Consider the following 72,089-nt stretch of genomic DNA (forward strand, 5'->3'; position numbering starts at 1 on the left):
CTGTACCTCAATTAAAGAAATTTAAATCAAACAAATGATAGACTTTTACAAAACAGTGATCAAACTACAGTTAGGGTGGTAAATGTCACACAAAACGTACATTAAATCAACAGAGAAGCTATTGTGGGAAGTATATTCATTGGGGTGATGTGATGGCTGAGAAACTATAGTTAACAGGACAGTTTTGTTGTATTATTGCCACTTAATGGAGAACAGGAGATTTAATTCAGATTTTTTTTAAGAGTTTTGATCGATAAAGATGACTTCCTCAGGGTGGGGAGTCAGGCACAAGACTATCATTTGAAGTAGGAGTGTGAGGAGAGAGACTACAAAACATATCTTTAGGCAGCCAGTTGTTTGAGTATGAAATGCTGAGCTGCTGGGATTGGTTCCAGCACTACCTCATTTGTTAAGTGATTTTTTTTTCTGTTAGGGATGTGGGCAACTGTGGTTCAGAAGAGTTGACCTCCTTCAGAAGAGGCAGATAGAACAGCCACCATCTTACTGAATGGCGGGGAAGTCTCAAAAGGGCCGAGTCTAACTCCTCACTCGTGTGATAGTACGCCAGCTTAATCCTTACATTTCTGGACTAATGCTATATTGAGATTTAGAGTCATAGATTTGCACAGCACGGAAACAGACCCTTTGGTTCAACTTGTCTGTGCTGACTGGATACTCTAAATAAATCTAGTCCTATTTGCCAGCATTTGACCCATATCCCTGTAAACCCTTCCTATTCATGTACCCATCCGGATGCCTTTTAAATGTTGTAATTGTACCAGCCTCCACCACTTCCTCTGGCAGCTCATTCCATACACACACCACCCACTGCCGAAAAAAGTTACCCGTTGGATCCCTTTTAAATCTTTCCCATCTCACCTTAAACCTATGCCCTCTAGTTTTGGACTCTCCCACCCGAGGGAAAAGACCTTGGCTATTCACCCTATCCATGTCCCCTCATGATTTTATAAACCTCTATAGCATCACCCTTCAGCCTCCAACGCTCCAGGGAAAATTGTCCCAGTCTATTCAGCCTCTCCCTATAGCTCAAACCCTCCAACCCTAGCAACGTCCTTGTAAATCTTTTCTGAACCCTTTCAAGTTTCATAACATCCTTCCTACAGCTGGGAGCCCAGAATTGCATGCAATATTCCAACAGTGGCCCAACCAACGTCCTGTACAGCTGCAATATGACCTCCCAATTCCTATACTCAATGCACTTTAAATTCACTTAATTGAATAATAGTGATAAAAAGCTGGTTTCTGTAGTTGTGAGCGTGAGACTGCTGGATTATTATTAAAAACCCACCTGGTGTGGCTGTAGATAAGGAAATCTGCCACCGTTCCTTCGTCTGGCTTTATTTGTTTATTTGAATGTGGTTAACACATTCCGCAATATTGCAGCAGGTGGATGAGTAATAATCATCCTTACAGGTAACACCCCCACCCTGCAAGTGAATTAGGAAATGCTTCATTGCCCATTTGTAGGTGTGTTGAGAAAATGCTGCTGGGGTCCTCTGTGAATCATTGCAATCCTTGTAAGAGGTCACTCTTGCCATGGAGTCAGGTAAGGAATTCCAGGATCCTGGCCCAGCAACAATGGGAGAATGGTCCAAGATGGTGGGTGAAAGTGCTTACAAACATTGCTGCTCTCGGTATCTTTTCATTGTTCTTTCATTAGGCTGTGGGCATTACCGCAAACTCAGCATCACAAATTGAACAGAGCAGCTTGCTCAGAAGTTAAGAGTCAACCACATTTCGAAACTGACATGGAGCCCAGACCTGGATGAGGAGGGCAGATTTCCCTCCCTGAAGGGCATTAGTCACCCAGATGAGTTTTGTTGATGGTTTAGTATTCTATGTTGCAGAGACAAGCTTTTGATTCCAAATTTATTAATTGAATTTGAATTTCATCCGCTGGCCTGTAGAATTTGAATATTTGTTCCCAGAGCATTAGTCTGTTCATTATGACTCCAGCGACATTCCCACTACCCTACCATCTTCCCTCATTCTTGTCGATAGGACAGTGTATCCATCAGATTGGACGTACTGTAGCCGACATGCAATAGCCAGGAAGGAAGAGCTGGTTTTAGGATCCAATGGAAAGACAACAATCAAGCTCTGTACTGGGTGGTGCTTTATTTCTTAGGGATTGTTACAGCTTTAACACTTGGAGCAAAGCAAGGTTCAAGGGTTGCTCTGGCATGTACCAGCATAAACACAATGGGCCAAATGGCCTCATAAAAGGTAGAGACACAGAACATGTCCCACACCCAGACTGCTGTCTTTCCTCCCATCATGTTCACACAGTCTGAGATAACTCCCAAGGGATGACACATCAGTTTGTACAGCATTTCTCCCTTTGAAACTTCCTTGTCCCCTCATCAGGTGTGACATTCAGGATTCTCTCTCCACCAGACACTGACTTTACATTTGCAGTCAACTTTTGACTTCTTCTTTAAGAAATGTTGATTTAAAAGTTGAATATATTTGTAAGTACTTTGGGGTTCCTTTGTCATGATGTTGTTGCCACAACAATCTGATAACTAACGTCAAGGGCCCTACCCAGAAAAACGATGCGCAAAGGAATTCTGAAAGGCCTTGTTAATTGTTGTACAAAAACATTGTTAACTGTCATTTTTACCTGATGGTAAGTCACAGAGACATAGAGTCCTACAGCATGGAGAGAGGCCCTTCGGCCCAAACTGGTCCGTGCTGACCAAAATGTCCATCCACGCCAAGCCCATTTCCCTGCACTTGGCCCATTTCCATCTAAACCTTTCCTATTCATGTATTTGTCCAAATGCCTTTTAAATGTTGTTAAAGTACCCACCTCAATCACTTCTGCTGGCAGCTCATTCCATGTGCGTACCACCCTCTGTGTAAAAAAGTTGCCCCTCAGGTTCCCATTTATTCTTTCCCCCTTACCTTAAACTGAAGCCCTCTCATCCTCAATTCCCCAACCCTTGGAAAAAGACTGAGTGTATTCACTTATCCATGCCTCTCATGATCTTATACACTCCTATAAGATACCCCCTCAGTCTACTACGCTCTAAAGAAAAAAGCCCTAGCTTGTCCAACCTCTCCCTATAACTCAGTCCCTTGAGTCCGGGCAACATCCTTGTAAATTTCTTCTGCACTCTTTCCAGTTTAATAACACCCTTCCTGGAGCAAGGTGAACACAGTACTCCAAATCCAGCCTCACCAATGTCACGTACAACTGCAACATAACTTCCCAACTTCTATACTCAATGCCCTGACTGATAAAAGCCAGTGTGTCAAAAGCCTTCTTCACTGCCACGTTTACCTGTGACTCCACTTTCAGAGAACCGTGCACCTGAACTCCAAGGCCCCTCTGTTCCACTACACACCTTAAGGCCCTACCATTCACCATGAAACTCCTATCTGGATTTGACTTTCCAAAATGCATCACCTCACACTTTTCTATATTAAACTCCATTTGCCATTTCTCGGCCCACTTCCCCAGCTGATTAAGATCCTGCTGCAATTTCTATCACTATCCGCGATACCACCTATTTTAGTGTCATCTGCAAACATACTAATCATGCCTTTTACATTCTCATCAAAATCATCGATGTAGATAACAAACAGTATTGGGCCCAGCACCACTCCCTGAGGCACGCCACTAGTCACAGGCCTCCAGTCAGACAAGCATCCTTCCAATATTACCCACTGCTTCCTACCATCAAGCCAATTGTGTATCCAATTTGCCAGCTCTCCCTGGATTCAATGTATCTAACCTTTCAGAACAGCCTACCATGTGGAAACTTATCAAAGGCCTCACTGACTCCATCTACTGCCCTGCCCTCAGCAATCTTCCTGGTCACTTTGTCAAAGAACTCTAACAAAGTTGTGAGGCATGATCTCTCACGCATTAAGCCATGCTGATTACTCCTAATCAACCCTGTCTTTCCAAATGCATATACATCTTATCCCTCAGAATCTTCTCAAGTAACTTACCTACCACAGATGTTAGGCTTCCTGATCTATAATTCCCAGGCTTTTCTTTGCGCCCCTTCTTGAATAAGAGCACAACATTCGCTACCCTCCAGTCTTCCTGGACCTCACCTGTGGCTAACGATGATGCAAATATATCAGCCAGGGCCCCGCAATTTCTTCTCTAGCCTCTTGCAGGGTTCTTGATATATCTGGTCAGAACCCGGAAATTTATCCACCTTCATGCATTCAAGTACTTCCAACACCTCCTGTACTCTGATATGGGCTGTCCCCAAGATATTGCCACTAACTTCCCCAAGTTCCCAAGTCTTCATGTCTTTCTCCAAGGTAAGCACAAAGGAGAAATATTCATTGAGGACCTCACCTATCTCCTGTGGTTCCACACATAACATGTCCAATTTGGTCCTTGAGGGGTCCTATTCTCTCTCTAGTTATTCTTTTCCGTTAATATACTTAAAGAATCTCTTTGGATTTACACTAATCTTCTCAGCCAAAGCTATCTCATTCCCCCTTTTCACCCTCCTGATTTCCTTGTTCAGTAAACTCCTGTATCCTCTATTTACCTCCAGGGATTCCCTTGATTCCAGCTGTCTGTTCCTGAGCCATGCCTCCTTCTTTTTTCTGGTCAAAGCCTCCATATCTCTTGTCATCCAGGGTTCCCTACTCTTGCCAATCTTGCCCTTCACCCTCGGAGGAACATAAAGATCTTGAACTCTAGCTATCGCACTTTTAAAGGCCTTCCACTTGTCAGAGGTCCCTTTGCCTCCAAACAAATTACTCCAACCAACTCCTGCAAGCTCCTGTCTAATTCCATCAAAATTCACCTTGCCCGAATTTAGAACTTGAACCTGTGGACCAATTTTGTCTTTTTCCAAAACTATTTTAAAATTAATAGAACTATGGTCACTGGTCCCAAAGTGCTCCCCCACTGTCACCTCAGTCACCTGTCCTGCCCTATTTCCCAAGAGTAGGGAGAGTTTTGCCCCTTCCCAAGTAGGACCCTCTATATACTGCTTGAGGAAACTTTTCTGAACACATTTAACAAATTCCACCCCATCTAAGCCCTTATCTCTATGGCAGTCCCAGTCTGTGTTAGGAAAATTAAAATCCCCCACTACGACAACCCTATTGTTGCTGCAAGTCTCCCCAGTCTCCCTGCATATTTGTTCCTCTAATTCCCATTCACTATTTGGGGGCCTATAATACAGCCCCAATAACATCACAATCCCTTCCTATTTCTTAGTTCCACCCACAAAACTGGATGATCCCCCTCAGTTGTTTCATCACTGACTACTGCTGTGATACTCCCCTTAATCAAAAATGCAACACCCCCTCCCCTCTTTCCTCTACCTCTGTCCCACCTACCCTGGCATATTAAGCTGCCAGTCCTGTCCCTTCCTTAGCCATGTTTCTGTAATGGCTATAATATCCCAGCCCCATGTATTTATCCATGCCCTGAGTTCATCGGCCTTATCTGTCAGCCGTCTTGCATTGAAATAGATGCAATTTAATCCAACAGGCATTCCTTGCTCCCTGTCATGTTCCAGCCTGACCTGTCTCTTCAACTTACTATTTCTGTATCTCCTTCAGCCTCGCACTTGCCTCCCTGCTGTTGAGGATCCCACCCCCTGCCAATCTAGTTAAATCCTCCCTTGTAGCTCTGTCAAATCTGCCCGCCAGGATATTGGTCCCGCTCCAGTTCAGGTGCAACCTGTCCCTCTCGAATAGGTCACCCCTGCCCCAGAAAAGATCCCAATGAGGAGGGGAGGCAATGGCCTCGTGGTATTATCGCTGAACTGTTAATCCAGAGACCCAGATGGCTTTCTGGGGACCCAGGTTCAAATCCCGCCATGGCAGATGGTGAAATTTGAATTCAATAAAATATCTGGAATTAAGAATCTAATGATGACCATGAAACCATTGTTGATTGTCAGGAAAAACCCATCTGGTTTACTAATGCCCTTTAGGGAAGGAAACTTCCTTCCTTACCTGGTCTGGCCTACATGTGACTCTAGACCCACAGCAATGTGGTTGACTCTAAACTGTCCTCTGGGCGATTAGGGATGGGCAATAAATACTGCCTAGCCAGCGATACCCTCGTCCTGTGAATGAATAAAAGAAAGAATCTCAATCCCTGCTCCCTGCACAATTTGTTAGCCACACATTCATCTGCCACATCCTCCTGTTCTTACCCTCATTAGCACATGGCACTGGAAGTAATCCAGAGATCACCATTGTCAAAGTCCTGGTTTTTAATTTTTTCTCCTAGCTCTCTATAATCACTCCGCAGGACCTCATCCCTATTTGTACCATGTCATTTGTGCCAACGTGCACAATGACTTCAGGCTGCTCACCTTTCCCCTTGAGAACGTTCTGCAGCTGCTCTGAGACATCCCAGACCCTGGCATCTGGGAAGCAACACACCATCCTGGATTCCCATTGGCGGCCACGGAATCTCCTGTCTGTCCCCCTAACTATCAAGTTTCCTATCACTAAGGTCCTGTTTACCTTTACCCTTTCGCACTGTACCCCAGAGCCAGTTGTAGTGCCACTGACCTGGCTACTGCTGCTTTCCCCTGATTGGTCATTCTCCCAACAGTATCCAAAACGGTATACCTGTTTTCGAGGGGAACAGCCAACAGGGGATTCCTGCACTCTCTGCCTATCCCTTTGTATTTCCTGGTGGTCACCCAGCTACTCTCTGCCTGCACCTTAGGTGCGGCCACCTCACTAAAACTCTAATCTACGATGTGCTTACCATCTCGGATGATCCTGAGTGCATCCAGCTCCAGCTCCAGTTCCCTAACACGGTCTCCCAGGAGCTGCAGCTGGGTGCACTTCCCATGGGTATAGTCATCAGGGACGATGGAAGTCTCCCTGATATCCCACATTCTGTAGTAGGATCATGCCACCCTCCTGACCACCAATTCAACCGCTCTAAGATTAAGAGGAAAGTTAAAAGGACTTTACCTAACCTTACACATACATTTTGCTGAGCCGCTGCTTGCTGAAGTCTATCATGTCAATGGCTTACTTCTCACTCCAACAAATTAGCATGTTTCTATCATCCCTTTTTTAGGTTAGAGGAGGAGAGAAATACTACATTGATGTAATGTTTGGGGCTTAGGTAGTCTTTGAAATCAGGCCCACAATGATCTGCTCTTTAGTGGAGGTGACTGCTTCCAGGCTCTAATGTATGCACCAAAGTGATTCCTCTCCCTTGCTGTTGCCCTCTGCTGGACATCATCTGGTGATTGTAGTTAGGGTATGTTCATTTTGATAAAGATTGTTTCCCTGATGTGGGCCAACAGGCCCAACATTTACTGAGAACTTAGCAGCTTTGTTCAGTTAGCATTTTTCTGCTTTACTGCTTTGTGGTTTTTTTTGACAACCTGCTAAAGGAAGGAAATTATTAAACTGGGGAGGGTTCAGGAAAGGTTTACCAGGATGTTAACTGAAGTGGAGCGTTTGAGTTATAAGGAGAGCCTGGGACTTTTTTCACTGGAGTGTAGCAGATTGAGGAGTGACCTTATAGAGATTTATAAAATCATGAGGGGTGTTATACAGCAAATAACAAATAGCTACCTAGGATGGGGGGAGTTCACAACTAGAAGGTATATTTTTAAGGTGAGAGGAGAAAGATTTAAAAGGGACCTGAGGGGCAACCTTTTCACACAGACGGTGGTTTGTGTGTGGAATGAACTGGCAGAGGAAGTCATAGATGCAGGTACAGTTCCAACGTTTAAAAGACATTTGGATAAGTAAATGAATAGGAAAGGTTTAGAGGATATGGGCCAAATGCAGGCAAGTTGGACTAGTTTAGTTTGGGAAACTTGGTCAGCATGAACGAGTTGAACTGAAGGGTCTGTTTTCGTGTTGTATAACTCCATGAGTCTTTAACTCAAAAGTCAGGACAACAATATCTTATATTTGTTATGACACAAACAGATGCTTCAGAATCAGCTGAAGGTGTTCTAATTAGTCTTCAAATGGCACTGACCCTGGCTACATGGGAAGTATCTAAAGAATTTGCAAAAATCAAGCCAGAAGCTGCAGCATTGGTGGGTGGGCTTCATATCAGGGCTGCACCACTATCCTAACCAGATGGAAATTGTAGCTCCTCCTTTAACTATAATCTTTTGAAAAATGCTAGTGGTAAATCTTTCGAGGCTGAGCTGGTAAGAGCTCTTGATGTAAACTATTTCTGCCTCTGTCAAAGCAAGATATCTGCTTTGAGTCCATGTGATGAAATCTGCAGGTTTGTGAGTTTGTAGCCACTGCCGGTGTGGGCTAGATTCCATGTTGGTCATCGTAGAGGTGCCACCTCTGGCTGCCACTGGGCAATAACCATCTGCTGCAGAGCCACCCCCAACTCCTCTTACAATGCGCAGAGGGTCTTTCCACTGCAAAAACATGCTGTAATTGTCTGAAACAAAAACAGAAACTCAGCATCTGCCAAGGGAGAAGCAGGGTTAATGTTTCCAGTCTAATATGACTCTTCTTCGGAACTGAAGTGATGTGAAAAGGTGATAGGATCAATGTTGTTGGAAAGGGCTGGGGTGGGGTGGGGAAGGTGGGCAAGTCAGAAAAAAGGGTAAGGGAAATTGTTCTGTGACACCTTTCGTGTCCACGTGGCAAAGAGAGTGAAATGGTTGTAGAGAAGACAAGCCATTGATTCAGAAACTAATAACAGAATAAAGAGGAGCTGTGGCTGGAAACAAAACTCTGAAAAGCAAGATTCAGGCACTGGTGGGTGGACGGAATGAGAGATGAATTAACCAGAAATTATTAAAGTGGAAGACAGCATTCATGGCCTGAATTAGTTGAACTCATTGAAGGCAGTGAATTGCTTCAGCAGAAATGGAAGTGCTGCTCCTCCAGCTTGTGTCCTCTGGCCTGGTCTCTTCTGGGAGTTGTTGTCCACGTGTTTAGAAGTGGTCTGGCCATGACTTTGGGTGTCTTGTCTGATGTGTCCAGTGATGTGAAGCTTGGAGCAGAGCAGCACCCTTTCCACCACAGCCTGTGTATAGACAGGGGTCGTGTGAGCAGTCTGGTACAATGTCAACAGTATGGGATAGGCAGAGTCAAATAAAGTCACCATCATCACATCCTGCCACATCCAGTCATGAATGGTAGTGGACAATTCAACAAAAAAATAGGAGGACCAGCTTCCAGATATGTCCTATTCCTTAATGGTGTGAAAGATAAGGCTGAAACATTTGTGACCAATGTCAGCTAGAAATGCTGAGTAGAATCATAGAATTCCTTCAGTGCAGAAACAGGCCATTTGGGCCATTGAGTCTGCACCAGCCCTCTGCCAAGCATTCCACCCAGACCCCATCCCATCCCCATAAGCCCACATGGGGTTTTTAACAATGGCTAACCCACCTGACTGCAAATCTCTGAACACTATGGGGCATTTTTCTTTTAGAATGGCCAATCCAACTACCTGCACATCTTTGGAATGTGGGAGGAAACCCACGCAGATGGGGGGAGAATGTGTAAACTCCATACAGACAGTCACTGGAGGCTGGAATTGAACCTGGTTCCCTAGTGCTGTGAGGCAGCAGTGCTAATCACTATGCCAACGTGCCCACCCATTGTGCTCATTTCTACAATGGCCCAATTCAGCCTCCTTCTGAGTTCCCCAGCATCATGGATTGACCCAGTCTTCAGCCAATTCAATTCACTCCACATAATATCAAGAAGCAGCTGAAAATACTGGATACTGCAAAGGCCACGGGCCCTGTCAACATGCCAGCAATTGTACAGAAGATTTGTGCTCCAGAACTAGCCATGCCCCTATTCAAGTTATTCCAGGACAGCTGCAACACTGTCTTTATCTGACAATCTGGAAAATTTCACAGGTATGTTCTGTGCACAAAATGCAGGACTATTCCTACCCAACCAATTACTTCCCCATCAGTCTACTCTTGACCATCAACAAAGTAATGGAAGGGAACATTGTAGTGCTTTTGAGTGGTACTCACACAATAATTAGCTGCTCACTATCACTCAGGTTAGCTTCTGCCAGGGACACAGCTTCTGACCTCTTTACATCTTTAGTCCCAAATAGACAGAAGAGCCAAACTCAGGAGATGAGTTGGGAGTAACATCAAGGCAGCATTGTGGCATTGAGAAGCCGGGCAAAACTGGAGTCGGGTATGATGGGAAAACTCTCTGCTGGTTGGAGTCATTCCCAATGTAAAGGAGGATGGAACATCACTCAGTTGTGGAACATCGCTGCAGGAGTTCCTCAGGGTAGTGTCTTAGGCCCGACCATCTTTAGCTACTTCATCAATTTCCTTCCCTCTATCATAGGGGACAACGTGGGGATATTCACAGATGATTGTACCAAGATCAGTGCAATTCAGTACTCCCAAGATACTGAAGCAGTTTGTGTCCAAATACAATAAGACCTGGAAGAAGATTTTTTTGGGTTTGGGCTGATATAAGTGGCAAGTAATATTCGTAGGAAATGATCATCCTCAAGAAGAGACAATCTAACCATCTGCCCTTGATATTTAATGCATTTCCATCACTGTATCCTCTATTCTCATTGGGAGTTACCATTGATCAGAAACTGAACTGGACCAGACATAGAAATTCAGAAATCATAAGAGCAAGTAGGAGACTGGGAATTCTGAGATGAGTAATTCATCTTCTGGCTCCTAAAGACTGTCCACTACCCACAATGCACAAGTCCAGAGTGTAAAGGGATACTATCCATATGTCTGGATGAATACAGCTCCAAACAACACACAAGAAATTTGGTATAATCCAGGTCATAACAATCCACTTGATTGGCACTCCATCCACCATGATGTGCTAAGTGGACTGCAGTAAATCCGTAAGATCTATCTTTCTTTATTTCGAGATAATATGTCATTCATTGTTTATATTGACCACAGATTGTCTGTTAATTCCCATTTAATTTTTGTTGATTTGTGTTTGATTATCAAAGCAAAAGTCATAAAAGGTGAAATGATCTCCTAATTTTTTTCTTTGGAGTTGTTCAGTGAATTCGTTCTTTTGGTTTGTTTGTTTCCATGGGGATCATAATTATCGGGACGCAGTATTTATGGGTTCCAGCAAGCTTTTGGCATTCCCAAGGTACTTATGTCTTAACCATGCTTCCATTGGCGCCACTGAGAGAACGCATCGGAATGGCCATGGAATTTTCAGGTCAATAAGTAGTGAAAAAGATCAACAATCTTCCAAAGTCAGGTCATAAGGTCCAGGGACGAATGCATTATCTCTTTCTTCAGAGATAGTAACCATGGGAACAGCCAGACTCATTGTACATTGTCTAAAATGGTACTTGACATAATGATAGATAAGAGTAAAAATAGAAGATCAAATTTTCAATCAGTGTTTACAAGCACTCAGAGAAATTTTCTTCATAAATCTAAAATGTTGACGCAAATTAAAATGCAAATTGATGTTCTTACCAGTTTCATGACAAAATCTTGCAGAAAAATATGGTGAAATCTGTTTTTCACACATTTGAGCTATTGTTGTTGATGGCCACTGTAATAATAAACCATCACTTCTGATAGGCCTCTATTTTTACATAATTTAGAATATGCTGAAATAATCACCTTATAGCAACAGCAATCTACCATACCACGGGTAGAGAGTTGGACAGATACAGAAAGCATTGAGTGGTGGTAATGGGACGATTGTTATGTGGTAGGGTGGGTGTGGTTTGCTGTAGGAATACGTGCTGGGTCCTTTCTCATTTTCGTAAATGGTTTGGACATACAGAGAGAATGATCTCAAGGTTGGACTGATGGTCCCAAATTTGACGATACCCATACATACCAACCAAAAGGAAAGACTTGCATTTATATAGCGCATTTCATAACCACCAGATGAATCAAAACACTTTACATCCAAAAACGTTTGAAATGTAGTTACTGTTATGATACAGGAAACATGTCGGCAAATGTGCATTCAGAAAACTCCCACAAACTTTAATGAGCTAATGATCAGATCATTTGTTTTTCTGATATTGACTAAGGGGTGAGTATTAGTCAGGGTGTTGGGGATAACTTTCCTGCTCTTCTACAAATACTGTCATTGCATCTTTCATGTCTGCTCGACATCGGGTTTAGTGTCTCAACCCAAAGACATCATCTCCAACAGTACGGCGTTCCCTGGAACATCAGCCTAGGTTTTGGTGCTAAGGACCCTGAGTGGAGCTTGAAGTCATAACCTTGTGAGTCAGAGGCAAGAGGTCCGGCTGACACAGTGATTCAACCACATTTCACATAGACACATTTTCCATCCCCTGTTTGTGTTGTTGGGCTTCACCAGTTGGTCTCAGGGTCCTGCGAGTCTCTGTATGAGCTACCATATTATTTTCTCAAACATGTATATGCACAGCAAAGCGAGACCCATTGGCTGGTGGAGTGACCTCACTTCCAGGAGCCTGAAATCATCTGCTGTCAGAGCTTCAAGAGCCAAATGGATAAGAGGATATATTTTATTAAAACTCATTCAGGGGATCTGGATCTGCCCATTGCTGGATGGGACAGCCTTTATTACACTCTCCTAGTTGCCCTTGAGAAGGTGGTAGTGTGCTGCCATCTTCCACCTTTGCATTCCTCTGCTAACGTAAGGAATGAATGATCTATCCAGATTGTTTGATGTTTTTGAGGATTTAGCAGCAGCTCTGAATTTGTTACCGTGGACTATGAAAACATATGGTAAAAGACAGAAACAGAATGTATGCAGGTAGGGGCCAAAAGGCATTGCAATAGGGAATAAATAGATGGGGAGGACAGAGATAGAGGAAATAATGATATGGAAAAAAGGAAGGGAAATGAAGAGATGGAGGCAAGGGGATATCCGTGGCAATGGAAGGGAAGGTAAATAGATGGCAAAAGAAGTAAGGTGCACATTGATTTGATGGAGTGGTAGGAAAGAACTTACATTCATCTGTCACCTTTCACATCCTCAGTATGTCCAAAAACATGAAAAAATACCATTGATGTGTAGTCATTGTTATATAGCGGGAAGATACCACACATAGCAAAATTCCACACACCAAGTGAGATATTTGTTAAAGATAATGTCTGCATCTGGATTTCTGATATCACCATCTGGGATTCTGTTGTTCTAATATGGTTGTGTCTGGGATTGACTGATACAGAATGCAGGAGGCTACATTTTCAGTTTATATGCCCCTTTATTAAACATGATAACTGCTAACTGCTCTCAGGACAAGGCTCTGCATGAGGCTGTTTGACAGACCCAGCTCTCAATCAATGTAGTAGCCATGTGACCTTACATCACTTCCCTTGATAATGTAGGCTACCTTAATGAAATATTAACATTGACCCTTTACACTACATTCCCCTGTCTCTATTCATTACATCTCTCACATTGCCTTATCCTACAGGTCAACTTCAGAAGAATTAAAATTTTAATTAAAGTAATGTCTAATCTTTATTTTTAGATTCACCTGGTTGCCAGTGTTGGTGACTCTTAAACTGTGACTCTGCACCCATTACGTGTTATTTGAGAAGCAAAAATACGAGACAAGGTTATCTGTTGTGTTCCTCAGGCAACATTTTGACATCACCCCCTCACACAGTAGCTAAGTTCCGCAATTGAGCTGTGGCAAGACACAATTCTTGCACTGATACAAAGGCACTGTGACCCTGCCTCCCTTTTGCTTCACATCCAGGCCTCTGAAAGGGCTGTTAGGAAGACACGCACATTCTATTATCCTTAGACACAGAGCGGCTACATGTGAATGGAGTCCTGCCATGCAGTTTACAGGTGAGGTATTGTCTGGCCATTGATCTATGGGAATATGGAATAAACGTTACTGAGCAGGGTGGTCTCTGTAATTTGTTAACCCTGCTCTGTTATCAAGGCCTCCACACCATACCAGGAGCTGCAGTTATCCTCCTGGACGTCTGGGATAGGTGTCACCACTGCACATAATCTTGGAGGTGCTGCACACTCCATAGTGAACTGGGCTGTTGCAAAGCCATTCTTTATGCTGATACAGGTTCAGGTCGTAGAATCTAGGTTCCAATTGTGGACAGTTTGGTGCTGCGCTTAATGTAGATTAGGAACTGGGTTGCCGCTGTTCAAACTCATTTGTTAAAGGGTTGATGGCAGAATATGAAAAAGAGAATGGGGACAGATTTCAAGAACTCATTTATCCCTTTGGCAAATAATGACAGAATTGATACAGCCCCTCATCAGTTAAATGACTAACTATGCTTTATTTTAAGTTCTGAAATTAATAAAGTGATTGCAAAGTTGTTGATACTTAAATAAATTGTTAGTCATGTAACAGAATTGTGTATAAATTTTATTCCATTACCCGTGCTTCATTATTTTAGGGAGTGGTTGGCTGCAAAGTATGATGTAATATAAGTATTGCTGTGAGCTACTCGTAGCATCATGATTTGTAGAACAGCAATTATATTTGTTTATGGTTCCTAGATGCTGCAGTGTAAGAATCAATGTAAAATTTAAAAACCATATCGTGCTGTATTGCAAAACATTATTGAGGTGACATTATTGGGAATTACTCCTAATGTTGCATTAAGAACATGAGGACGATTTATTTACTAATTGCAGGTTCGGAAAATGCCACGGTTCAGTCCACTACTTGTTCTTAAGCACAGAATGCACGGTACTTCTTAAAGATTTTTCACCTTGTATGTGTGACTGCAGCTGGTACCTGGTGGATGCTGCTTCAGATTATCCTGACTGTCTGATACCCAGGTGCTGATCAGGGTGGTGCTTGCTGAGTGGCTGGGGATACAGCACAAGGGGATTGGTTCGTGGCGGGAAGGACTGCATCCTCAGGCTGCTTGTTAATCTCGACTAACTGGCTTAGTGTCAAAGGCTGTTAGAATCAGCTGCCGTTTGTGGATACTGCTCAGGCAAGGCTGGAACTCCTCACCAGTCCTCAGCACTAAAAAGTGATTCATATGAATTGCAGAACAGGGCACCGTTAACGTGGGAATAGCAGGGTGACCGACAGGGACACTATTTGTGTGGATCGGAGCCTGTAGTATCCCAGTATCTCATCGGACTCTGAACACTGAAGCCGACAACTGCAGCAAAAAAAAATCAATTAACTGTGGAAGACAAATCAAAAAAGAAATATCTGCAGCAGTAAAGAAATGGCAGAGCAAGAAATTGAGGACTTTGACGCTGACAGTGTGTCAGACACAGCCTGCATGCTCAATCATGTTCATCCTCCACCGTACAGCATTGATGACCAGCCATGGCCTTTGGAAGCACGCAGCATGTGTGGGTTCTGGGGATGGGCTTTCCTGGTCACTGCTTTTAACTTTCTGTTGTTCCTCCTAAACTTTGTTCTCATGGGCACTGTGTTTTGCATTGTGCTGCTGCCCACTATCGTGGTGGTGTACTTTGGGTTTCAGTGTCACTCCAGGGTAAGTAACCTATGGCTAGAAATACTAATTCTCAAATTGTTTTGTAATGGTTGTGAAATGAATGTGAGTAGCCTCCTGCCCCAACTGAAGATGCAACCCTTTTACTTTCGTCGTTTATGAAGACTGCATGACTCTTTCGATAATTAATTGCGTTTTCTATGATTGTGGGTGAGGTGGTCTTGTTGAACGCTAGAAAATAGAACTGCACCAATTGTAATGAATAGAGAGAGGATTGTGCCCTTTTATGTGGATCTAAGTTTACCTCTTCATCTGAGTGATAGAGGATTGCTATCGATGATAACCTGCTGGTGAGCAAGTAACATTTCTTAAAGCTTGTATGATGTTAATAAAAAAAACTTTTGAATGCAAACAGATGGTGCAGCAACAAAAAAACTGCTCCAGTTCTGTCAGCAGTGCCAGTGAGTGAGTCTTAGCTACTGCTTTGCAGCTGCATGTGGTGCCTCGGGTGTGAATCATACTATAACAATAGAGTCAGAAACTTTAGGCAATGACGCATTGTAGACTATTTTCTGTAGTCATCTTATGATAAAACAGATTTCCACTAAAGGTGTGTTTTCAAGGTAAACGAACTCCAGCTTTAAACTTCCAAACACGGAAGAGATTGCAAAGGTCTACTTTTAAGCAGGATCTCAGAATTACCTGAAAAATACTTCCTTTGAGAAATACTCATGTTTAAATGCAAAAACAAAGAATACATAAGGGCATCTTGATCCATCTTTATAAGTCACAAACCAGGCTATTATTTGATTTAAAAGTAGGCACAGGCAATGTAGAAGTGCAGATTTGGTTCAGATCTGCATCTTTAAGTAAGTCAGTGCAAAAATTCCCAAATTCCCACTTTCAGGGGATCTAGTGACTGCTGGCCACAAACATTTAATTATCAAGGGCTGGAAAATGTGGACAACCCACCTGCTGAGCCATGTTTTCTTTGTTCTTTCATGGGATGTGGGCCTCGCTGGCTAGGCCAGCATTTATTACCCAGTCCTAACTGCCGTAGAGAAGGTGGTGATGGAGCTATCTTGAACTGTTGCAGTCCAAACGATGTAGATACATCCACAGTGCTATTGAAGTTCCAGAATTTTGATCTGTGCTCTCATGTATATCTCAGGATGGGATGTAGGTGGAGATCTGGGAAAAAGTTGCTTCCCTGTCTGCATTTCCAGATGTTGATGTATGAGAACTTAAACCAGAGAAATAAACTGAAATTACCAGCAACTTTCAAACTGCTTCATCGTCAAGGAACTTAAAAATCTGTCAAGTCACACAATGAGTCAGTATTTTCCATGAACAGGTCTGTTGGAAAATATTCTTTTTTTATTAAAATAATCCCCTCTCTGTCTCTGAGAATTCAATAAAGCTTATAGTTTTAAGGTAATTTCCCAGTTCATTTGAAGATGAGAGAAAATAAGCTTCATATGAAAACCTGCAGTGAAATTGAATGAAGTAGTTGTATGTTGCTAAACCTGAACTAATCTCAACACAAATTCATGAGGGAATGAATGGTACATGGTGTGAAACTAAGATTAGACTGTACCTTAGCAACGCAGTGAGCCATTCAGACGGCTAGGCTTTTGTTTTGCTTCTCTGATTGTTACAGCTTACACCTGATGTCGTGAAATTGACATGACTATGGCATTTGGTGGAGATGGACACAGTATCTATTGGTCTGAAGAAGGGTCTCTGGACCTGAAACATTAACTCTATTTTCTCTCCACAGAGGCTGCCAAACCTGCTGAGTTTTCCCAGCAATTTCTGCTTTTGTTACAGTATTTATTGTGTTGCCATGTTGTGGGAGGCAGAGACAGGTCCAGCTAAAGTCTTGCTGTTCAAACTTTTAGTTACATCCCAGGGTTCTCTCTGTAAATGTCTTATGGTACCCACTTATGACACTTGTAGGTCAAGTCTTAAATCAAGGCAGGAGGTTGATGGGGAATAGAAGGAAGAAAAGCCCCACACTTCTGGGCAAAACCTGCTACAGAAGCCAACAAAGAATGGAGATTTGGTAGAAATGGGTTCTTCAGCAAATTGCTTTCCCTTGCCCAGATAATGCAAAGGTCTTTATTCAGATTATTCTAGAGTGCAGCAGAATACATATTAAATATTAGTCTATGTAAACTTAAGAAAAAGGCAATTGAGGACCTTAATATAACAACTTTCATGACCTCATGAGGTTCTAATGTGCTTGTCAACCAAATGAGTAGGTGTAGAAGTGTAATCACTGTTGCAATGTAGAGAAATGGGGCAGTCAGTTTAGGCACAGCAAGATCCCACAAACCACAATCAACCAGGTGATTTGCATCTGAGGAACTTATTCATGAGATAAATCATGGGTAAGACCTTGGTAGGACTTGCCTGCTCTTGGTTGAATGGTACTATAGTATCTTGCACTTCTACATTGGTTTAGGGTCTTTTCTGAAAGTGTAGCACTCCTTCAATACTGCACTGCAGTGCCAGCTTAAACTGTTTACATTTCTTTCAATACGTACTGTCCTCAATCCAAACAATTCAATATTTAAGTACATCAACCATTTCCATTAGACTGTAAAGATTGACCTGAGGTCCCATTTTAAGGAGCTGGAATACTGAGTGGAAACAGTTGGCAGCTCCTCTCCATGTTTTCAGTTCTTGTCACAAGTCTGTCTCCAGTATTATGCACATAGACCTGTACTTTCAGCTCCCAGGGTCTCTTTCACTTTGGACTGCTGTCAATGTATTGTGAATCACCCTCTGTGACTATAACACTCCTGTAAATGCCAAGGGGGTTTTTAAAGCTGCAATGACTGATCGGAGATTAGCATTAATCTGTAAAGTGTTGGGATGCAGTTAGATTTTGCAAACACTAATATTTCTAACATGCTTTAATCAAAGCGCAAGTTGAGAATCCTCCTATTTTCTTTAACAGCAATATATGTTCTTTGATGGTTCAGACGTTTAAACTAAGTTAAGTAACAACAAACAGTATGTTGTTGGCTGCAATTCTGTTCCACCACCATAACACGGGAGTCCTCCACTGGGAATGCAATTCCTGTCTGAATTTTACACAGTCTAACAAGTTAATTAACCTGTGCTGGAAATATGGAAACCCTATGGTGCAACTAGTTTGGCAGAGGCCTTGAGCATAAAAAAGAAAGGACCCTTTTCCAGGAAATCGTTGCTATCATGAAAGCAACTTTTCAGAAGTTGGTGGGTCCTTGCTTCCACCTTTGTGAGGATACTGAGAAGCTGCTTTGTGAAGGCACGTCAGGAGGCACAAGAGGTGGGATAGCCAGGGCATCCCATAGGCGACAACATCTTCCACATTCTTTTCAATTGTCAGAACCTGCTGCCTTCTGAGAAACCTCAGCCCTGCAAAAATCTGTGCAGAAACCCAGACTAACCATTGCAATGCTTATTGCTGCAAGCTCCATCACCCCAAAGACATTCCAGTGTGCCCTGGTCACTGGGTAAACCCTGGGCCAATATATTTAAGGTAAGCTACTTCCCATATGTTATTTGCAAAATATGTAGAATTACTTTTTCTTGGTCCTTAATGTTGATCAAGAGAAATCTTATTTAACTGAGCTATTTAATTCTTGGGAAAGTCATGACCACCATGGATCCAGTGTCATGACTTGATTAGAAAGCTGAGGTAAAAGGGTTTGAAACATAGAGTCTCTTATATTCAGACATTAACCTTACTCTGTCATGTAAGAAAGCGGATCACGAAATCTACACCACCTATTAAAAGTCTGTACTACTACCTCCTGATCATCCAAGATCAGACAAAACTCTGGAATATACATCGATCTTTGTAATTTACACCATTCAGTCATGGCTGTCTGGCCTGTACACATATTCAATTTTTTTGCATGATTCTGCTCCACATATACAGAATTTATGTCTTTATATGACATGGAGAATTTATTGATGACATCTGTTAATTCTTAATATGGCATCCAATGTAATCCTATTGGAGTCATAAGACCTTAAATAATCTTTCTCCTTGGCTCCACCACACTGTCTTGCACCATTTACCTACCTGCTATCGTCTCATCCCAAACTGCCATTTCTGTGATTCTTGTTCATTATTTTTCACTTCTTTGTGCTTTATTTGCTTCTGGTTCTGCCACTGAGCTTATTTTCTCACTAAATTTCTCTTGGCACCCTTTCTGCAGCCTTCTAACTTTACAAACTGCAAATGTAATATTTTGAAATCTTTAAGTGACCATTCTTACAGCTGTTCTCTGCACTGCTGGATTACAGCCCAGCCCTTACAGTCTGTACCATAATATAAATGAGGCAGTTATTTCCTTCCAGAGGCAAGAAATACCACCTCATTAAAAAGTAATAAATACAAATAGCTTCGGCTGAAGCTGCTTGCCCTAGGGTTTGCTATTTTCTGCTGCTTGTATATAAGGTGAGAACTAGAGATTGATCAAAAAGGCTAATGGAATTCTGAGCTTTATGTCTAGAGGAGTGGAACACATGGGGGTAAAAGTCATGTCTCAAATGCTGCTTCCACAACACAAGGCATTTGTAGTTCATGGCACCCTGAACATCTTGAGAAGGAAATATTGGCATTGGAGATTTACCAGAATGAAAACTAGGCTGTGAGGGATGAATTGCAAGAAATGTTACATAGAGTCATAGAGGAGTACAGCACAGAAACAGACCCTTCAGTCCAACTCATCCATGCTAATCAGATATCCTAAACTAATTTAGTCCCATTGCCAGCATTTGCCCCTTATCCCTCTAAACCCTTCCTACTCATGTACTCATCCGGGTGCCTTTTAAATGTTGTAATTGTACCAGCCTCCACCACTTCCTCTGGCTATTCATTCCATACACACAAATCCTCTGCATGAAAAAGTTGCCCCTTAGGTCCTTTTTAAATCTTTTCCCTCTCACTTTAAATCTAATGCCCTCTCTAAACTTCTATAAGGTCACCCCACAGCCTCCGATGCTCCAGGGAAAATAGCCCCAGCCTATTCAGCCTGTCCCTATAACTTAATTCTTCCAACACTGGCAACATCCTTGTAAATCTTTTCTGGACCCTTTCAAATTTCATAACATCTTTCCTATAGCAGGGAGACCAGAATTGTGCTGGGGTGAATGCCTTGGAATTAAGGGTGAATTGATTCGGGTTGATCAAGATATTACTAACTCAAAGTATGTGCACAGGTTCCCCCCCCACCACTCCAACCAACACCACCACCACAGCCGCCTCCACCCCCCATTCTCAATTACTTGGAGTTTCACACTGGCCCCTGTAAACTCCTCCCTATCATTAGAGGACATCCTAATTGATAGGAGAGAGTATGGTATCCATATAGACCAAACCAACAGTTTCAAGAACCCCAAATTCATCCGTAGCATCTATCTTGGGTGGAAAGCATTGACATCGGTGGTTATTGAGGCAACAGTTTTAAAATTACTTGGAAGATGTATTATTTATTGTTAGGAAAAGGAAAATATAAAATAATGTAGTCAAAGTGATAGTGATTAAACTAGGCTGTTCCAAGTTAAGATTTAACCTTGACCAGTCTGATAGATCGTATACCTTTCTGTGCTATGCATGCTGTCAGGAGATTTGAATTAAACGCACCCTGCAAATTCATTAGATTTGAAATTTTGTCATTGAATTTTATTTTTGAAATAATGGCTTTCATAATTTCACTTGTGTCAGGGGTGAGTTGTTAAATAGTGTCCCTTTTCTGAATCCCACAAAAGAACAGCAAAACATCCTCCATGACTCAAGAAGAACGTGAAGAACATGAAAATACAGTTAAAAAAAGAAGAGGCCATTCGTCCCATCCAAGCCCATCTGATGTCTCACTTTCCAATGAAAGTTCATTGTTGTCTGTCTGATCCTTCCCAGAATAACTCGGCTATTTTGGGAGGAGTTGGTGGTTGAAGAGTGTCTGGTTGTAGCGACAGAGAAAGAGAACAAAACGAAAGCCACTTCCCCTTGTAAAATTGATGTGCAGTAAGAGAACACTACAAACTACCTGCCTCACTGCCAGTCAGACTACTGTCATTATGAGTGGATTTTTTACAGAACGAACTTCTCTTAAGAGCAGGATGAAGCATTTACTGGTATAGTGAGTGACACTGAATGCTTTTAAATGATGGGCAGGTGAGTGGTTCCCATAGACCAGCAACATCAATCAGCCGATAAGATAACACACATCACAATCAATTTTCACAGAAACCACTTTGTTCCTGAACTGGACATTAACTACTCTTTTGATTTAGAGACAGTTGTTTCCCTTCATCCTGACTTAGAAAATCAGTGCTAATAAGGGTTCCCCAGGCAACCTCGTTGCCAACATGTAACTTGTGAGAGATGGGGGAACATGGGAAAGTGAAAGTAAATGTTGTGTGCAGCCACAAAGAGGACAGCACAAGCCCCTATATTGCTCAGGACCTGTGAGTAGGTCCATATCACCTCCGCTACTGAGCTCTGAGTTTTTCCAACAGATAAAAAAGAATTCACTCTCTTTGTGATGATCGCACTGGGATTTACTGATGAGCTATTCATCCAGTTTTTATTCATTTGTGGGACATGAACATTGGGATGTGGAACATGGGCATTGCTGGCTGGGCCAGCATTTATTGCCTATTACTAGCTGCCCTTAAGAAGGTGGTGGTGAGCTGCCTTCTTGAACCTCTTCAGTTCGGTACTGTGGGTAAACCCACAAAGCCATTTTGGAGGGAGTTCTAGGATTTTGACACAGCGACACTGAAGGAATGGCAATTTATTTCCAAGTCAGGATGGTGAGTGGCTTGGATGGGAACTTGGAGGTGGTGGTGTTCCCATATATCTGCTGCCCTTGTCCTTCTAGATGGAAGCAGTTGTGGGCTTGTAAAGTGCTGTCTACAGATCTCTTTCATGAATTTCTGCAGTGTACCTTGTAGATAATACATACTAGTGCTGCTGAGTGGCAGGAGTGGAGTTTTGTGTATGTGGTGCTAATCAAGCGGCTGCTTTGTCCTGGATAGTGTCAAACTTCTTGAATATTGTTGGAGCTGAAATCTTTCAGGCAAGTGGGGAGTATTCCATCACACTCCTGACTTATACCTTGTAGACGGTAGACAATAAGAGTCAGGTGGTGAGGTACTCAGTGTGGTATTTCTAGCCTTTGGTGTGTTCTTGTAGCCACTTGTAAGCAAGAACTGTACTCACTGCTAATAGATACAGTTCCTGTGATGTACCGACTGTTGATCTACTAATGGGATTCAAAGTTAATCAAGGTTTTATGATCAAGATTTAAGTTGTTGGAAATCCCTTCCTGTTGAAGGGAAGTAGTTGGGAAAATATACAATTAAACTGGACAAAACACTCCACAGTGGAATGAAGAGAGTGTCCACGGTCATTCTCTACCCCACAAAGCAATTAATTCCCTATTCAAGGGAATCATCCCTCACCCCTAAGTGGTCAACCAACTCCCTAGTTGGATCAATAGATGGATCACAAGATGATCACATGGTCATCAATGATCAACTCTACCCTTCACAATATAGACTTTATAGTTTAGAGGGACATAAGATCAATTCCTTCTTTCTCCACAATTTTTAACATTTGTTTTTGGGACGCCTAGCCTTTTGAGTTGAACCCCGTGTTGAGATGACTCCAGTTGTCTGCCCTAGTCAGATTTGCTGGTGTCAGCCAGTGTGGCTGCCTCACTTGAACAGGCTTGTTGGCTAAGCCATGCTTCACCCCTCACGTCGTAAGCAGTGAAGAACGAGTCAGACTGCTTATAATTGAGACTTGCCATTAGCTGGCCAACGTGGTGAGGCTTCACCTCTTACACTGTAAATGCTTGAGCAAGAAATGTCATAGTTGTGAAGGAGCCAAGTAACTGAAGATGCTTACTGGAGATTGCATGATGCAATCTATCCTGCCAGGTACACTCCTCATATTTGGAGTCGGGTTCGTAACTATGTGTTTTCCATTTGTGCCCAACAAGATTGTGCCCATGAATGTCATTGTTACTTATTCATGGCATTCTTAAGAGGAAAACCGTTTAGCCTGCCATCAGGAAACTGAATTTTGCCTCCCACTCAGTTAAGATACCCCACCCACCCTTCTAAAAGCTCCGTGACGACCTATAAATATCTAGGTCATTTTAATCTGCTGGGTGAACAGATGCGGAGGTTGAACTGATTGCCTTTTTTAAAGTCACTGTAGAGTACAATTAGGTGGCAGGTAATTTCACGTCAGGAGTAAAACAGGCAGTGGACTCAACATATTAATTGAGTAAAATAGGCAGTGGACTCAACATATTAAGTTCAAGCCAACATCCTCATACAAATTCACAATGTAACTTCTTTCTGTTACTGCTGTTATTTATAGCTCTGAGTCTGTTAGTTTTACACTGGCACAATATAAATTATTCTGAGTTATTATTATGTAGACATTATACTGTGTTTTTGATCAGTGAGAGGTGAGAAAGAATTTTAGCTGTTAGTGGTTTAGGAGATGGATTTCTGTTTATTGCCACTTGATTTTGTGATAACAGAATTGATTATTGCAGCCAAACACTGGCTACCTCTGAGAGAGAGTTCAGAAGCAAATCCTTGTTTGTTGCCACAGAAATACTGCATTGATCTCAGCGGGGAACTGGTACTGTTAAAATCTCTATGAAATCTGGACTTGACTAAAAGCATCTGTACTGTTAAACTTCATCACAGTGCAAAAAGCCAAACTTCAAAAGAGTTAGAGCAGTGTTCCAGATGTTAGTGAACTAGATCCTGAGGTACAGCCAGTTGCCGAATTGACTGCCCATACTGCATGATCCTGAGTTTGCATTGTGATATTTCCCATGAGCCTCTCAGAGAATTAATCAGAAAATGCAATGTCATGATCCAAACGCAATTTTACCTGGCAGCTTGCTCCAATATTGCATTGTCTTTGATTTCTCCATGTGTCCAACATTCAGTGCTAAATAAGTAGAGCTTCTCTCCAACTAAATACTGAAAAGACTGGAGTGATTGTCTTCTGTCCCCACTATAAATTCCATTCTCGAGACACCACTTTGTCCCTTTTTGCAAGATACTGGCTCGACTTGAACCAGACCATTTACAACCAGTGGCATCCCATTTGATCCTAAACCTAGTCTCGTCTTCATCACCGAGATCTTCCACTTACTCTTTGATAACATTGGCTGTCTCTCCCTCAGTTCATCCATTGGCAAGACCTTCATTTGTGCATTAGTGATCTTTGTACATGAGTATTTCCAAGGTCTCCTGGCTGGTCTCTTACTTAGCACCTAATGTAAATTTGAGTTCTTAGGAAACTCTGCTGCTCATCATCTTCCTCACACTAAGTCCAGTCATCTAGCCTGCCCATCCAGCTGGTGACCATTCTCACTGACCCACATTGACTCCTCATCCAGCGTTGCCTCATTCTTGTTTCCAAGTTCCTCCAAGGTTTCTCCTCTTTCCATCTCTGGAACCTGCTCCAACCCAATAAAGCTCTGAGATCTCGGCACTTCTTCAGTTCAGGTCTTTTGTTGTACATCTGCTATTACTTGCTTCTCCATAGTAAAGATGCTCTCACTGCTGCTTTGCTCAAATGTTCACTTATTTTTGCATTCAGTAGGATTGTTGCAGCACTGCTGATACTATTCCTGCCAGATTGCAACCTATCACCTTCACAGGAGTCCCCAGTGGCTGCATGCTCCTGTGCAAATCTCACAATCAAGGTCAGAAGGGAAGTCTCCCACAAGTTCCCTGAAGAGCTCGATTCATCCAATTAATGGGAAAGACTTTTTAAATCTATGCCCTCTCTTTCCCGAACCTTTCACAAGTGAGAAAACGTCCCTATTTGCTCTGTCCAGACTGCTCATGATTTTGAATACTTCAATCGGATCTCCTTTCAGTCTCTTTCTTCTCCAACGTGAACAGTTCCAAATTCTTCAATGTACCTTCATAACTGCACCTCTTCATCCCTAGAAACATTCTCGTAAACCGCTTCTGCCATCTCTCTGATGCCTTCACATCCTTCCTAAAGTGCAACACCCAGGGCTGACCACAAGCCTTCAGCTGAGGCCAAACTAGTGTCTTGTACGAGTTCAATATAACTTCCTTGCTCTTGTATTCCATGCTCCTGTTAAAAAAATCCCCAGAAACTGTTCACTTTATTAACTTCTCTTTTATCCTGTTTTGCGAGTTTAAATGACTGATGCATACATATACATCCCATTCCCCCTGCTCCTGCACCCCTTTTAGAGTTGTGCCCTTTAGTTTGTATTGTTTCTTTATGTTCATCTACCAAAACATATCACCTCATATTTCTCCACCTCAAACTTCATTGGCCACCTATCCACCCCATTCACCCAACTTGTCTTTGACCTTTTGAAGTTCTACGCCATCCCCTCACAACTTACAATGCTTCCAAGATTCATATCACTTGCAATTTTGAAATTGTACCCTGTACACCAAGGTCTATATTATTAAAATATATCAGGAGAAGCAAAGATCCCAACAATGATTCTGGGGGAATGCCAATTTAAACCATGTCCCAGCCTGAAAAACATTCATAAAACATTCAATACTCTGTATCCTGTCACCATTCAATTTTGTGTCCATGTTGATTTTACAAAATTTATTCATAGGATGTGGGCATCGCCAGTTGGGCCAGCATTTATTGCCCATCCCTAATTGCCCAGAGGGCTGTTAAAGTCAACCACATTACTGTGCATCTAGAGTCACATGTTGGCCAGACCAGGTAAGGATAGCAGTTTCCTTCCCCAAAGGACATTAGTGAACCAGATGGGTTTTTTTTGTGGTTCCTTTTATTTAGTTCCTTTTATTCCATGAACTCTGACTTTGCTTACAAGTTTATTTGTGTGGCACCATATCCAATGTTTTCTGTGAATCCATGTACAACACATCTACAGCATGACCCTTATCAACCCTCACTGTTACCTCTTCCAAACAAAAACTCCAGCAAGTTAGGTCAATATGAGTTTCCTTAAAGAAATCCATCCTGAATCTCTTTGATTAACCTGTATTTCGTAAAATCATAGAATCCCTACAGTGTGGAAGCAGGCTTTTTGGCCCATCGAGTCTATATGGACCTTCTGAAGAGCATCTCACCGGGACCCACCCTCCACTATCCTATCCCTGTAACCCTGTTCATGTCACTATTCGTTTTGTCCTGAATTATCATTTCTATAAGTTTCTAACCTCCAATGTTAAACAGACTACTCTGTAGTTGTTTGCTTTTTACCCTTACTTTCTTTTTAGAACGAGGGTGTAATGTTTTCCATTTTCCAGTCCTCCAGCACACCCCTGAGTCCAAAGAGGACGGAAAAATTATTGCCAGTGTTTTTGCAATTTCCATTCTTGCTTCCCTCAGTATCCTCAGATGCATCTCATCCAGTCCAGTTGTTTGTGCATTATTTCAAATTTGATTTTAAGGTGACTGAGGCAGATTAGCTTCTGTGGAATGGAGGCCAGAATGTTAGAAGGAAGAATCACAAGGGAAATACAAATAACACATTTGTGCTTCAATTTTGGCCAAATAAACTGTGCTTTAGATTATTTATACACTTTTAACCACATTTTTTACCCATTCCTTCACATATGGAAACTGGGATGAATTTCAGAGTAAGATCAAGATATAGATTTATATTTAGTTACTTGCCTCCAGATCATATAAATAATCTTATTTGACAGAAAAAAAACGTGAAGTGGAATGGAGGCAGCAGCTGGTGCAGTTTAGCTTCAGTCCCAGAGAGAAATTCTACACAATGAAACTGTTAAATTAGTTGTCAAAGTGTACTGTTATACTCCACCAGTTTCATTATTCGCTTGGTGCCAATTACCTTCAATATAACCATGATGGATTATTGTCAGGTATTTCCAATGATGCACAATCAATTGATGGCTTAGGTGAGATAATGAAATTTGATGGAGGGCTCTCTCTAATTTGACTGTCACTTACTGCAAGTCTATTTCATGTTTCATGGCCTCGAATTCAGCCTTTGAGCCACATCAATAAATTCAGAGTTACAGTACAGAGGTACATTAAAAAAAAGTTGAAGGTCTGAGAATCTCATTGTGTGAGGTAATGGGAAGGGACAGTCAGTGGCAGCTAATGAAACAAGTGGAAGGGAGAAGAGTGAGCAACAAAGTTGAAGTGATGTATTTGTCTCGTTTTGTGTCATTTCTCAGTGGAATATTAGCGATGAAATGTATTAATTCTCATGTGTAGCGGATCACAAGAGCTCAGTCAGCATGATGGTATAGAGTGGGTGTTACCAGTAATGTTGTAGCGGGATGATTTTGGCGACTTATCCAGTTTTATTGGGAAAGTAGGAGATGAGGAATCAGTTCAGTTTGGGCTTGTTAAGTGTATTTTGGGATGGGGTGGGGTAGATGGGGCAAGGTGTGCGTGTGTGTGTCTGTGTGTCGGGGGTTGTGGTCCCAGAGCTGGCAAAGGGAGGGTGGGCAGGGTCTCAGGAACAAGTGCTGGGGGTTAGCCCGCATTACTGACTGGCCAGCTCAATATACAATCCATTAATCAGGCACTGAATGCATTTGAATGAGGGATCCACCCTCCACTCCCGCTCCACCTCCATCCCTATCCCACCCAGAGCTTCCCAGTGGGTGTGAACCTTTGGGAATGCTGCATGGCAACAGGCCCACCTGTAGCTGAGGCAATCCCAGTGGGGGAGGTGAGCACCTCAAATGGACTACAATTAGCAGAGAGACAGGAAGGATATCCGTGGACCCTCCCACCCAAAGTTTAATACTGATGGAGGCGGGAAAGTGGTGGAGTTTGGGTGCGTCATTATCCCACTTAAATAAGTGCCCTTCCTGCCTCCGAGCTTGCCTCCACCAGGTTCAGAGGATCCTGCCATGTTTGTAGCACATTAAGGACAACTGTGGGGCTTCAGTCACTGGGAACCACCTCCTCCCCCCAAAACTCCAGCCTGGCCTGTTGCTTCGCAATGTTCACAATAGCATCTACACTGCAGCCAGTGGCTGGGCTGGGGAAGTCCTTCGATCAAAGGCACTTAGTGACCAGAAGGACTGGACATTGGGTATGGGTATGCTTTCTGGGAGCAAACCACACCACCACACTGACTAGTGACACCCCCGCTTCCTCCTCCTCTCTCTCTCTCTGTGACCACTTAACACAACATAATCCCCCACCAACTCCTACCCTACATATCATATGTGCTTGTTCAGGGTTCTACTCAATCCTCGGATTCTGGGAATAATCTTCCAGCAGCAGCATTGGCCTTCTCCATGGATCTGCTGAGTGTGCGCTATAGGGTTCTGCTGATTGGCTGGCAGCTCTTATAGGGTGGGACTTCTGGCCACTGGGGTCTTGATTCGAGGCGCGACCTGGCTGGCCTCACCACTGCTTGATTGGCATGTGGTTGGGTGGGTCTTTTCTGGAAGAGCCACTGTGGGCCACTTGCCAGTTCTCCAGTCTTCACCGCTGCCACCATGTTGTAGTATAAGTATATCTGTTAGATCAGCACTGGCTAGACTCCAAGGGGTATCTTTAAATGGTATTTATTAACAATTTGTACATAGCAATATTGCAGCAGGCTTCTATAACCTAAACTGCTCTATTTCCAATCTTCCAGCAAAGTCTTTCCCACATGACAACAGAGGTCACGGTTACATCTCTGCGTACCTCACAGTCTCATTTTCATATTTGTTATTTATTTCTACATTAATGCCTTTCCTCCTCGACCAATGTTTCCCATTACTGAGGCCTTAATGCAGGTTATTATGGCCATGGAAACACACTGTTGTTCATTCTAGAGGAACAGAATTTAAAAATACTAAAGTTATGCTGAACTTGTATAGCACCCTGACGACACTTAGAGCACTGTGCACAGTTCTAGTCCCCATAGCAGAGAAAAGAATATAGAGGCATTGGAGAAGATGAAACAAAAATACTGCAATAATGTCAGAACTGAGTGAATACAACTTTGAGGAAAAAATAAATAGGCTGTGGCTCTTTTCACTAGAGAAGGTTGACTAGTGACCTAGTAGAGATCTTTGACATCATGAACGGATTTGATAGATCAAGTGCAAGAGAAGATATTCCATGTGTAGGGTCATGATTATAAGATACCAACTAATAAACTCAATAAGGAATTTAGAACAAGTATTTTTACACACAAAGTATTAGAGTGTGCAATCTAGTACCATATGATACAGTTGATGTGAACGGCATTGATCCAATTAGTGGAAAACTGGATAAATACATAAGGGAGAAAGAAATCCTGATAGAGTGGGAGGAAACTTGTGCAAAGCATAGCCACCTGCACTGATCAGATGGGCCAAATGGTTTCGCAATTGTAAAAGATTAAAAGAATGTCTTGTATTTACACTGTGCCTTTCATGGCCTTGGGACATCCAAAGCATGCTACGGGTAAGGAAATACTTTTGAACCATGATCATTGTTGTACCAAAGGAGATGCAGCAGCCAGTTTGCACTTCAAAATCACCCAAAAACAGCAATATGATAGAGGAAAAATAATTTGAATGATAAACATTACCTAGGACATGTTACCGTTGTATTCCCCCAGACCAGCAATTTATCTAATCAATACAAGGATGTTTAGCATTTTAGGTTTTCTATTTCTGCCATGGTTGGTTAAACTTGGTCAATAGTACTGATGTGCAATGATGTCTATTCTTGCTCGCTCTCTTGCTAGGGCAGCTGTCTCCTCTGCTCCTCTTTCTGTCACTATCTCAACAATTCTGCTGTTACTCCTTCTACAATAGCTTTGCCCATGCTGACACTGATTGAGGTGGCTGTCACGTTTCCAGTTATCCTGTTGGATCCATCACAGTATGGTTGGTTTCCTTCCACTTGGCCCATCCATCATATTGCTGAAACCTACTCTATCACATTGGTTATGGTATATGAATTTTAGTGCTGGCTTAATGCCAGGTTTGTATCCTTCTTGTTCCAGATCAGACTGGTGGATCATAGCAAACAACACATCCCTTCAGCAGAGTAAAAACTTTACCCAATCAGACCCCGCAGAACTCATAGCCTAGTGCCTAACAGTAGGTGCAATTCTTCAAGTGAACAAAACTTGCTAAACAATTCCGATTGTGCTGATAATTGCACTAATAACTAATTTACAATTAATTGTCAGGCTCACAATGTGACTGACTTAATGATACTAGCAGCTACATATATTAACACACAGGGCCCAACAGAACAAAAGGTTGGAGGACAGGCATTCCCTGGTGTATGTCCCAACAAAGCTCTGGCTAATCAAAGTCGACTTACTTTGTTTGAATTTAAACAAAAGTTTGGCAGTTAACTGGTCCCTGGTGCATTCTCCATGGCAACGCAGCAACTAATCTGAATTCATTTGTAAATTAATCAGCACCCTGATTAATGTTTCCATAGAGATTTGAAATTCTTGTAATTCTGCCCTGCCACTTGCAAGATGAAAAACTTTGGCAGCCCATCTTTTTCTCAGCATTACCTCGGTTTTGCGCAATCAAGTGACTATTCCACTTTTTGTGTCCTTTACCTTAACATAAAACGGAACTAATGCAAATTATAGTCGAACAAACAGGTAAATGATACTTCAAAGAGAAAGGTACATTTCACTTTAAATTGACAAAACAACAAAAATACTTCTTTCCTACATGACCACAAGAAGACTCTTCATACAAACAGCACAACACATAACTACAAAGATTTTTGCATGCAATCTGGAATGCCAGAACTTTCATTTTCCCCCTCAACAGATTCAGCCCTTGAATCAAATTCTTTAACAACTGTATTCCATCTAAGGCCAACTGAATATGGTTAACAACAAAAAGGCAAGATGAACATGAACCCTTTCTCAATTGGGTCATATTAGAACTGATGACCTAGCTTTCCATGGCTCCTTTCTAACTGAGCAACCACCAACGCCTGTTTCATAATCAGGTCCCCTGATACAAACTTTCAATTATTTTGAATGCCTGATTTATTCATATTACCCTTAGAATTCACACCTTTCAGCTTGGCCGCAAACTGCCTCCAGAAGAGGTTCTACAATTTTATCTTGCTTCTTTCTGCCTAACAGAAGGCTGACCATTTTTTTGTAGAGAGCTCAGCTTGCTCCTAAACACACCAGGAGTTTCATAACTAAATCTTGCTGCAACAGCACAGAAACAGGCCATTTGGTCCAACTAACCTGTGCTGTTATTTACATTCCGCGAATCCCCTCCGGCTCCATTTGCGTCATCTCAGCCTTTCAGTGTACCATTTTATTCCCTCTTCTCTCATGGACTCATCTAGTTTCCTTTTGAAAATATCTAAGACATTTGTTTTAACTTCTTTCTCTGACAGCAACTCCCTTGTTGTAACTGCTCTCTGAGTTAAGGAATTCCTCCTTATTTCTCATATGGACTTACGAGTCACTATCTTATATTTACAATCCTTGTTTCAGATTCTTCCACAATAGAAGCATTCTCTCAAGTCTCCTCTATCCAATCCATCTATAATTTGAAAAACTCTATCAGTCTCCATTAAGTCTTCTCTTTTCCAGTGACTACAGCTCCCAGCTGTTTGATCTTTCCCAATATCTGACTTCTCTTAATTCTGCTGTCATTTTTTTAAAGTGTTTTTACATTTTCACCAGTGTTTCTATGTAATTTTTAAAGTACAGAGACCAGAACTATATTTAGTAGTCCAAGAGCAGCCTGACAGGGGTCCTTTACAAGTTCAACATAAGTTTAGTACTTTTGAAATCTACTTGCCTGGGAATTGCAAAGTATTTTAATTGCTTTGCTGACTAGTTTTGTTCACCTTTCTCTTCCTTCAATTTTACCTTGGATCTTCCTTTCCAGAGCCATTAGAGCAGGCGGTTTTATAAGCACAGGAACAAGATTTGGTACTGGTACAAGAAGGACCATTGTCCCAGTTACAATGGCCACAGGAATCTGTTATTTTGCTTTGGGTCCCACCTCCAAACCCACTTTCATGCGACTAAGAAAAGACAGCAAAATTAAATTTTGAGGTTTGATCACCATTAAAGAAACTGAATTCTACTTTGCGTGATGTTGTTTAGAATGCTCCTACCAGGATCTACAAAGATTTTTTTAGACCTGCAGGTCTGAACCTGTTTCCGAGAGATGCTTTGCCTGCCAGTTGCATATCTGATGATAATGTGCTGATGAGAGCTCATCTGAAAGGAACAGAGTTCATGTTGTCAGATGATATGAAGTTGTTAAAAATCTCAAGGTACTTAAAGAGTAGCCATTCACTGCATTTTCCTCTTAAACAATATCAATTTCACAGAAAAACTCAGGCTTCAGGTGCTCTGAATGTGTCCTGCTACATCTCTATCCAGTCATTATCCAGTTTCATCTCCATTAAAGTGCAGGAAATACCAACTCAAAGTGAAACTGAAGTAACAAAAAAGGCAGCAATGGAAGGGAATATCATGGCCCTGATTCTGTGGTTGACAGTGAAGGAACGGATGCTTGATGCTGGCAGTTAACTGGTCCTGCTTATGTAAAATCCAGACTCATATGTTGTATGCCCCTTCCTTGCCAGTATTAATTCTGCTGGGCATAAGGAGGCTAAATTGCATCAGACACTGGCGTAGAAATATAGAAAACAGGAGCAGGAATAGGCCACTTGGCCCTTTGAGCCTGCTCTACCATTCAATAAGATCATGGCTGATCATCCAACTCAGTACCTACTTTCTTCCCATATCCTTTGATCCCTTTAGCTCTAAGAACCAGACCTAACTCTTCCTTGAAAGTGTTCAACATTTCGGCCACAACTTCTTTCTGTGGCAGAGAATGCCGCAGGCTCACCACTCCACCACGGAAAAAATTTCTCCTTATCTCAGTCTTAAATAGCACAACTGGTGTCTTTAGCCTGTGGTCCATGGTTTACCCCGTCTAGCCCTGTTACAGTTTCTATGAGATCCTCCCACCCCCCTCCATTCTCCTTAGCTCCAGTGAATATAGTCCTAACCGATCCAGTCTCTCTTCATCTGTCAGTCAGGAATGTGACTCATATCCAGGCTGGATAGAAAGGCTGGAAGCATTCTTCTGGTCTTGCAGAATAACTAAGTAGTTATTCTCAGCAACAAAGCCTCAATGTAGACTTAATTCTCGAGACCTGTACATCCTTCTTTAAAACATGAGCTCTGAAGTAGGGGTAGAGATTCTACCCAGTAAAGCAAATTAAATCAGCTGTAAAGATAAACAGCCTGCCTGTCAGGTCCAACTCCTTTCACATTGGTACAATCAGCAAAGACGAAAATCGAGACACCCAGTCAAAATACAGAAAAAAATCGATGAGGGAACATAACAGAGAAGGAGAAACAGAAACAGCAAAATACACACAAGAAAAGTTAGCATTGGCAGATAAGGTTAAGGATAATCCAGAAAGGGTCTACAAATACATTAAGAGCAAGCAGGTAACTAGGGAAAGGGTTGGGCCTTTTCATGATCAAGGAGGTCGTCCTTGTGTTGAACCCCAGAAGATGGGAGAAATACTAAATGAATACTTTGTGTCAGTTCTCACCATGGAGAAGGAAATGGAGTCGGCTTTCAAGGAAGAGTTAGGTCTGGTTCTTAGAGCTAAAGGGATCAAAGGATATGGGAAGAAAGTAGGTACTGAGTTGGATGATCAGCCATGATCTTATTGAATGGTGGAGCAGGCTCAAAGGGCCAAGTGGCCTACTCCTGCTCCTGTTTTCTATATTTCTATGCCAGTGTCTGATGCAATTTAGAAATAAACTGATGTTTTAAAAACAGTTCACATTACAGAAGAGGAAGTTTGGGAGGTCTTAGAGAATATAAAGGTGGATAAATCTCTGGGACCTGATCTAATGTATCCCAGAATGTTGTAGAAAGTAAGGGAGGAAATTATGAGACCTCTTGCAGAAATATTTGCATCATCTATAAGTACGGGTGACATGCCTGATGATTGGAGGGTGGCTAATGTTGTACCTTTGTTTAAGAAAGGTTGTAAGGAGAAACCGGGGAACTATTCACCTGTGAGTCTGACTTCAGTTGTGGGTAAATTGTTGGGGGTGATTATAAAAGATAGGCTTTATGGACATTTAGAGAGGCAAAAATTGATTAGTGATAGTCACCAGGGTTTTGTGCGAAGAAAATCGTGTCTTACAAACTTGATTGAGTTTTTTGAGGAAGTTACCAAAAAGTTCCATGATGGCAGAGCAGTAGATGCTGTTTATTTGGATTTTAGTAAAGCCTTTGACAAGGTTCGACATGGTAGACTAATTAGTAAAGTTAGGTCACATAGGATTCAGGGGGAGCTTGCCAATTGGATACATAATTGGCTTAACTGCAGGAGACAGAGTAATGGTGGAAGATTGCTTTTCGGACTGGAGGCCTGTAACCAGTGGTGTTCCACAGGGATCGGTTCTGGGGCCTCTTTTGTTTGTTGTTTATATAAATGATTTAGATGAGAATATAGAAGGCATGGTTAGTAAGTTTGCGGATGACACCAAAATTGGTGGCATAGCAGACAGTGAAGAAGGTTTTCTAAGATTACAAAGGGATGATCAAATGGGTCGATGGTCTGAAAAATGGCAGATGGAGTTCAATCTGGATAAATGCGAGGTATTGTATGTTGGTACAACAAACAAGGATAGGACTTATAAAATTAATGGTAGGGCCTTGGGTAGTGTGGTAGAATGGAGGGACCTCAGGGTGTGGGTGCATAATTCTTTGAAGTTTATGTCACATATAGACAGGATGGTTAAAAAGGCAGTTGACACACTTGCCTTCATTGCTTAGTTGTATATAGGAGTTGGGATGTCATGTTGAGGCTGTAAGGACATTGGTGAGGTCTCTTCTGGAATACTGCATCCAATTCTGGTTGCCCACTTATAGGAAGGATATTATCAAAGCTGGAGAGGGTACAGAAGAGATTTACCAGGATATTGCCAGGTATGAAAGATTTGAGTTATAAGGAAAGGCTGGATAGGCTGGGACTTCTTTCACTGAAGTGTAGGAGATTGAGAGGTGACCTGATAGAAGTTAATAAAATAAAACGAGGTATAGATAGAGTTGATGGTAGTTGTCTTTTCCCTAAGATGGGGAATTTCAAGACTAGGGGCCATATTTTTATGGTGAGAAGGGAGAGGGATTTAAAAAAGATATAAGAGGCAAATTTTTTACACAAAGGGTGGTTCGCATGTGGAATGAACTTCCAGATGAAGTGGTGGATGTGGGTACAATTACAATGTTTAAAAGACATTTGGATGGATATATGAATAGGAACGGTCTGGATGGATATGGGCCAGGAGCAGGCAGGTAGGACTAGTTTAGTTTGGGATTATGTTCAGCATGGACTGGTTGGACCGAAGGGTCTGTTTCAGTGCTGTATATGACATGTGACTGGTTAAGAATGGATGCAAAAAGGCACAACGTCAAAAGAGAGCCCTCTGTCCATTTGAGTAGGTACTGATGATTCTGGATTCATTACTTTGATTGGAAATATTGTTTTCACTTGCTCTTTCTCACCTCTAGCCACTGTTTTGTGACACCATGCAATAGTTCCAGAGAACTTTTGGAATTCTGTGTGCAATTGTAGTCACCCTTCTTTAGGAAAGGTGTTGTTAAACTTGAGAGGATGCAGAAAAGATTTACAAGCATGTTACTAGGACTGGAGGATTTGCATTACAGGGAGAGGCTGAATAAGTTGGGGCTTTTTTCCCTGGAGCAGAAACTGCGGGGTGAACTTATAGAAGTTATAAAATCATGAGGGCTTTGGATAGGGTGAATAGCCAAGGCCATTTTTCCCAGAGTAGGGGAGAACAAAACTAGGGGGCATAGGTCTAAGGTGAGAGGGGAAAGATTTAAAAGGGACCTAAGGGATAGCTTTAATCGTGTAGAGGGTGGTGTGTGTATGGAACAAGCTGCCAGAGGAAGTGGTTGAGGTGGATACAATTATAACATTTAAAAGGCATCTGGATGGGTACATGAATAGGAAGGGTTTTAGAGGGAATATGAGCCAACTGCTGGCAAATGGGACTAGGTCAGATTGGGATGTTTGGTTGGCATGGATGCATTGGACCAACAGTTCTATATGACTTTATGACCCCACAGCAAAATGTGCAATAAGAAAAGTCTCAAACACCAAATAATTGTAGCCAAAACCATCTAGCACAGAGTCATCTGACAACTTTTTCAAACCTCCACACTTTAAAATGATAGGGGAAGATAGGGGAAGAAAGGAAAATGCAGTTAATAAATGAAATGTCATGAAATGTGCAGAACTTATCCATTACAAGTTAAATTTGCATCTTTATTTATTTTGTGGCAACGGCTGTGACAATAATATGGCTTTAAGAGGTGCATTTTTTTTGGAAGAGGGATCTTGAGTCATAGTTGCTGAGCTATCTCCTCCAAGCCAATAAAGCAAATAGCTTGTGAGCCTTTGATTTTTTTTCAAAATTTGGAACAATAGCAGCAGCAAGAATGGGTGGAGTCAGGCTCCCACAGAACCAGGGTTTTAGTTTAGCTTTCAGCAGTTGTTGGGGTTTTGAAGCTGGATATGGGAGCTGTTATTCCTCTCTCTGCTACAGCTAAAAGCCTGGGATCTCTCTTTGCTACCAGAATTGCATGTGAGACATTTTGTTTTACTCACTTTGCCTTTGCCAAGGGCGTGTTTATGGAATGTTGCTATGTTGGAACAGCTTATTATTCTGTTAGGTTTTCCAACAGAGTTAAAGCCATACCAATACCTCTTTCCTTTATTTGTATCTTAACTGTAGGGTAAGAATAAAGTGTGTTTTGCCTAAAGCCGAGTAGTGTAACCAATCGAATTACATCTGGAACACAGCATCTTGCACTTGCCTTTCAATAAGATAAAATTTCGGGTCTAGGCTATCTCCTTGGTGTATCTGAAGGGCCTTTGGTCTGGCCAATAACACAGCAAATAAGTTTTATCCATGGTTACTCACTCGTATCTTTGCTTTCTTGTACATTGTTAACTTCAAAATACAATCAAACATTACAGAAAAGATACACTGCCATAGAGTGAGTCGAGCAAAGGTTCATCAGAATGATTCCCAGGATGGTTTGTTCGACAAGGAGCGACTGGGTCAACTGGGCCTGTATTCACTGGAGTTCAGAAAAGCAAGGAGAGATTGCAATGAAATGTATAAGATTCTGACAGGGTGGATAGATTGGATGCAGGAAAGGTGCATCCCCAGACCAGCGGGCCCCCCAAACAAGAGGTCATGGTGTCAGGATATGGGGTATGTCGGATACGGGGTATGTCAGACTGAATTGCGTTGATTTTGGGGGTGTTTGTGATCACAGTCACCTAATATAGGCAGCTGACAATTTTTAGCAATTTTTTGAAAGTTTATTGGGTTTGTTTCGAAGCAGGAGTTTAGATATGATACACTTGTTAATTAGACAAAGAACGAAATATACCTGTGACAGATAAGAACACTGCACTGATCCTGAAGCTGTCTTGTAGAATGCAGGAGCAGTGGTGTGGTGGTTTAGGAGTGAGAAGGATGATCGTCCCTGATGTTGCGCAGTCTTCGGTGGTATTAGGTTTTGGTCTTCTCCCATGAAATTAATAGCTCTTTCCCCTGGATCTGCTCACTCCTCTCTCCCCATTATCCCTGTTGATATCCCTCATCTGGGGACTTGCTGTCAATGTTGTGTTAATTACCCTGTTAGTCAATGACCACAAGCTCATGATGTCAGGATGACAGTTATTCCCTTTGCCCACCTCCATTTGAAGGTTTGCTTGCATTCCTTTTAAGAACAAAAACTTGTTATTTTTCAAAACACTGTATTGGTAATCATGTAGTGTGGTGCCTGATAAATCTCTAATGTGAGTTATGGCCTCAGTGATTCTCATAACATCTCTGTTTTCATGTGGTAGAGATCTGTTTATATTTGTAGATGGCTAGTTACTGCTGTAACACACGGGCTACACAAAGAATTTCAGTGTTAAGGAGGATTCCAGTTTCCAACAGATGAGGAGCAATTTCCTCACTCAAACTGGTGGAACACTGGTGACAAACTGGTGGAATTCGCTACCTCAGAAAGCTGTGGAGGCCAATTCATTGAATAGTGCTTAAGAAAGAAATAGATTTCTAGAGGCTAAAGATGTCAAGGCCATGGGAAGAAAGTATAGTGTTGAGAAAGAAGATTAACCATGATCATGTTAAATGAAAGAATGTTGGGTTCAATGGGGATTACTTCTGCTCCCATTGTCTGTTTCTAAAACTGACAACTTCATATACAGAAACTTATTAGTTACAGCATAGTCTTTGTGTCATAATGAAGCAGTAATTTTCAAATTTGATTTTGGCTGTGTTGAACATAATTCACACTTCAGCACTCATTGTCTTCCAAGATCACAAAATGGTGTTGTGTGTCGAAATTCATCTATAGATGTGTTGCTCTCACATCATACTAAAAGAAAGGCTTTTCTTATACTAAAGTGAGCACTCTCCATGCCTGAGCATTGATGGCACAGCTACACCTGACTACATTCTCACCCAAGAATCACGGTTCCGAAGGAAGCATTGGACAGTGATCATAAACCTAGTTGATTTCTTCTCTCTAGCTTGGAAATCAGGGGCAGAATTTTGTGATTTGGTCCCTGTCAAATAGGGATCTCGACCCCACAATGTGTTGGAAACAGTCACCTGGCTGTGACTTTCCTGAATTGGTCAATTAGTGACAAAAAGGAGGACTCACTGTTAAAATAGGGGTTTTTCTTTTCTTTTACAGGATGTGGGCATCACTGGCAAGGACAGCAATTATTGCTTGTTCTAATTTCCCTAGAGAAGTTGGTGGTAAGCTGCCTTCCTGGATTCCTGCAGTCTGTACGGTATAGATATGGTGAAGGAATCGTGGCATTATTTTCAAGTCAGGATGATGTGTAACTTGGAGAAGAACTTGCAGGTTCTGGTATTCCCATGCATCTGCTGCCCTTGTGCCTTTAGATGGTGGAGGTCATGGGTTTGGAAGGTACTGTCAAAGCAGCTTTGGGACAGTTGCTGCAGTGCACTTTGTAGACAGTACACACTGCTGCCAATGTACCTCACTGGTGGAGGGATTAAATGTTTATGGTGATGGATGGAAAATCAAATAGGCTGCTTCTTCCAAGCCATTGAGCTTCCTCAGTCTTGTTGGGATGGTACCCATTCAGTCAAGTTGAGACCATTCCATCTTACCGCGTCTTGTGCCTTATAGATTGCGGACAGGCTTTGGAGAGATAGGCAGTGAGCTACTCACAGAATTCGGAGCTTCTGAGCTGCTCCTGTAGTCACAGTATTTATAGTTAGCTTTTTCAATCAACCTGTTCAGATATTTTTGAAATACGTCCAGGGTAGGTGGGACTTGAATCTAGGCCTCCTGGGTCAGAGGTATGGACATTACTGCTGCACGACAAGAGCCCTCCTACTGCACCTGGTATTCACAGGTGGTCTGCCATCCAAGTAGTAACCAGGCTCGAGTCTTGGGCATTTTCAGGCTAGTATGGCTTTAAGCAAGCAACTCCAATCCATTAAGAAATGGTCATATTTGTGAGCAGGTTGCCAGGGTAAGAAGTGCCCACTTCTCAAGCCTGCCTTCCATGTCAAGTCCAGTCCAGTCCAAGTCCTGATGCAGTGAAAGCCATGCAAGCTGACAGGAAAATTCGTTAATGGTCTCTTTTGCTTACTTTAATCTGCTATGTGCTACTTACAAGAAGGAAGTCCCCAGTTACCCTTTGGGAAAATTGACCCAACAGTAGGATGGTGCTGGCAAACCATCATGATGACCAGCAGCATGAAATTATGCTCCCACCCAAAGGAATTGAGGGGGGACAAAATTCTTCTCCAATTGTCAGATCCTACACCACCCGAGATCAACCAAACCCCAGGTAGAGCAGGAATTTGTCACAGCTCAGCATGATGACACACAATCCAGGAGAGAGAAATCCCTGAGCGATTGTGCCTATGGCCACCAAGACCATGGAGCCACTGCCAATCCTTCACTCAATTTTGTGATAAAACCAATTAAAGTGTGTTATTAATTGAGGTACAATTGTCTGCAGGAGCAGCCTCACCTTGCTCCAACCTCAGTGAATGTAATGTAGCAAAATTGCCCCAATCAGCATATTCATCATGGCAACTGCTGATTTACTCACCGGATGTGAAAAGCATCTTTTACCCTTGGGAAACCAAAATAGATCTACAATAAAATCAACCAGTTTATGATTTACAGAGAAGATAGCTCTGGTTATTATAGTCTGTAATATGAGGGAAAGAAAAGCAAATCTTAAATAAGAAGGGGAACATATCAGGGAGTGGTCATTTGTAGAAAAAAAAACCGAGTGCTGCTTCCATGTAAGATGTGAGTGAGTTGGTGGGTGCACCATTCCCCCCAGGTAAATTTGACACAAATGGATCCAGAATTCTACCCATTCCCACCATTGGTGGAGCTGCAAAATGTTTCCTTGGGCTCACCGCGGGGCAGTTGCTGCACCTGCCTCAGTCGGGGATTTAAGAAGTAAATCAGGGTTTTATGATTGACATAGCATTCAGTTTGCAATTTGAGGACCATATGCTGGAGGAGGGGACTGGGAGTCCAGACAAAAATGAACTGATAGTTAAACCAGTGTTCATTTCACAAGGAGGAAGAACGGAGCTCCTTTAAACTCTACAAACCCAAGTGAGCTTGAGGCCTTCCTTTGCATTATTCTGCCATTGAGCAGCAAAGAAATTTCAGTTTTGCTTCATATGATTTTATAATGCAGAGAGATCTGATATAGCATAATCTATTATTACTGCTTTTAAAATATTGAAAAATAAATAATTCCAGAGCTACAACGCAAGGAAGTGGATAGCTCTGTTAGAGATCCAGCACAGACGCAGCAGGGCCAAATGGCCATCTTTTGTTTTGAAAAATTCTGCAATGCTGAATGGATAAGTAAATTTACTTTCTCAGACGTTGGATACAATATTTAATGCTGAGATTGTTATAGGAATTTACCCAGTGCTTGGTCTGAATATCTCGGGGCTATGAACACTGCATAAAGCAATTGATCAGATGCCTTCAGCTAAATCATTGATGACAGACTATAATTGAACACAGAAGAGGCTAAACCACTAACACACAAGGAAAGTGAGTGTTTGTTGTGTTACCTACTTGGGAGCAGCTGGCAGATTCTTCTGCTGTGCTAATATCATGACCAGATTTGGGGGCGGACAGAAATTCTCTGGAAAATGGATTTCAAACAAATAACCTGAAAAAGAAATTGGATGTCAGCATTTGAATGGTTTCTAATTTGCTGCCTGAATGATTCAAAGCAAATGGGGTGCTTGAGGAGATGTTTGAAGTTGGTTCCTGAAAAGAAAACTGACAGCAGTAATCAGCTGACAAAGATATCCTCCTTATCGGTAATTGTAATAAAAAAAGCTCCGGCATCCAATCCACAGGAGATCAAATTAACACAAGACATCATTTTTCATTCAACAATGAATAATTGAGAAAATAAACAATCTGTTATTAGAACTCTAACTCTACGTAGCAGTCAATTTTCCATGTTCCATAGGTAAAAGCTCCAATAAATATAATATCCACTGTCATATTGTTCCTTCTGAACTAAAATAACACTCTAGGTTACGTAGCTGCTGCACGGAGTTTGAAATCAAGACTTACTGGCATTGAGATTAAAGGTTTCTTTATACAGTTACCAATAACCTGCTCTCTGATGCTCCATTTAGGTTCTGCCAGTGCACTTGGCTCCAGGTATTTATAGAGTCTAGTGTGAACACGAAGAAAGAGCTGAATTCCAGAGATGAGGTGTGAGTGACTACCTTTGATAGCCAGGTATCATGTGACAGAGTGTGGCATTGAGCAGTCCCAGTGAATTCATGCCAACTGATTCAGGAAACAGACTCTCCGCTGATTGGAGTCTTATCTAGCACAAAAAAATGGCAGTTGTGATTCTTGGAGGCCAAAAATCTCAGCTTCCGAACACGTCTGCTGGAGTTTCTCAGAGCAGTGCCCTACATCCAATCATTTGAGCTAATGGTTGTTTCTAGTCCCACTCATCATAAACTGCTTCATCAAGTACCTTCACTCGCCATAAAGTCAGAAGTTGAGATGAGCACATGGTATTAAGTTCCATTTGCAACTTCTCAGATTTGAAGCAGCGAAACCCAGACAATGTTACAGATTGGACCGCTCAGTGGCAAGTAACATTCATGCCACACAAACAGCAGGCAACAAAAGTCTCCAAGAAGGTACCACCTTAAACATTCATACCTTCCACCACAAGCACACAAAGGCAGCAGTAATTTCAACTACAAAGTGCAACGCAGCAACTCATGAAGTCTCTTTAAACCAAAATTACCTCCACTGTCACCCAAACGGAGAAATACAACAGGCACATGCAAGATCGCTTTCATGCCACACACAGTCTCTGGCAATAATAGACACTCAGTTATTCATTTGTTAGTGTTATGATTGTGAAATTTGAAAAGATTGGAACAATTGCACAAATGAGAATGTAAGTGTGGAATTGCAAGTGTGACAGTTGGGTGTACCTACAGCTCATGCACTACAATGGATTAAGAAGGTTGCTTACTTCCATTTTCTCAAGAGCACTTAGGGATGGGGCTTGCCAGCAATGCTCACATTCAATGAATGAACTAAAAAAGTTGGGAAAAATATTTATTAAATGCATCATTTTAATATAAAATAAAAATTATAAATGTGGTTCCAAATATACAATGTTATCAATGTGTATGAAAGTATCAAACACAGATTAATTGCAGAGAACACCTTTTCCTTAGGATTATAAAGAAAGTTAAAAATATCAACCAGTTAATAGAAAGTATATTTGTTTAAACCACTAATCTAATCAGGTTTTCAATAGTCTTTCTAGCTTGTTCTATTAAACCTTTAATTATCTGTTAACACTTCCTGTGACACAGGCAGATAATTCCTATAACTGTAGAGCACAATTTACAACACCATAGAACATAGAACAGTACAGCACAGTATAGGCCCTTTGGCCCATGATGTTGTGCCGACCTATTATCCTACTCTAAGATCAAATTACCCTGTATACCCTACATTTTACTATCCAAGAGTCACTTAAGTGTCCCTAACGTATCTGACTCCACTACCACCGCTGGCAGCGCATTCCACACACCCACCACTCTCTGTGTGAAGAACCTACCTCTGACATCTGCCCTACGCCTTCCTCCAATCACCTTAAAATTAGGCCCTCTCGTGATAGTCATTTCCGCCCTGGGAAAAAGAGGTATCTATACCTCTCATCACCTTGTACACCTCTATCAAGTAATCTGTCATCCTTCTTTGCTCCAATGAGAAAAGCCTTAGTTCCCTCAACCTTTCCTCATAAGACCTGCCCTCCAGTCCAGGCAGCATCCTTGTAAATCTCCTCTGCACCCTCTCTAAAGCTTCCACATCCTTCCTATAATGAGGCAACCAGAACTGAACACAATATTCCAAGTGTGTTCTAACTAGGGTTTCATAGAGCTGCAGCATAACTTCGTGGCTCTTAAAATCAATCCCTCTGCCAATGAAAGCCAACACACCATACGCCTTCTTAACAACCCTATCAACTTGGGTGGCAACTTTGAGGGATCTATGGACGTGGACCCCAAGATCCCTCTGTTTCTCCATGCTGCCAAGAATCCTGCCATTAACCCTTTATTCTGCATTCAAATTCAACCTTCCAAAATGAATCACTTCACACTTTTCTGGATTGAATTCCATCTGCCACTTCTTTGCCCAGCTCTGCATCCTGTCAATGTCCTGTTGCAACCTACAACAGCCCTCCACACTATCCACAACTCCACCAACCCTTGTGTCATCAGCAAACTTACTAACACAGCCTTCCACTTCCTCATCCAAGTCATTTATAAAGATCACAAACAGCAGAGGCCCCAGAACAGATCCCTGCAGAACACCACTGGTCACCGAGCTCCAGGCTGAATACTTTCCATCTACTACCATCTACTTCCATCTTCTGCCTTATATTAGACAACCAATTCTGCATCCAGACAGCAAAATTTCCCTGAATCCCATGCCTCCTTACTTTCTGAATGAGCTTACTATGGGGAACCTTATCAAATGCCTTGCTAAGATCCATATACACCACATCCACTGCTCGACCCTCATCAATGTGTTTTGTCACATCCTGAAAGAATTCAGTAAGGCTTGTGAGGCATGACCTGCCCCTCACAAAACCATGCTGACTATTTCTAATCAGACTGCACTTTTCCAAATAATCACAAATACTATCTCTCAGAATCCTCTCTAATAATTTGCCCACTACAGAAGTAAGACTGACTGATCTATAATTCCCAGGATTATCCCTATTCCCTTTCTTGAACATTTGCCACCCTCCAATCATCTGGTACTACTCCAGTGGGTAATGAGGACATAAAGATCATTGCCAAAGGAGCAGCAATCTCTTCCTTCGCTTTCTGTAGAAACTTTGGGTATATCACATCTGGCCCAGGGGACTTACCTATCCTCATGTTTTTCAAAATTTCTAGCACATCCTCCTTCCTAACCTCAACCTGTTCGAGCATATCAGCCTGTTTCACACTGTCCTCACAGACTACAAGGTCCCTCTCACTGGTGAATACTGAAGCAAAGTACTCATTAAGGACTTCCCATACCTCCTCCGACTCCAAGAACAAGTTCCCTCCACTATCCCTGATCAGCCCTACCCTCACTGTGGTCATCTTCTTGTTCCTTACATAAGTATAGAACACCTTGGGGTTTTCCTTAATACTACCTGCCAAAGCTTTTTCATACCCCCTTCTAGCTCTCCTAAGCCAATTCTTCAGCTCCTTCCTGGCTAGCTTGTAACACTCTAGAGCCCTGTCCGATCCTTGCTTCCTCAACCTTAAGTAAGCTTCATTCTTCCTTTTGACTAGATGTTCCACATGTCTTGTCATCCAAGGTTCCTTCACCTTACCATCCCTTCCTTGCCTCAGTGGGACAAACCTATCTAGTACTCGTAGAAAGTGCTCCCTAAACAACCTCCACATTTCTGTTGTGCATTTCCCTGAGAACATCTGTTCCCAATTTATGCTCCGCAGTTCTTGCCTAATAGCATTGTAATTCCCCTCCCCCAATTAAATACTTTCCCATACTGTCTGCTCCTATCCCTCTCCATGACTATAGTAAAGGTCAGGGAGTTGTGATCACCAATCCAGGACATTCTGATGTCTAAACCAGGAAGTGGTCTATGACTTTATTCAAGGCCAGTATTTCTTAGCCCTCTCCGGTTGGTGCTCGGAAAGTAACAGAATGCATCTGGTAACAAGGAACCTCAATGTTTGTCAAAGTCAGGATGATGTGTGATTTGGAGATGAATATGACTGTGATGGTGTTCAATGTACCTGCAGTTCTTCTCCTTCGAGGTAATGGAAGTTGTAGATTTGGAAGGCATTGGGAAGGAGACTTGGAAAGTTGCTGCCGTGCGTCTTATAAAGAGTACAGCCATGCTTCTCCACTGTGGAGTGATTTAATGTTTTAGGTAGTGGGTATTCTTAGGTGACTGCTTTGTCCTGGGTGATGCTGAGTTTCTTTGACGTTGTTGCAGTTGCATCAATCTGGGTAATTACAGAGCATTGAACAACACTGTGAATTGTCCCTTGTACAAAAGACTTTGGGAAATTAGAAGGTGAGCCACTCGCTGAAGCATGTCCAACCACTGACCAGCTCTAATCATTATGTCACTGAGCCAGTTGAGTTTCTGGTGAATAGTGACTCCCACAGTCGAGTTGGTGATGGCAATGCCTTTGAATATCGAGGAGAAACATCAAATTGTGTCCTGTGAAGATGGTCATTGCCTGGAATTTGTATAGTATGAAGGTGACTTGCCAATTTTTTTCCCATCTAATTGCTGTCCAGATCTTCCTGCATGCACAGACTGTTTCAATATCCTAAGGTATTGAGAAATAGAGCTGAAGATGGGATCGTCGGTGTACAGTCCTCTTTCTGAAATTATTCTGCAGGGAAAGACATTAATGAGGCAGCTGAAGATGAATGGGCTGAGAACAATGTTATGAGGAACTCCTGAAGCAATGCCCTTGGACTGAGATAAGTGACCTCAACAATTTCAATCATCTCACTGTGCTAGATATGACTCTGGGCAGTGCAAGTTTTCATTCACTCTTCCCCACTACAATATCCTCTGATTTCAGTTTTATTAGGAATCTTTGATGCAACACCTTACCTTAATGTTAATGCCAGCTGATGTCACCTTACCTCGAATTCAGCACTTTTATCCTTTTTGCACAAATGAAAGACTTTCCTGAAGTCAAGAAATGATTGGTGCATGTGGAACTCAAATTGAACATCAGTGAGCAGCAGGTTATTGGTGAGCAGGTGTGGCTCAGTAACATTATGAGCTAGTGAATCAATAATTCACCAGGCTATGAATTAAAAGAGTTGCTTGCTTGTGATTTATTTTCTGCATCGTTTTTCTGGCCCCATACTATTGTGTGGAATGTAAGACTCTTGGAAACTATTTAAAACCAAATAGAGAAAAAAGAATAACTCTTCAGTAACCAAAGTTCTCTGCCTTCAACAGTTTGGCTCTGAATTCTGATTCAGGGCAGAATTTTCACCTCTGTTTGGGGGAACAATGCAGGTGGCATGTAATTTTTGTGTTGTCAGTTGCCATGTCAATTTCTCACACCATGCCATCCTGGAACTCTTTTTTCTGAAGGTTGGAATAGGAAAAACCAAGCTGTGGACAGCTTATTAAGACAATTAAAAGGCCAATTAAATCCATGAACAAGAGCCTGACTGGAGCAGATCAGGGCTACAGACAGACTTTGAAACCTAGCTTGCCTACTATACCATTCCTCCCTCCCCAGCCACCAAAATGAGCCTATTTCACTTGCCATGGCCAGAAGCTGTGACATGGAGTGGTTTCCCCTCCAAAATGAGCCACTAAATACAATCTGTTCAACACCCAAATTTTAGCTGCCTACTCCCTCGATGATGCCCTGAACAAAGCCTAAAATCCCCTGAAGAATGTAGGACCCACCCCACTCTGTAACCATGGCCTATCCCCAGACAGATCCTGCAGGACAACTCCGTTTGATTGCAGCCTACTGTCACTCTGAACTCAATTTGCAAGATGACTTCAGCTGAGCGACGAGCAACTCCCAGACTGATTTTGTTTGATTGCTAAGACTGACCATGGCCCAATCTCTGTAGTAGAAACAGCCCAGTCCCTGGATTGACTGAGGCAGTAGCCCCTGGCTGAATGGAGCACCTTTGCCTCAGTAAGCATACCTCTCCATGCCCTTTCCCACATCACTCTGCTCTTCCTTGCAGCATAAGCTGGCTCACTGACATCAGCTTAAAACACCTGACATGTGGAGTGAACTGAAGCCTGCCATCAATCTGTGTGTTACCCATTTCAACCTCAATTGCAAAACATTTTAAAAGCAGGTGGACCTTTGAATGGCATAGCCTTTCATGGCCTAACACAGGGGGTGGACTTCCAACGGCCATTCTACAAAGGAAATGAGATGGGAAAACTTCCTGCAAATTCTGCAGAGATGCTGTATTCCTGACTGTGCACACTGGTTTGCAATGGGAGTCCTTCACTGATGCTGCAGATTCAGGAGCATTCAGATTGTCCAATGGATTCAGTTTGAATTGCTACATCCTGTTGTCTTCAAAGGACCTATTGGGCCATTTTTGGCAATTAACCTCATTGTCTTGTGGGTGGAGTGAGTGAGGGGTTTGTTACAGTGTTGCGTCGTAAATCCAATTTTACTAGTTGGAATGTTTCTCAGCACTTTGCAACTTTCAATGCACCCAACCATTGGGCAATTGCAGGATCTGAAATGCCTGTGTTGACTTTTCATTGTGGAAATGTGATTTGGCAAATGCTTGCAGTTGGCTTCAAGTCTTTTTGTGGAAGATTTAGCATATCAAGCGGCACTTATTGTAGCTTGGATAAATATGAGTGATACAGGTACAAATAATGGATTTTTTATCCAGACTCTACTCTGTATGCTTTGAAATGACGTTCAATTCACTTGTGGGAAACATAGCAGTATTATTCACTAAAAAGCCAGCGGATTTTTTCTCCTCTGACTGATTTGAAGTAATGTTTCTGGATGCTGACGACTGAGCTAGGTGCCAGTTTAATGAGTGCAAGGCATCTTGCCAGGACATGACCATGTGCAGTTAGCAGCATAATAGAAGTTTCACTGTCACTGTTATTCTTACTGTATGCTAGTATAATAACTCTATTCTGTCGGTAAAGTTTAACTACTTCTAATGCACCACATCGCACAAATGAAAACAAGCAGTAAGCCTAACAAAGAAATTCTGTTACTTCATCTGTGAAAAATGCATTGCCTCATGTTGATGGAAATGTAACCTTTCTTCTAATAAAGTGAAGCCTTGCTAACTGGGCATGTTCTTTGTAATGGTATATTTTTTCATTGTTAGACTACTAGGAAAATTTGGCATCCTTTAGAGGAGATATCATTGCAGATCCAACACACATTTGGAATGAAAATGCTTTGCACCACAACAAAGCAAAGAAGTTTCAAGTGGAAAACAAGTAGAATGTAAGAGCCAAATATGTCCATGTTAGATTGCTGTTTAGTTTGAAAGTACTACAAGTTTTATATCAGAATTGGGATCAAGAATCAAAGCGTCAAAGTAACATCAATGTTATCAGGTTCCAATTGACCTGCAGTAATATAATTATTTCATATTGCTTAGAGTGTATGCTACATTGGCAGCTACCCCAGGGAATACCACAGCTTGCAGTTTTCTTCCAGTGAATTAAGCAAATATATTTAATATATAATGAATAACATACCAATTAAACCAATTATTATGCATCAGAGGCAGATGAACAAAGCCAATCTCTCATTTGTGCCAATTAAGCCAAGTCCATTGTCCTTGACTGCCACCACCAACTCCATTTCCCAGCCACTGACACCATCCTTCTCTTTAAGACTATCATTCTTTCTAACTACATGAGGATAAGGCAGACTGGTCACAATCCCTGCTGTATAATTGATATTCAGAAGAGCTTCTGAACACATATTCACACCATTACTAAGACTGCCTTTCTCCCTCTCTGTAACATCTTTCAATGCCACTCTGCCTCAGCTTATCTTCCGCTGAGATCTCATCCAGGCCTTTTTTCAAAAAAAAATTCCAGACTTGATTATTCCCTGGCCTGCTGGATTTCTTCCACCCTCTATCAACTTAAGCTCTTCGAAATCTTTGCTGCCAGCATTCTGTTCACCCATCATCCTTGTGCTCACGGGTCTAAACTGGCTCCCAGTTACACAATGCCTTGATTGGAAAAGTCTTGCCATTGATTTCAAATCCCTCCATGGCTTTATCCACCTTATCTCTGTAATCTTCTGCAGCACTACAACCCTCTGAAATACTTAATCATCTCTAATTCTTGCATCTTATAAATCCCAATTTTAACTGCTCCACCACTGGTGGTTGTGCATCCACTTGCCGAGTCCCTAAGCTCTGTAATTTGCTTCCTAAATTTCTCTGCTTCTCTATGATTCCTTCCTTCATCCTTATGAAGCTCCTTAAAATCTAACTCTTTCATCAAACCTTTGGTCATCTGTTGTAATCTTAGACTTACAGATATTTATCAAATCATCAAGATATTACAGAAAGGTTAAACATGCCTAATAATCTGTAATGCAACAACTTTTTTGGCACAAGAGATGGAAAATGCAAGAAGTTCATAGGAACTTTCAAAGCAGAGACTGTATAGTGTCGAATGAGTTCACTCCTAATGAAGTGTGATTGTATTGCTGCAAATACCCTGGATAGCCATTTGAAGGTAACATACAGGGCTATGGAATAACAGCTAAAAAGTGGGAGAAGGATGGACACCTTTTTTTCAGCTGGCATGAATACAATGTGACCATTGACACCTTTCTATGCTGTCAGGTTTTCTGTGTTTGTAAAGAGGGAAAAAGGTGATGATACAATGAAAGGAGAAGGCTAGGTGAAAAATTGATATTTATACTATATTCTGATTAATCCGTAAACTGAAATGTGATTTGAAAATGCCAAAATATCTGAGATACAATTCAGATATTATAGTCTGGTTTCAGGTTATTTAAAGCATAAATTTATGATGAGAAGGGAAAACTCAGAAAAGACGCCAGGAAAAGTTCTTTAAGATGATAAAGATTACTATTTGGAGTAGGTTATTCAGAAGCATTAAAGTGGGAGATATTATATGTTTCAAGATATATTCTTGACAAACAGTGCTATCAAAGGATATGGCCAATAAAGTGGGATAAGAATGTTTTGAATAAGCCCCATGGATGTACATGGGTCTATCCTTTGTTCTGAAAGATGTTGGGGCATCTTTGCCCTGATTAGCCGTCTCAGAGATTGGGAACAAAGTGGGATATGATGGTATATGAGATTGCAGCATCTGGAGGACAGCACAAGCATGGATAAGTTAGACAGCCCATTCTTTCTCCACTTTTTGTACAATCCTAGCTCAGGCAAGAATACTAGATTCACATACAAAACACCTCAAAGCTATACGGGGAAAATTCACTTTGGGAACCTGGGAGTCAGAATTAAAGTTAGCCGAAGAGCTTTCTTCATCCCAATGCACTCTACAAACTTTTTGCACATCATCTGTCACCTTACTTTATCCCCAACCTGTGACACAGTGGCTAAACATCCAACTGTCAGAAAGACATCCAAAGATAAATTACTGTTGGCTATTATTCCAATCTACTGCGTCAATTCAACATTCACACAGAGCAATATATGGTAATAAATGCAAATGAACATTAACAAATACTGCACGAGAGAGTGAAGGTGAAGTATAGAGACACTTAGACAGATGGTCATGTTGTCCCTGCCCTATTGCTGTTTGTGGTGACAGAGCTATCCAGGGATTGATGTTTGTCTTCCAGCATGGCCTCTGAATCACAATGTCACTAGCTGAAATGGCATTGCAAGATTTTGAGCAGATAATCTAGATTGGCTGCTTGGCAAAACTTCCTGTACTCTGCTGAAAAACATAGATTTAATGGGTCCTCAAGGGCACACATTTAATTTCACAAATCTGCATATGCATACAGCCTTTCTGAATGATTGAACAAATATTTATCCTCTTCCTCCCTCAATGTTTCTCTCTTTATTCTGAATAATGGTCATTGGGCCCGAAACATTAACTCTGCTTTCTCTCCACAGATGCTGCCAGACCTGCTGATTTCTGTTTTTGCTTCAGATTTCCAGTATCCGCAGTTCTTTGTTTTACTTATCTCTTTATTCCTCCCCTGCTGGTAGGAGCACATTGACTGCTCTCGGCGGTCCTGCTCAGTTAGATAATTTTCAGGTGTGAGTCTAACTGTGGGTGTTAACAATATGGGGTTTCACAATCATTGCCTGACCCTGTTCCCATTGAATGCCTATACATGTTCATTTCCAGTAGCAATAGTTGGATTATGATTGAAAGAGGGAACCCTGGAGCTTTAACTCCTATTTTTATTGTCTTCATGGAGATTCTGAGATGGGAGATGCGCTTCACACTCATTACTAATTTGTAACTTTTCGCTTGCTCGTGTCATTTTGAAGAAGCTTTATTTGATGTCAGTGTGACAGACCAAATATATTTTCAGCACAATCCCTTTTCAGTCTCTACTGATACATTAGAACCTAATGTTCCGAGGCTACAAGATTTCTTTGTCCTCTGTACAACTTTTATTCAGATATCAGTGCATGATTTGAATGTTGATACTGAAAGTTGAAGTCGAATAGAGAATGCCATTTTGTATTCAGCAAACTGTACAGAATATGTTAATCCCCAATACTGAAAGTTATGGGAAAATAAATTCAGAAAATGTTCAGATTAGTCAGCCTGTTGTCTGAAACATTCATTTATTGTTAAAGGCAAGGAGTTTCCATCAAAGAGATGGACCACAGGTCAACACAGAGACCAGACTGAGAATCACATAGTGAACAATGATTATCAAATGAATCATTCCCAATTTATGAAATTATCACCAATCTGTAATGAAAAACAATAAATCTGTGGGATTCAGAAGATAGCCAAATTACAACTTTGTTAAAAATGGAGAGAAAGATAAATTGATGAACTACAAGTCACTTAGGTTGATGTCAGAAAAGGAAGTGATGGATTCTAACATCAAAGGCATTGTGTAAGTGCTTGTCAGGTAAAAGGATTCAGAGACAGAGGGTGGTAAAGGGATTTAGAGACAGAGGGTGAGGATAAAACCCGCCTAAAAATTGAGATATATTAAAAAGACAAAATTGCCATAATAAATTGGCACAGTAGTTACAACGACTCATGTTTGGATGTCTCTGTCCCTCACTTTGCTAGTGTGTTCAAAATATGTAACAAAAACTTATCAATTACTGATATAAATTGAGATTTGATATTATTCATAAAAGTTTTTAATAAAATGCATGGAAATCTTATTATAGAATTTTCTATTAGCAAGTAACTTAGAGTAAGCATTGTCTGTTTGAGTTGAGACTAATTTTTTTTATGTTTGATCCGCAGGTTATTCATTCTGATGCCTATTACTGTAAAACTATCCTCGATGATAACAGTTCCTCCGCCCTCATCATTCTCGGTTTTGTCCTAATGTCTCCCCTGATTGTTATTGCCATGGTGACCTACTGTAGTGTGGCACGCCGTCTGCGTCTCTTCCTTTGCTTCCTACCTTACTCCCGAGCCATCTACAAAGGGATGAAGTGGACTGGGCATGACAACCCTAGTTTTTGTTGCTGTGGAAAAGAATGGGACAGCAATTTGAAGGCTTGGGTTTGATCAAGTTTGAAGATAAGTTGTATGTACTGCAGCCTATTACTGCGTTTGCAACATAATTGTGTGCTCCATGTTCTGTTTCCTGCATTGTGAAGTTATTGACAGTGACATTTTTGTATTAAGATCAAAGGAGTGATTGCTGGGAATACATACCAGGTCCCTCTGCAATGGTAAAGGGAATAGAAAGATTGATGTCTTGGGTTGAGAGGTATCAGGGTTAAGATATCATTCTGAGCTGTTGTGTAGTTCCAACAATGACAGCTTCCCCCCGCCCCGTCTATTTTTAATGCTATAATTTTAAGTAGAAAATATTTATTTATTCCAGTCTCTTTCAAGACAAGTAGCCTCATGCATTTTCAATTATTTTTACTAGCTTTGTCTACATTAAACACATCTACGTGCTATGTTTGTGCATCTGAATGTTTTAAGCTGCCGATGTAAACACGCCACACAGTAATGACAACCCCCCGTCCAGTTGAGATACTGCAGCACTAATACTGCCGGGAGGTTTCTCTGCATTATCTAGCGTGGGTTTGTCACTGATTACAGCAAAAGGCCCAATCACTGGGAGGGAAGCTTATTAGGAACCCGAAAGGAAGCATGCCTGTTTCTCTTGGCCCACAAGCCGTGCTGGACAAGGACTAAACTATTCCGTGGAGCAGTTCTAGCCTCACTGCCAGATTATATTTAAAGTGGAGGGAGAAATCTGAGTTACATGTTTAAATGAGCAACCCACATCTGGGAGCAGACTGATTAGCCATCATTGTCAAAACTATCACTGGGCAGATTCGCGGATGGGGTTTGTTTGTTTGAGTTATTGTTGTCACATGTACTGAGATACAGAGCAATGGGTTGTTTTGCGTACTACATAGGCAGATCGCACCATTAAAAGCGTGTCAGGGTAACAGAACAGTGTTACAGAGAAGCTGCAGACAGCGAGATCTAGATTTAAGATTTTTTATGAATTATTCCATCCCACTCAAAGCTTTCCATTTCTTGTAGGCTCAGTAGGTTAAAACCCCCTAATTAGGAGCAACACAATAAATGAGCTGGTAAATGACATGATTGTGCAGACTTTTTTTTCTTTGTTTCTTAAACGTGCCTGTCACCAGCAAGGCCTGCATTTGTTACCCATTGGTAATTGCCTTTGAACTAAGAGGCTTAAAGTGAAGGGTAAACCTCACTGCTGTGGATCTGGAGGTAGGTCAGGCCAGGTAAGGAAAGCAGATATCCTTCCTTAAAGGATTTATGTGCATCAGATGAAGTTTTCCAACTATCAGGATAGTTTTTTATTAACTCTAATTGCAGATTTATTAATTGAATCAAATCCCAGCTATGGGATTTAGACTCACACTCCAAGACCATTAGCCTGGGCCATGAGATTATTAATCCTGTGACATTACCACCACACCACTGTCTCCCCTCAGCTCACGCCTGTTGTTCATCAGTAGATCCTTGATTTCTGCTATTACTTCATGCACCAAACCACTTTTATCAATTAGAAAGTAGCAGTCCCAATTTCCCATTAACAGCCACCATCAGAATACTTAATATAAACCGAAAGAACTGCAGATGCAAATCAGAAAAATATTTAAAAATTGCTGGGTCACTTGGCCTGAAATGTTAACTCTGATTTCACTCCACGGATGCTGCCAGACCTACTGAGCTTTTCCAGCAATTTCTATTTTTGTGTTGGAATACATAATGCTGAGAGTACTGTTAATGGGCTGTGGTGCAATGACCCACTGTTCTACTCTGTGGCAGAACAGCTAAAATATAGTGTTTGAAAAATAGCCTGAAGGAAAATTCCACAAAAAGAAATATCTACAAGAACATTGGATTTAAAGTAATAAAATAGGATTTCAAGAAAATAATTTTTAAAATCTAGATCGATTATCTTAACGTCAATAGTTCATTGCCAAATTCAGAGTTCCCTGACCATTTTCCTAAATACCATTGAAATGAGAATGACAGAGTAGAACTTGCTGTTTAGTTCAACACACTTCAAATACAGGATGGCTGGCAAAGGAAGAAAGCATTGTGCAATTGTTGTCAAATTAAAAAACAGGGAAAGGTTTTTTTTTCGATGCAAAGCTAACAACTTCTAAATCTGTTGTCCCAGGTTGCTTTGAGGATATTATTCTATACATCCAAACAGCCCCAGCATGTAAATTCTGGTCTGTATTTACAAGTCATGACCCTTAAAAGTGTGTGAGTGTAAATCCCATCTGTGGAGAAATATTATGGGAGGACAAATATCTAGAACTTAAGAGATTCACTTTACCTTTGTGCCTCAATCAATTCAGGAATAGAGAAGCAAGAAGCATGGTTTATGATGGACTCATTCTCTGTGTTGTTGAAAGCATGGCGATGCTTGCCTGCGGTGCCCCTGAATATCAATATTTGGTTTGTATGTTTGCTGATGCTTTGACATGATTGTGAAAACCAGTGTCCTAATCATCAGTTAATACTGAAGTGTAAATAACAGTTAATATATGTTGCTTGTTTGTTCAGATATCTTCTGAAATGCCTGAAGTAATGTTCAACCAGAATAATTTGCTATCACTGTCTTGCATACCTAATAACATGATCGTTTTAATTCTTTGCTTGCACCAAGACAACCTGCTTCAGGTTGGACAGCATGCAAGCACAAAATTGACAAAATGCAAACTGTTAAAAATAATTAACTTGTAAAAATGCTAAATGAATAAATGTGACTGTATGCATAAACTGGGAGTATGAAGCATCTTTACTTGAAATTTCTTAAAGTTTTGAACAAAGTATTTTCAGTGACTCCCATCTTCCACATGGGCAGTGAACAACTCTAAAACCTAACTCCTGCTATTTGACTATTCAACAATAGTATGACTACACTCATTTAGGAGGTTTCTGAATCTCATAGAGTTGTACAGCATGGAAACACAGCCTTCGATCCAACTCGTCTATGCCAACCAGATATCCTATATTAAACTAGTCCTATTTGCCATATCCCTTTAAACCCTTCCTAGTCATGTACCCATCCAGATGCCTATTAAATGTTGTAATTGTACCAGCCTCCACCACTTCCTCTGGCAGCTCATTCCATACACACACCACCGTGTGTGTGAAAAAGTTGCCTCCTAGGTCCTTTTAAATCTTGCCCCGTTCACCTTAAACCTATGCCCTCTAGTTTTGGATTCCCCAACCCCGGAAAAAACACCTTGGCTATAGCCTCTCCCTATAGTTCAAACCCTCCAGTTCTGCTACATTCTTGTAAATCTTTTCTGCACCCTTTCAAGTTTAACAACATCTTTCCTATAGCAGGGAGACCAGCATTGAACGCAGTATTCCAAAAGTAGCTGAACAAATGTCCTATACAGCTGCAACATGATCTCCCAACTCCTATACTCAATGCATGGACCAATAAAGGCAAGTGTACCAAACACCTTCTTCACTATCAAAGATAGAAATTGCTGGAAAAGCTCAGCAGATCTGGCAGCATCTGTGGAGAGAAATCAAAGTTAACATTTCGGATTGAGTAACCCTTCCTCAGAACTTCTTCACTACCCTGTCTACCTACGACTTCACCTTCAAGGAACTATGAACCTACACTCCAAAGTCTGTTTGTTCAGCAACACTCCTCAGAACCTTACTATTAAGTGTATGAGTCCTATTTAATCTGTCAGTGCCAATGGAATATAATTACAATAGTGGCTATTACTAATGTTGATATTATAGCAACATTTGTCAAAGATGGAGATATAACACCAACATCTATCATTGCAGGTGGAATAATATTATGATGTTGACATCAACCAACACTGGAACAAAATCACAATAATATTGATAGCTCTTAATGTTGACATCATGTCATCACAATACTACTTCTCGGAGCTGTTATTTTATCATCACAATTTGAACATTTATTATTCTGGCATCAAGGATAGGCTTTGATCTGGACCTACCTCTGCTGCTGTACATAACCAGTGCATACCTAAACTAAGAGCACTGAAGATTAATGGGAATTTGTACATAGGCCTGAGCAAAATCAATAGTGTCAGCACTGGTCACACATCCACAGGTAACATGTCTGAATGATGAGATCAATGTTGAGGTTCACTAGGATGATCCCTGATAAGGATGGATTGTCTTATGAACAAAGTCGAAGCAGGTTGGGACTCTACTCACTGGAGTTTAGAAGAAGGAGAGGTGATCTCATTGAAACATATAGGATTCTCAAGGGGCTTGACAAGGTAAATGCTGAGAGAATGTTTGCCCTCATCGGACAGTCTTGGAGCAGATGGCATAGTCTCAGAATAAAGGGACACCAATTTAAGACTGAGATGAGGAGGAATATTTTCTCCCAGACAGTTGTGAGTCTTTGGAGCTCCTTGGCACAGACAGCTGTGGGGGCAGAGTCCTTGTGTATATTTAAGGCCGAGACAGATAGATTCTTGATCAAATAAAAATCGAAAGAGCTGCGCATCCGTAAATCAGGACCAAAAACAGAAGTTGCTGGAAAAGCTCAGCAGGTCTGGCAGCATCTGTAAAGAAAAATTATATTTAAGCACAAAACCAACTTCAGAAGCAGTTGGAAATTATATAACCACATATTCCGTGAGTACACAAGTTATATACCTTGGGTGTCAGGAATATTATTCTTAACAGATTAATGTTATTCTAAACAGACTCAAAGATTTCGGATCTTGAAAGATGTGTGTGAGAGACCAGATTTATCATGTAAATTGTATTTTATTCCTTCCACAGGCTTGGATATTCGTGATTTACAAATATAATCTCTACAGTTGCACAACAGATTGGTCTTGGCAGGGTTTGATGCATCCAACTGCACAACCAGCCAGGATACAGTTGGTTACCGTTCCCTTATCAGTTTCCTTTGGGTGTTGAATTGTTTTTGATCTAGACTCATTCCCTGACAGCAATATGTGCATAGCATTGAGCCTGCTCCTGCACATTCAAAGGTGCCTTAATCTCCTGGAGTGGAGGGCATCCTAATTTCCTCAGTGCCCATCTACCTGTCCGTAAAACAGGGAAGTGGTTGCTGTACTGCTCATTCAGAAGTCTCCAAAATTAGGGCTGTGCATTCACTTTAGGTTTCCTCTCACTCCATTTATGCCCAATACTGTCTGTTTTCATTTCTGAACTGATCCTTCACCAAGGATCACATACATGTAAAACTGATTTTGAACCTTGATTAAATAAAATAATCTCTTTTCCCATTTGCAGGCACTCATATTTAGATGCATACATCCCTTTTAAAGGGATTTGATAGCCAGAAATTCTATTCACTGTAGTTGGCTCCAGGTGGAGAGCATGCCTGTGCATTATCTCCATGTACTGGAGCACAAATTACAGGATAGTCAGTGGACTGCTGAACTGGGGCAGCCTAAACTGGCAAAAGATTCACAAAACCCTCGTCACTACAAAACTGCGTATCTATCAGTGCTAACAGCATAGAAACACAAAAGTAAAGTCTTCAGTGCTGATGCTGACATCGATCCATGCTGGCAGCACATGGGGCTTCAGTATACCAATGTTTGGGTGGAGACAGTGCAAAAGTATATATATATTTTTTATCACTGCGTAGAAGAAGACATACAAGGCTACAGAATTCCAAAGCCAACCGCAGTATTCCATCAGACTAAATTCAAGGCTGCAGTATTGATTCATGAGTCTGATATGAAGAATCAAGATATTTTAACCTCTTCATTACAGGAGGCTACAGCCTTGAGTGTAGGCAATGAGGCATCCAGACTGAGAAGGAAAAGCATCCATCTCTCTCCCTCCCTTCTGTGGGGAGAAGTAAAAGAAAATCCCTGGGGAGGTAGCCACTCTTCCACAGCTTTCTCTGTAAGCTGCTGCCTCTGCAAATCCCCTGTTGAAAGAAAATTGGAGAATAAACACCTTCACAGGCACTGAAAGGGCCAATCCTGAAGTGAAAGAATGAATCCTCAACTAGTGAGGGAAAACCTGAGGAGTCGAACATAGAACATAGAACATAGAACAGTACAGCACAGTACAGGCCCTTAGGCCCACGATGTTGTGTCGACCTACTAAGATCAATCTACCCTGCATGCCCGACATTTTACTATCCTCCATGTGCCTATCCAAGAGTCACTTAAAAGTCTCTAAAGTATCTGACTCCACTACCACTGCCGGCAGTGCATTCCACACGCCCTCCACTCTGTGTAAAGAACCTACTCCCCTATACCTTCCTCCAATCACCTTAAAATTATGCCCCCTCATATAGTCATTTCTGCCCTGGGAAAAAGTCTCTGACTTTCCACCCTATCTATGCATCTCATCATCTTGTACATTTCCATCAAGTCACCTCTCATCATTCTTCGCTCCAATGAAAAAAGCCGTAGCTCCTTCAGTGTATCCACAAACTCACACCATTACCACGGAATTGGAAGGAGTCAGAAGAAAGCCAAAAGAAAACAACTCATTATTTTTTGTGATCCGGACTGGTGGCAGAACTGTGCTTCTCTGACCTTTTTCTCTTCTTCCCTGTCACAATGTATATGTTTTAGCTTGTCTCTTTTTGTGTCTATTTGAATGCGTATGGGAATTTTTAAGCAAGGGGAAGAGCTGCAGTTATAGAATTATCAAGAAACAATTCAACTTGTCTATTTTTTGCCATTGGTTAAACAACATTACAATAAATAGTTATTCCCCTGTCAATGGAAAAAAAACCTGTGTGTGAATTCTTTTAACCTAAATTAGACAGAGAGGTAAAACTGGGCAATCAACTTTTCACATGTGTGACATCTTCATGAATAGTGAGGCTGGATTTCCAACTAAGTAAATCAAGGCAACTTTAGATACAGGATTATAGCCTTCCTTATCAGGCCAAGTTCTGCCATTGGACAGAAACTGGGCTGCTGCAGTTTCCCATTACTGGGTAGATATAAGGTCACAGAACTCCTTTACATGGTAAATGCAGACTGATGATATTTCATCATTGAGGAGATGCATGGCCACAGTCATCCATATTCAGATAGTTCAAAAGCCACACCATTCTATCTCTGAATAGATGCACTGCCACAGTTTGCTACCATTGGATAGATAACATGGTAAAGTGTTTGATCACTGAGTATATATATAACTACAATATAACCAGAGGCTGCTATATGAAAAGTGCAAAGTTATGGTATCTCCTAGAAAATATTGATAGAACGGCCCTGTTTATATCATTTGTTCAACCTGTCACTTTCACTTTCTATCAGATTGATAATGTTTGGAAACTAAAACAAAACTTTCTGCCTGACCACTACATGGTAAAATGAATTAAATCTGTTTGCTGAGTAATTTCACTGATGTCCTGCTCCAAGTAAGAAGCCACATCGGAAAATAATTGACCTTGAATAATGAAATTCTGCAGCATTAACTTCAATTCACCCAGCCTCCAGTGCAGCTCCTAGTTAAACATCTGGTACTGACAAATTTATTCTGCAAAATTCTCAGGCGGCACAATAGTCATTTCTATGTTTTACCGTCCTAAGTATGTACTAGATATCACCATGGCAATTGAGAGACGACTGTTGCAATGATACAGAAATGAAAATTATTTTCTTGATTGTGTGACACTCCAACACTCCAACGTCTTGCTACTGGGGCCCAACATACACAAACAAACACATGCACTCACACATACTCTCATACAAACACACACAGACAAACATACACATGCTGACACACACACCTCAAACTCACACAAACACACACGCACTGACACACACAAGCTCACTCATTAACGCACACTCACACGCACACAGACACACACACTCTCACACACTCACTGACACACACAAGCTCACTGACTGATGCAAACGCACACTCACACGCACACAGATACATACTCACACACACACACACACACAGTTCAATGTCCAGGGAGTAGCTAAAGGAAGTGTACAATTACAAACATTACAAAAATTGCACAGCGTCACATAGAAAAGGCAAGAGTTTGGAACCAAGTCAAAATGCTCAGAGAGCTGGTGCGGGCACAATAGACCAGAGGCCTCCTTTTGCACCATAACGATTCTATGAAGATATTGGTTTAGTAGTTCAATGGAATTTAAACCCTGGATAGGAGCACTGGAAAGGTTAAGTGTTTTTGTCCAATATAACTAAGAATGTCGGCATATCAAACGTCAGAACTCACACCCAGGTGGAGAGGCTACAGGCAGTATTTAATGGAGGTGAAAGTGGTCTTTTTTGCCACCCAGAGAGCTGCTGAACCCCTCTGTGGGGGAATATTCACTATAGTACCTCTCCTGTGTTTAACTGAGTGATGATGGGCCTTCCTGAGGATTAAGAACACCAAAAGCACCTGCCAAGAGCTGCCATCCATTCAGAGGCCACTGGGTCTTCATGTCTTGGCAGCTGTACCCAGCAGTTGATTGCTACTTCTGATACCATGCGCACTCAAAGCCTGTGATTGGGTGAGGGGTTTCTGGGAAGAAGGAGAGGTTTTGGCAAGAAGGGCAGGGGAACATCTCTCCTCAATGCTGGGCCCCTGAATTCAAAGGGAATTAATTAGCCCCAACGGGTAACGAAATGGGAAGGCCATTCATAAACATAAGCTGCACTCACTAAAAGCCTACTTTGTCACTGTGTGGAGTACGCAGTGGGTATATTGGGTTGAACTTTGTTATACTCGAAGTATACAAAAATATGCAGCCCCTTTTTTGATTATTAATGGAAAGATAATTAGGTATTCAATAATGATGCAGAATTACTGATTTTTTTTGTTACAAATATCATATCATCAGAGTTTCTGAACCATTTCCTGTGGGGCTATGTCCTACAGGAATAACAACCAGTTTCCTATAACTTTTCCAATGCTCATGGTTGCAGTTCCTATGACTATGATTCATGAAAAACATTCAGATGCGTCAATTAGAATAAAATTGAAACCAACAAGATCGAAAAGCAGCAGGTGGTGGAATCTTAGCCTTTCATAACTGGAATAATATTCATTGCTAATTCACAATGCAATGACAAGGCTGCTCAGCAAGGAATTGCAAATCTCTCATTAACAGGCAAACAATGCCTTGGTGTTACATCCTCAAAATGTTGCAGTGTGTGCACTTGAGATCCAATTGGCAAAACTGGTGAAATGAATTGTGTTTTGGAAAATGTTATCAGCAGTGAACAGTGTGACAAAGAATTACCTAATATAGGTCTGTCTAATTTCAATTTTTCCAACTGAATTGTGAGACACCAACAGGAGCACAAAAATTATTCCAATGAAAATGAAGTAACTGAATGGTGTCAACACAGTTCACACACATGGCCAGACAATAAAAAGATCATGCAAGGTCATTATTGAGCAATAAATCACTCATGACAGAATTGCATTTTTATAGTGTCTTTAATATATTGAAATATTTCAAGGCCTTCAGTGTGAATGTGATCTGAAAAAAAAAGGACCCAAAGCTTGGTCAAAGAAGCAGCAGTTAAACTGCATCATAAAGGGAGGAAGAGAGTGAAATGGTTTTGAGGAGGGCATTCCAGAGAGTAAAGCCTAAACTGCATTGATGCTGCACCTCATTCATCCTGAGGAAATGGCTGCCTCCTCTCCCTGTTCTTCTGACACATCCTGAGGGGCCCTGTAGCTGTGACCTCTTCCTATGCTATACACTGTTTGCCCTCTGTGAGGTTTGCTGGTGCTTGTGTGTCTGCTGTCGCATCTGCTCCTCCTCCATCACCTTCTGATCTGGGCAGTCTCACTGCGGCTGGATCCATCACTGTTGCTGACAACGACCTCTGTGTTGGGGGAGCATAAGGAACAGAACATGTTCTTACCTCTGAGGAAGTCCAGTGTTGGCACACCCAGAGAATGATGGCAGCACAAACTCGATAGGCCTCGTGGAGAAACCCTCCATGAAACCTGATGAGCACAATAAGAACCAGCCTGCGACTGGAGAAGCAGATCTTCAGAGATTCTAGCCATACAACTAACAATGCTCCATGATTGAAATTTTCCTGGGGGTCTTAGGGAAGAATTTGCCTTCCGTTCCCATGTGTTTTGAGTGCTGCTATGTGATCGATGAGGCCTGGTACTCCCAGAGCACAGGCCTTGATGATTAGCACCATTTGTATTCACACAGTCCCCACACCCTGATTCCAACTGGGACATTATCAGGGCAATTAGCCTTTTTTTGATTTCATGTGGAGTGAAATAGATAGGCTGGAGACTGGCTTCCAGACAGGGATTTCAGAAGGAAACCAAAATGAATCATCCACTCGACATTTCTCGCTGATGATGCTTGTAAATGTTTCAGCCTTGTCTTATATATTCAAGTGCTTGGCGCTGCCATCATTAAAGATGGGGATATTTGCAGACCCTCTTCCTCTCACTACTTGCTTCATTGTCCACAAATGTTCAACATTGATTGCATCAGGACTGCAGAGTCAAAATCTGATCCATTTGATTATGGTGTTACTCACCTCTGTCTATAGTACGCTGTTGCTGCAGTTCTGAGTTGTAGTTTCGCCAAATTCACACTCACTTTTCAGTGCACCTGATGCTGCTTCTGCCATCCTCTTCTACATTCTTCAGAGTCTCTGATTTTCTAGCAACACCAGGACATGATGCTCCAGGTTATGGTGGAATAGAATTCCACTGCTACTGATGGCCCTCAGGGCCTCATGGATACCAACCTTTGAATTGCTGGATATGTTCTAAATCTATTCCATTTAGCACAGTATTACTGCCACACAATTAACACAATGGAAGATGTCCTCTGTGCAAAGATAGGACATTGATGAGGATTGTTTGGTAGTTACTCTGAATGATTCAGTTATGGACAGTTGCATTTGCAGCAGCAAAAAGTAAATTGGTAAGGACTAGACCAAGTAGCCTTTTTCCTATTGTTTATTTACTACCTGTCATTAGTCTATTCTGGCAGCTAAGTCTTTCTTCATATGGCCAGCTCAGTGCTACTTTCGTTAATTGGCCTTGAATACAAAGTACATATGCTCAGTGGTTAGCACTACTGCCTCACAGCACCAAGGACCCAGGTTCGATTCCACCCTTGGGCGACTGTCTGTGTGGAGTTTGCACATTCTCCCCGTGTCTGCATGGGTTTCCTCTGAGTGCTCCAGTTTCCTTCCACAGTCCAAAGATGTGCAGGCTAGGTGGATTGGCCATGCTAAATTGGGTTAGACATGGGGAAATGCAAGGGTAGGGGAATGAGTCGGGGTGGGATGCTGTTCGTTGGGACGGTATGGACGTGTTGGGCCGAATGGCCTGTTTCCACACTGTAGGAATTCTATGAAGATGATGATGCTGATGATGTATTTGCTATCTTCAATGTTTCTTCATGGTGTTTATTATGGAGCAACACTGAGGGAGAGAGGAAGGGAGGGAGGTGGTAATCAGCAGGAGGTATCCTGTCCATTTTTGACTTGGTGCCATGAGACTGCATGCTGTCTGGTGTCAATGTTGAGCACTCCCTGAACTTGTATCTGTAGAAAGCTCTGATAATTAACTAGATAGCCAGATATTACATACTATGAAAACAGAATATTAAACAGAACAAAAGAGCAAGGTGAATGTTTGTAATGTAGGTGCAGCAATAGAAGTAACATTTACAGGTCCTGTCCGTCTAATAACACTGCTCTTCAGATTCAGGTTAATTTTGAAATGCTGCAATCAATAGATTCAGGCAAAATGTAACAGAGTATTTTTGGAAACAATAGCTCCCAACAAGATGTGTAATTATGTAAAATCAAAAAGCAAAATGTGCTAATAAATTGAAGCAGGTGGGAACGTTTAATCAAGGTTTTCCATCTATAATATTGTATTGGAGAGTGAAATTCCTCTCGGGCTCATGAATGAGATTAAATAGTAATTACTACACAGAATGGGATGAAGTAATTAAATTAGACCACCAAGTGGAATATTTTTCTTAGTTTAGTTGGAAACATTCCAAAGGGAAAGGCTGTATATGATTACATCTGCAAGTCACATAAATCATCTGGGCACTATTCACCAAATGATATCAGGTACGAATGTACAGTTAAAGTTAGCAAATCATAGTTAAGAATGGTTCTACTTTGAGATATTTGTTGTTCTTGTTAATGCTGAACAATAAGGAAACTGCATTTCATAACCTGTCCATGACCCAAGATCTTGGGACAATACAGAAGGAAATGAGCAAAGATCTCCAGATTGAAACTCCCCGCACACCAACAATCTGTTGATGCCGTAATTGGAAAGCCCAAGCTAGGGTCAGATGTTATGCGTCACAAAATGTTGAGATATACGACTTGTAGTTTCTGAGGCACCCAGCATGAGGAAATGTATGATGAATATGCACAGTGAAGAACAGTCCTCATCCATGCTCAGTTAATTGACAACAGTGAAACCTGGAATGCTTAAAGTAGCTCAGGACAGTGAGAAATTGTATGAATCAAGGCACTGACACATGCTTTTAGAGAAATCAATTTTTGATAAAACCGATGGGATTGACGCAAACACGCTGGTATCTGTGAGAGGAACTGAAATCTAAAGTGATAATGAGCATAGAGCTTGGATTTGCTAAATTCATGCTTGGGTATTCTGAGTGAACAATAAAATTGGAATAACTGATGAACAGGGAGAACTAATAACTGATAAGAATTACCAGAAGATTGATAAGGGTAAAGGGAGAGTTAAGGAATCTTTTAAGTTCAGGATTTCTTGAGAATATTGTACTGTAGCATTACAGCATGGTGAATTATGACTCTGCCTGTATAATTATGTAACATGCTGGCTAAATAAATTTTAAATTACTTATCATTGGTGTTATGTTTCAGTAAGCCCTTACCAAATTAAATAGGATATCTAAGGAATTTCACAGATGCAGAATGGGAAGGGAGCTCACCAATGATCATCCATAAATGAATCAAGGCCAAAGAACTGCTAGATAAATAATTACATAGTAGGTGCATTTCTGTTGCTAGAACTAAAGTAAGAGGAGTGCATTAATACCTTTCTAGACCTACTTGCCCACTGGTCATAATATATTTTAAATGTAACCAGGTTGATGTTATGGTCAGTTGAATAGTTCTTAGACTGTGGGTCTAGGCCCGAAACGTCAGCCTTCCTGCTCCTCTGATGCTGCTTGGCCTGCTGTGTTCATCCAGCTCTACATCTTGCTACCTGAGACTGTGTCAGGTTCAGTATTAAGACTAAACAACTGAGTTTTTTTAATCAATAACAAATAACATGTTTATTACAAAAACAACTTAAACAAACATGCAAAGATTAATGACAAATAAACAATTTAGACTGTGCAAAGATAGATATGCCCCATATTCTAACATCCCAAACTTTACATGAGGGCAGTCAGGGTAATAAACAAATGATGCCTGAGCATCTTATTGAACATATCAAACAGCAAATGCAATTAAACAGATCCTAAGAATTTTTCAGCAGTTCCTATCAGATATTGGTGAGATTGAGAGTCATCAATTCTCATTAACTTCACAAGGGATGATGATTCTTGACTTTTGATGACTTGACCTTGAAAAACCCTCAGATCTGCTTTATCATAGACAGCCTTAATGAGTGCTCACGTTCTGGTGGTTCATCTTCCTTTCCTGGATCTACAGTCTCTTGGGGTCTTAGAAATTGCACTCCAGTGCTTGGTCATAAGTACGATGCCAGCTTTTCATGTGAGCTTCCCAAAACCTGCACTGCCTCTGAGCTCCATGCTACCTCAGTTGCCCAAAACAAATATTACACATGGGATTTCAACACCCACTGTTTACTGCACGGAACTGTTAATGGCATATAGCTGCTTCTAAACCCCAAAGTTTCCAGGATCTTTCCAGAGCCCTGAGCCCGACACTTCACCCTTACTAATTTCTAGAACATTGGCCTGATTTCTAACAGCACAGGGACATCCAGCTTTTGCCAGTCTCCTACCAACAAGATTCAGTGTAGTTCAGTTGTTTGTTTTCTACAGTGCAACTTAACATGTTTCTGCATGGACATTGCTTCTCCCTCACCCCACAAGGACTTCTCTGAAACCCAGCTAGACAGAGTTTGTGTAGTTTCAGTTGCCTTTAGCAGTACAGCACAGCCTTGCCCACCGTGGATTCTGTCCCATCCATCTGTCACTAACTGTGACCCTGGAATAGTTTTTCAGTGACCCTTGAACTGTTTTGAATGACTGAAAACCTTCCAACAAATTCTGCCCTCTATCACTGGCCAGAATTGAATGCAATTAATTCTGGAGCAGTCAAATGTGACAAACTTTTAGATCTCTCCATACCGGTGAACATTGCAATGTTACCATTTTCACAAAACGCTTGTTTTCATATTGCATACAAGAAATAAAATGTAACTCATCACACTGTAGAGTCTCTACCCCTGGACCAACGGGCCTGGGTTCAAGTCCCACCTGCTCCAGAGGTATACCATAACATCTGAACAGGTTGATTAGAAAAATAGATTGAATTAAAAAGTTAACGATACTATTAGCCAATTGTAGATTCAAGCTGATAAACACCAGAAGAAAGTTAATGGGAAAGAATTTAATACCTGACAAGAATTAGATTGACAAGTGTAGAAGGAGAGTTACGTAATCTTTTAAGTTCAGGATTTCTTGAGAATATTTCACCATAGCATTCAACAAGGTTCCTCATGGTAGACTGGATAGCAAGGTTAGATTACATGGAATACAGGGAGAACTAGCCATATGGATACAGAACTGGCTGAAAGGGAGAAGATAGAGGGTGGTGGTCGAGGGTTTCTTTTCAGACTGGAGGCCTGCGACCAGCAGCGTGCCACAAGGATTGTTGCTGGGTCCACTGCATTTTGTCATTTATATAAATTATTTGGACGTGAACATGGGAGGTATTTTTAGTAGGTTTGCACTAAAATTGGAGGTGTAGCGGACTGCAACAGGATCTTGATCAGATGGGCCAAAGGGCCGAGGAGTTGCAGATGGAGTTTTATTTAGATAAATGTGAGGTACTGCATTTTGGAAAGGCAAATCAGGGTGGGACTTATACACTTAATGGTAAGGTCCTGGGGAGTGTTGCTGAACAAAGAGACCTTGGAGTGCAGGTTCATTGTTCCTTGAAAATGGAGTCACAGTTAGATAGGATGGTGAAGAAGGCGTTTAGTTTGTTTGCCTTCATTGGTCAGTGCATTGAGTATAGGAGTTGTGGCTGTACAGGACATTGGTTAGGCCACTTTTGGAGAATTGCGTGCAATTCTGGTCTCCCTGCTATAGGAAGGATGTTGTGAAACTAGAAAGGGTTCAGAAAAAATTTACGATGATGTTGCCAGGATTGGAGCGTTTGAACTATACGGAGAGGCTGAATACACTGGGGCTATTTTCCCTGGAGTGTCGGAGGTTGAGGGGTGACCTTATAGAGGTTTATAAAATCATGATGGTCATGGATAGATTGAATTTCCAAGGTCTTTTTCCTAGGGTAGGGGAATCTAAAACTAGAGGACATAGTTCTAAGGTGAGAGGGGAAAGACATAAAAAGGACCTAAGTGCAACTTTTTCACGCAGAGGGTGGTGTGTGTATGGAATGAGCTGCCAGAGGAAGTGGTGGAGGCGGGTACGATTACAACATTTAAAAGGCATTTGGTTGGGTATATGAATGGGAAGGGTTTAGAGTGGCATGGGTCAAATGCCGGCAAATGGGACTAGATTTAAATAGTTTATCTGGTCAGCATGAACGAGTTGGATAGAAGGATGTTTCTGTGCTGTATATCTCTATGACTCTAAGTAAGCCCTTACCAAATTAAATGGGAAACGTGAGGAATTTCACAGGTGTAGAGCGGAGAGGAGCTAGTCAACTTCAAAAGGAGGTAATAAGTTACAATATTTTTTTCATAGAGGCCTATAGTTATTACGGCAAAGAAAGTGACCATTCGGTCCTTTGTATTTAAAACTAAAGAATCATTACTGAGCTCTGGACATTTTTGAGAGAGGGTGAGTGCCAGTGGCAGAGAGTTTGAAAAACAGAGATTGCTGAAGTTTCAAAAGCAGGATAATATGCATGCAAAGAGAATCAGTCACCCAAATAACAGGCACATTTTCTCACACCCCAACAATACCACAGTCACTATAGCATTGAAACATTGCCAAAGTAGGAAACACACATCCAAAACGTTGCCCAATTCAGCCAACTCACATAGAGATGGAGCATTCTTCTTCCAGAAATTGGGATTCATGTGCATATCTACCAATAATATGGAAAATTGCCCAGGTATTTCCTGTCCCAATAAAGCAGGATAAATCCAGCCCAGTCAATTACCTCCCATCAGTCTACTCTCCATCATTAGTAAAGCAACGGAAAGGGTGGTCAACAATGTATTCGGATGACACTTACTAAGCAATAATCTACTCATTGATACTCAGTGTGGTTTCTGGCAGGGTCAGTCAGCTCTTGACCTCATTACAGCCTTGGCTCAAACATGGACAAAACAGCTGAACTCCAGAGGTGAGGGGAGACTGATTGCTCTTGACACTAAGGCAACATTTGACTAAGTGTGGCATCAAGGAGTCTCAGCAAAACTGATGTCAATGGGAAGTAAGAGGAAATACTTCACTGAATGGAGTCATACTTGGCACAAACTCTTGCAAGAGTTCCTGAGGTGACTGTCCTAGGCCTAACCATCTTAAGCGACTTCATCAATGACTTCCTCCATCATAAGTCAGAAATGGGGATGTTCATCATTCAGTACCATTTGTGAATCGTCAGATACTGAAGCATGTCTGTGTCCACATACATCAAAATCTGGACAATATTCCTGCTTGGACAGATAATTAGCTGATAGCAATTTCACCCACACAAACACCAGACAAATTGACACCGGCAAGTGAGAAATTCAGCATCTGCCTTTGACACTCAATGACATTACCAGTGTTGAGTATCCCACTGTTAACCTCAGAATGGGGAGGGACGGTAAGTGTATAAGGTCATCAATAGTAATAGAAGTAGGCCATTCAGCCCATTGAGTCTGCTCCACCATTCAATGAGGTTATGGCTGATCTGAAAATCCTGAACTCCACATTCCTGCCTTTTCCCCATAACTCTTGATTCCCTTACTGATTAGAAATCTGTTTATTTCACTTTTGAATATAGTTAACAACACAGCCTTTATTAGTCTTTAATAATTCTACAGATTCACCACTCTTGGAGAGAAAAAATATCCTTCCTCATACACTGTGGCAGTAGAGTGCACCATGAACAAGATGCACTGCAGCAACTCACCAAGGCTCCCTCATTTTATTATTTCTTCATGAGATGTGGATGTTGCAAACTGGCCCAGTAATTAATGCCCATCCCTAATGCACTGTGCCTCAAGGTCTGCAGCAGTGTAAGAAGGTTGCTCATCACTACCTTCTCAAGAGCAATTAAGGGTGGTTAATAAAGGCTGTGATTCTCAGATTCTGTGAACAAATAAGACTTAAAAGAGGGAAATTCACAACCAAGCACGCAGCCTAGAGAGACAGAAATGGACACTCTAGGGCGAGCCAGCAGGTCATATCACAGGTTGGCCATTTATTGTAGACTGAGAGAGATACATAATAACACTGATGCATTATTGCTGACGGACTAAGAACTATTTGCTGTAATCATGATAGAAATTTGCTGTCTTTGGCTACCGTCTGCTTTGGAATGACAGAATTAAACAGTGTTTAACTGATATGTCTGAAATACTAGACTGATATATCAGCAACTAAATTTATTGTTTTCCCTTGTGAACTAGTATCCATGACGAATCCATGTTAAAATTTGTTAATGAGCATTGGATTTATAGTCACTTGAGTACTCCAAAAAACTGTGTTGAAGTTCAATGATATTGCATCTTCATAATTCCATGACTTTTTCATTGCTTTCCATCTTCCCATTCCAAGCCTCGATGCACGAAAAGCTCTTTATGTGTTCATTAGAGACGTTACATGCAAATCATTATGTTGTTTTATGTCATCTCTTGCAATGTACATCTCAACAGCAACTAAACCCAAATGTAACATAAAACTAGCAATAAATTGAATGAAAATTGCCACCGAGTGAACAGTTTTTTTTTGTATTCTATCAAGTGATGTGCACATCATCAGATAGATCAGTATTTGTTGCCCATTCTTAAATGTTCTTGAAAAGGTGGTAATGAGTCAACTGCTTGAACTACTGCAGTCGATTTGCTGTAGCCACATCCATTGTATTGTTACAAAGGAAATTCCATGTTATTGGTCCCGCAACAGTGAAAGAATGGATCTATAGCTCCAAGTGTGTCTCGGAAAGGGAGCTTGTGGTGTTCCATGTACCTGGCCCTCTTGTCTTTCCAGGAGATACACGTTTTCAACGGTGCTGTTGAAGGAGCCTTGTTGAGTTACCACAGAGTGTTGTGCATCAGAGGCAGAGTGAAAAAAAACCCAAAAAGGGTTCATTAAAAATAATTTGTAACTGACGGATGCTGTGACACTGGGATTTTAAATTTGGATTTTGAACCACTGAATAGTTATAGCATAGGACGAGGCCATTCAGCCAGTCATCTCTGTGTTAAAACAATTGGAAAGGATCAGAAAAGACCATCTGCTCCAAAATCCATTCACACAGATATGGTGCAGATATGCACCAGTTATCCACATCTTAGGAAAATAAGAAATAGGAGCAGGAGAAGAAGATGTGGCCCATCAAGCCTGCTCTGTATTTCAATGGGTGGTTTTGGGCCTCAACTTCACTTTCCCACCAGTTCTCCATGTCTCTTTGGTCTTCTTGAAATGCTTATATATTTTTACTTTATCTATTCTGACTCTCATCGTGACATATGTGCCCTTGCATTGTACACCAGAGAGTGGGGTTTTCCAGAGGCAGAT

The 72,089-nt window shown here is 41.5% G+C and overlaps 1 protein-coding gene across 1 annotated transcript; it reads left to right on the top strand.

The window, feature by feature from the left end:
- Positions 1 to 15,134: 15,134 nt before the first annotated feature.
- LOC109914834 (transmembrane protein 88) lies at positions 15,135 to 53,244 on the top strand. The gene is made up of 2 exons (XM_020514446.1): positions 15,135 to 15,410; positions 52,975 to 53,244. Exons 1-2 carry the CDS (start codon positions 15,135 to 15,137, stop codon positions 53,242 to 53,244), a joined length of 546 nt encoding a protein of 181 aa, XP_020370035.1.
- The last annotated feature ends 18,845 nt before the right edge of the window (positions 53,245 to 72,089 follow it).

Source organism: Rhincodon typus, chromosome 31 (assembly GCF_021869965.1).
Source record: "Rhincodon typus isolate 14 chromosome 31, sRhiTyp1.1, whole genome shotgun sequence".
Taxonomy (NCBI): domain Eukaryota; kingdom Metazoa; phylum Chordata; class Chondrichthyes; order Orectolobiformes; family Rhincodontidae; genus Rhincodon; species Rhincodon typus.

What these genes read in the sequence shown, in the direction of transcription:
- LOC109914834 (XM_020514446.1), top strand. Translation starts at nt 15,135, where the DNA reads ATGGCAGAGCAAGAAATTGAGGACTTTGACGCTGACAGTGTGTCAGAC. An exon ending in GGTTTCAGTGTCACTCCAGG is followed by an intron (nt 15,411 to 52,974) that starts GTAAGTAACCTA and finishes TTTGATCCGCAG; the next exon opens with GTTATTCATTCTGATGCCTA.